At 37.8% G+C, this 72,089-nt stretch overlaps 1 protein-coding gene across 1 annotated transcript; it reads right to left on the bottom strand.

Annotated features, from left to right (window-relative positions):
- Positions 1-42,696: 42,696 nt before the first annotated feature.
- LOC149218405 (Leucine-rich repeat protein kinase family protein) lies at positions 42,697-47,104 on the bottom strand. Its single transcript, XM_089383938.1, has 2 exons — positions 45,410-47,104; positions 42,697-43,564 (listed from the first exon to the last, which is right to left on the bottom strand). Exons 1-2 carry the CDS (start codon positions 46,665-46,667, stop codon positions 42,915-42,917), a joined length of 1,908 nt encoding a protein of 635 aa, XP_089240064.1. The 5' UTR covers positions 46,668-47,104; the 3' UTR covers positions 42,697-42,914.
- Between the last annotated feature and the right edge of the window lie 24,985 nt (positions 47,105-72,089).

Consider the following 72,089-nt stretch of genomic DNA (forward strand, 5'->3'; position numbering starts at 1 on the left):
TTGCGTTACGGTTCAGTTGTTTGGCTCACACCAACTGGGTACTATCGATTGTTTGGCACATCGACCAAGCCCCTGTTCTACTTCAGAGGTGGACGCCGATGTTGGATCCTGAACAAGAGAGGGTGGATGCAAGACCTATTTGGGTTTGTCTCCTAGGGCTTCCTCTTCACTTCTAGACGAAGGATATCTTCAAGCAAATTGGGAATGCAATTGGTAACTATCTCACTTTTGATGCCTCCTTTCAGACTTCGGGGCATATGGCCTATGCCAGGATTCTGGTTCACATGGATCTTACTGATGGACTACTGGAACATATCAATATTCAATGGAGGAATACAACAAGGCGACAGATTTTGGACTACGAGGGCATCCCATTCAGGTGCAGGAGATGCCATAGAGTGGGGCACCTGTACAAAGATTTCCCCCTTAATGGAGGGTCATCCAAGAAGTTTCCGAGACAGGAGCCACTGATTCGAGAGGTACCTAAACAGGAGGAACAGCCTCAGAACCTGGAGGAACAGCCTCGGCATACAACATCCCTTGAAAGGAGGACTGAAGCACAGTCAGCTCCAGTGGATTTGGCTTCAGCTCCTGCAAAGTCTACCCAGAAGAAGCGAGGAAGGCCTCCCCTTCGTCCTCCTCCCCCACCACCTGATCATGCCATGTCGGCCTCCGGAGACTCCAACACCTCGGGTATGAGCATCCCTCTCTCTTATTCCTCTCTTTGCTGCTCATATATTCATGATATCTTGTCATCTGGTATTTCTTTGGCTTTGGGTATGGGTTCGACATATTCCTCTGCTGCCTCTGCTCAGATCAGTTGTGGCATTGCCCCCTCTCAACCTTTCATTACTCCCACTCCTCCCTGTCTATCGATTCCCCCCACCCTCCACATACATCCTCCATTTTTACCCCTCCAACACTAGGGTATATAACCCGTTCGAAAGCCAAGGGACAGGGTATGGATCACGTCGTCCTCGACATTATCCCCCACCCCGCACAAACTCCATCGAGGTCGACCCTCCTCTATCACTAAAGCACAATCATAGGCGGGAGACGATATCGCATCGGGTAAACAGTCCACTATTCCTAGGGTCCTTAGAGCTAGAGAAACCCCCTCAGAACCCCCTCCATGAAGATTTTCTCTTTCAATTGTCGAGGGCTTGCTAGGCCTGACAAAAAACTAGCACTCTGTTGGTTAGTTCAATCTGACCCACTTGACATCATTTTTTTACAAGAGACTCTTGGCCCTACTGCTGACATTTCACGGTCCCTTGAGCATATGTTACCTGGGTGGAAATTCACTGGCCTAGATGCACATGGGAGATCTGGGGGCATAGCCTTGGGATATAATGCCCGATCTATTAAACTGCTCAACTATTGGGGAGGGGCTGGACATATTGGAGCTGATATTTTTTCTGTGGACCTAGGCATGAAATTTAGAATATTTAACATATATGGGTCGTGCCAAAATAGACCAGAATTTTGGGAAAATCTCCTGGGGTCGGATACTTTCTCTGTTGATCATCTGATACTTGGAGGAGACTTAAATTTCTCCATTGGTCACTCGGAGTCGTGGGGCCATCGTGCACAGAGAGATTCACTCTCAGACTACTTCGCTACCAACCTGGATCATCACCAGCTGATAGACATCCCCTCAGCCAAGATTCAAGCCACCTGGAGAAATAATCAGACTGAGGAAAATGGTCTAGCTCACAGATTGGACCAGTTCTTAGTTAAATAGAATATACTTGACTTGGGGTTTTGCTTTAGACAATGGGCCAGAACTGGGGGGATCCCTAACCACCTCCCTATATATATATGGAAATTGATGGAGGTAAAGCAAAACCCAAAGGGCCATATAAATTTTGTTCAGCTTGGCTCAAGGAATCCTCTTATGTCAGCATGGTTATAGAATTATGGAAAGCAAACCCACTTGGGGCAGGGGGAAATTTCACTAATGGCTTTATACAAAACCTCAAAATGCAGAAGAAAATGTCCAACCAATGGGCACATAATAAGAGGACTCGGGATGATATCTCTCTGAGACAAATTGAATCTGAGCTGTCTGAATTTGAAAATGATCAGGGTGGATTGTACAGTACAGCTGAACATAAGGAGAGGATTACATTCCTATACTCTGCAAGAGGGAAAATCCTTAAAGACCGTGAAGAATTCTGGAGGCTAAGAAGCAGGGTGATTTGAATGCAAGAAGGGGATGCTAACACAAAATTCTATAATAAGTTCGCCAATGGTAGAAAGGCAATTAACACTATTTGGCAGCTCCAGAATGATGAAGGACGGACTGCAAACACATTTCCACAATTAGCCTCTCTAGCTACCTCTCATTTTAAAAGAGCGTACAGTGCTCCTCGGGAAGCAAATCTGGCGGATATCATTAGAGTTGCTCAACTATTCCCATGTTTTGTGGAGCAAGAAGAGGAAAGAGAACTAATAAGAGAAGTTACCCTGGAAGAATTGGAGGCCACATTGAAATGGTTCAAAAAAGACAAAAGTCTTGGGCCGGATGGCTGGACCATTGAGTTTTACCTGGATTTTTTTGATATCATTGGTACAGATCTGCTGCATGTTATTGAGGACTCCAGAATAAGTGGTCGTATTGAGGCATCCATCACCTCTACTTTTATTGTGCTTATCCCTAAAGCTGATAATCCCTCCTCCTTTGATGAGTATCGCCCTATCTCTCTCTGCAACTGCATATACAAGATTATTGCTAAAATCATAGCAAATCGGATGAGACCCATTCTTTCAAAACACATCTCCTCAGAACAATTTGCCTTCCTACAAGACAAACAGATCTATGAGGCTGTTGGCACTACTCAGGAAGTGTTACACACTCTTCATACCAGGAAATGCAAAGGTATGATCCTGAAAGTAGATTTATCTAAAGCCTTTGACAAAGTAAATTGGTTATACATCAAAATTCTTTTAACCCATCTGGGGTTTCCCTTCACTTACATAAAATGGATTATGAGTTGTATCACTAACATTCCTTTCAGCGTCCTTGTCAATGGAAGTGCATCCCCCTTCTTTCTCTCGGAAAGAGGACTAAGGCAGGGCTGTCCACTTTCACCATTACTATTCCTCCTTGTCATGGAGGGGCTCAGCAGGACTATAAAGGATGAGCACAGAAGAGGCAGGCTACAAGGCATCAAGATAACTGATGATTGCAGGCTCACACATCTACTTTTTGTGGATGATGTCCTGATCTTCCTGAATGGAAGCATTGGTGATCTGACCAATATCAGAACCATTTTTTCTTTATTTATGTCAGCTACAGGTATGTTATTAAATGAAAATAAATCAACGCTGACAGCGACAACATGCACTCAGCATGAAATACAATTTGCACTTCATCGCTTCTGGTTCACACAGTTGGGTCTTGCAGAAGGATTGAAATATCTGGGGTATAAGCTAAAGCCCTTGGGCTACAAGATTGCAGACTGGACTTGGCTAATAGCTAATATGGAGAAAAGACTCAACATCTGGTATCTCAAATATCTTTCTCATGCTGGACATCTCACTCTCATAAAGAGTCTATTGGAAGCCACACCTGTGTACTGGATGTCCCTGTCTTGGATCCCTAGAGGGATCCTGTTATGAAACCAGCTCAAGAAAAGATAGAAAAGATAGATCAACGCCTTAGAATTCAGCCTCTTCGAGGGGGCAACCTCCTTTATATTACATAAATGAACAATTCTTGGATGATTCAAATGACAAAACCTCCTTTCTATATATAGGATTCTAAGGAGTCACAATATAATCCAGCCGACCTAACAATAATAATATCAAGCCACAAAAATAACAATAGAGGGATTCTATGGGGCACAGTAATAACAATATGGGGGCAATAGGGGCACAAAAATATTAATAAGGGGTATAACTACAATAGTAATGGGGTAATCACTAGTATTATAGGGACCCAACATGCCCCTCTCCTTCAAAAAAGTGTTGTCCTCAACGCTTGAGTAGTTCTGGATACTTCTGCATAAAATTCTCATCCTCCCATGTGGAATCTTCAACGGATAAGTTCTTCCACTTGATAAGATACTCTGAAATTGATCGATTTCGTAGCTGTCAAGTTCTTGTTTCTGTGACTGCTTCCGGTTCCAATATAATTTTTCCTTCCTCATCAAGTTCTGGCAATATTGTTTGAACTGGGAGCTTGTCGCCTATAACCTTATTTGAACATGAAACATGGAAAACTGGGTGCAATCGAGAAGCTGCAAGAAGCTCCAATTTGTATGCCATAGTACCAATCTTTTCCAACACCTTGTACGGACCATAATACTTTGGTGATAATTTATTATCGTTCTTAGCTTGCTTGAGGGACATTTTCTTATATGGTTGTAGCCGTAGGAATACCCAATCACCTACATCAAAACTTCTTTCACTACGATGTTGATCTGCCTGTTGTTTCATTCTATTCTGTGCCAACACAAGGTTATCCTTTAAGAGTTGGAGGACTTGTTGTTGATGTTCAATGTGATGTTCCACTGCCTGAACCTTAGAATTTTCTCTTAAATATGATGTGATGGATGGTGGTTGATACCCATAAAGTGTCATAAATGGGGTCATTTTTGTTTCTGTATGGAAGGAAGTGTTATACCACCATTCAACAAGAGGCAACCATTTGACCCATTGTGTATGTTTATCAGATACAAAGCGACAAAGATATCCTTCCAAACATGTGTTTACTATCTCAGTTTGCCCATCAGATTGAGGATGATAAGATGAGCTATGAGCTAACTAAGTACCAAGACAAGAAAATATTTTTGTCCAAAAATTTCCCGTGAAAATGGGAACTCTGTCACTTACAATAATCTTTGGGTTTCCAAGTAGCTTTTGAATTGTTTCCATAAATGCAGTAGAAATTGTACTGGCTTTAAATGGATGTGATAATGCACAAAAGAGTGCATACTTGGTAAGTCTGTCAACTACCACCATGATGACACTCTTTCCCTCAGACTTGGGTAAACCTGTGATAAAATCCATTGAAACCTCCTCCCAACGTTGGCTTGGAATGGATAAAGGTTGTAATAGACCCGATGTCTTAATTGTTTCAACTTTATTTTGTTGGCAAACCAAACATTCCGCCACAAAATTTTGAATATCTGATTTAATGCCATCCCAAAAAAATTCCTTCTTAACCCTGTGGTAAGTTTTTAAAAATTTTGAGTGCCCTCCTAAGGGAGAAGTGTGCAATTCCATAAGAATATTTTGTTTTAGCTGGGAATTCTTACAGAGGTATAAGCGATCTTTGTACCATAACGAATCATTTTGCCAGCTAAATGTATCAGACGTACTGGAATCTTGTTGTAACTTTCGAATAAGTGCCCACACTTCTTCGTCATTCTTCCATTCCTCCCTTGTTTCATTTATCCAATCTGGTTGGATAATAGAAATGGCAGACAACAATGCTTCCACATCCTCATCCTTTCTTGAGAGTGCATCTGCCACCACATTTTGCTTCCCTTTTTTGTAGATGATTTCAAAGTCATAACCCAGCATCTTTGTGACCCACTTTTGTTGCTCTTCAGAGGATAATATTTGTTCTAAAAAGTACTGTTGGAGAGGTAAATCCCCTCTATGGATAGAGGCGATCCCTACTAGCCCAGAATGGGTCTAGCAACAATCAGTCAATGCTACTATGCAAGTTCCTAATTGCGATTAAAAGGTAGGCAAAGAACACCTACTTGGATTCCAACGCTATTTTTTGATGAAGAGATGCCGCTCTCGCTCCTTCGCTCTGGCCGGTCACGATCCTCCGCGATCTCCGCGAATAGATACCTGCACACACGAAGAGAAAGACAAACACAAGCGTGAAATCTAGTAAAAGCAACTATACATCAGTCAGAAAAGATGTAATTCACATTAACCATTGCAGAGACAAATGAGAATGGAACCATAATAGTAGTCATCTATTATTAATCAATAACAGAGAAGAGTACAACCAAATGTTCTGACGTCGATATCCTTCTCAAGAGGGTCCAGTCAGCAAGTCTCTTAAGCATTCACCCTTAGAGATAGATCTCCCAAGACAAGAACTCTCTCTCTCTCACACAAGCAACACAACCTCCCTTAAGCTATCTAGCAATTCCACACTTATCACACCAACTACCTATAGAAGCAGCAATCTGAGCACTATAAACTCCACACAATCCAAAACTAAAAACTAGCTGCTCATGGCAATGGTAGAGGTTTAAATAGGAGAAGGAGTCTCCATGAATGGTGGGAGGATGAGCTTATCTCCAAGGAAGGTGGCTCAAATGACGAACAAACATGCCATAGAAGGTAGGGCGACATTCACAAGGCCAACAACCGGGTCTGGAGTCATCTGGAAGGCCGGCTGTTAGAACAAACTCGCCCAAACTGGATCAGCACGGGTCCATAACTGCACTGGAGCGCTGACATCGCAGCTGAATAACAAAGAAGGTCATGTCAGTGCGATCAGATATGAATAACAAACGCGCTGGCTCATGAAATTCGATCAGCGTGGGAAACATGTGTTCTTCCGCGCTGACAGCGCATTTGGTCTGTTATAGAGCGCCCATCAGCGCGGTTATTTTGCCAAAAGTCGCGCTGATAGCAAAAACTTTGGCAAAGTGGGTCATTTGGCCAGTTTAGAGAGCATGAGCATGGTTTATTTGAATCCATGATACAGTAGGGAGACTGACAAGGAGACAGTGACAAATTACTGCGTAACAGATGCCCCCTAAAGCATGAAGCCCGAGAGAGTGGGAGGGGTGAAATGCTCTACAAAACTGCCGAACTGGAACACCACCAGGAAGGACCTGCACGTATGTACAACTGATATCTCGATTACATGTAGTCTAGGCATGGGCGCAGCCATCCAAAAGACATATGAAGAAGGTCTGTGGTATGGACGCAGCCACCCATCTGAAGAGACCATGATGATAAGAAGGTATGGTCGCAGCCATCCCAAAGACTCAGGTATGAGCGCAGCCATCCATCAATGAGTCATGTAATAACAATCCACAAAATCGCAGCCTGGTTCGCAACAGACAAAAACCAGGGTCTTGCGCTCCATCCCAACCCGAACAAAGTACAAGTCCAAGCATGTGAATACATGAGCTGAAGTCGAACATGCATGAACATCGTCTAATTACCAGCCAATAATGAAAACTGTTAACAGACGCGAGAGGTACCACCAATAATGACAATGGTCCTCAAGGTACTTATAGGTATAATCCGCGGCATGTGAATCAATGAGCTGGTGTCGAACACCCGCAGAATCATTCGATTAGAGGCCAATGATGAAAACCTCGTGTCGAACACGAAGAACCTGCCATTGAGGCATGCAGGCTCTAAGGCACCTGAAGGGAGTCTCTAAGTCACTTTCCTGGATAATGAGCTGAAGTCGACAAGAAGTAACCTTGATCGAAGGTGGGCCATAATGTTTCCCACATCATCGACACGAGACAGAGAAGGATAAAATATTCTGTGTGAGGCATCAGAGGGAGGTTGTAAGTTTGCAGAGGTCAACTTCTCTTGAACATATCGGCGGCACGACAGTGGATTTGGCAGTATCTGACATCAAATGAGCAGAGGTCATGGTGACAAGGCAATGAGCAGATGAGAGGTCAAATAGGATAACCCAAACCCACGGAGGCTAGTGTAGAACAAGATGGGAAATCCCCACCCAGACATGAATGCAGACAAGTGCCATGTTCAAGAGCGACATACTGCCGACACAACCATTATTACAGTTCCATTTTCCCCACCATTTCTAGCAGGTACCCCGATTATTTTTGGATGAAAAGCTTGACGGGGATAGCATATGCTTGGAAAGCGTCATTTCGACGGTGTCCGATGTCATGAGGTTTTAACGAGCCTGACAAAGGAAGAGCTCGGCGTCTTTTCCTGTTTAGAGAGTCTGAAAAGACAGCGGAAAAGAAAACTCCAGGGGGGTCCTTTTTCGTAGAGTTGTGTCTCTCGAGCCCGAAAAAGTATAAAACAATGCTCGAAAGAACCGCCCGACCAGTAAGATCGAGAAGTACTTTTCGTAAGTAGTGACTTCGACCCGAAAAAGTAAAAAAGCGGTCAGAAGTACGTCATTTTGGAGCCAATAACGAGTGCGAAACGACAAACACCCGGCAATCTTTTTAGTTTAAACGGTCGAAAAAAGAGCTTTAAAGGCGACCGCCTCTCATTTCTTTAACGAGTCGAGAGGGGGACTCGGCAATCTTTTCGTCTTTAAACGGTCGGAAAAGAACTGAAAGCAGACCTCCATTTTTATTCTCTTTAACGAGTCAAAAAGGGAAAAACACTCGGCAATCTTTTCACGTTTTACGAGTCAGAAAAGAGCTTAAAGGTGACTCGTCGTAGAGGAACGAGTGGTATAAAGGGTAGCAACTGGTTCTGGCAATGGTGGAACTGCTCAAAACATGTAATGGTCAAGAGGCTGGCTAACAAAACCACTCATAAATGCGGTCCCTTAGGAAAGGTAAAACAACCAAGTGAAAGCATATGATCGGCCAAAGAGATGGTGGCGATGGAATGAAAACAACCAAGGCTCATCTAGCAGAATTCAGCGGATAAACATGGCAATCACGAGATGTAAATCGGGTATGGGTTCATTTTTACACAAGCTTGAACCATGGAGAACTTTGCTTGGATTTTGTTTCATGTTTACACAAGCTTGAAACGAAAAACTATGTTTGTTATGAGTTCGCATGCCCTCATCATAATGACGCAAAACGAGGTACATGCCCCCCGAGCTTCATTGCATTCAACAAAGTGTATGGAATGAAGGTTCACTCTCGAGATCGATGAAAGACTCGACTTGTATTTTACGAGATCTTAATCAAAAGACTTGATTTGGAAAGGGAGGTGTTTCATTTTTTAATGAGGTTGACACAGTAAAAGAACTATCCTCATAACCCTTGTTTCATTTTTTTACGAGCTTGACACAAGATCAGGAACTATGCTCCAACCAGACCTAGTTTCATTTTTTAAGGAGCTTGACACAGGAAAAGAACTATGCTCCAACCGAACTTCATCATAATGAACAGGAAGTCGGTGCTTCCAAGAGTGTTACTCCCGGTGAAAGGACCACATCTTGGAAGTCAGGACCTAATGCCCCCAGGACACTATGCACGACGGTGTCATCACTGGATACAGGCACGGGGTAGGTGGCCACGTAGTTGATCTACGGTGGGGCAGATACAACTGGTGGATAAAAACTAGGAGGGGACGACAACTGCGCAGGAGGCATTGGGGGACTAACGAACGACAATTGATCGATAGTCACAATTCTTCCATCGTGTGGAAAGCAAACCACACGGAAAAGCGAAGAAACGAGGGCCCCCATGGCGTAAACATAGTCGCGACCAAGGAGAAGACTAAAGTCTAAAACACCTTGGGTAACCAAGACGTCTATATAGACGGTTTTGCCTCCCAAAGTAATAGGGAACTTTGGGAGAACTCCTAGAGATGGACAGGCTCCTCCGTCGAAGGCCAACAGATTCTGAGTGACTGGCCCAAGCTGCGGGGAACCTAAGGCTTGCCAAGTAGTGTACGGCATAAGACTGACAGACGCCCCTTCATCCAAAATAGTGCCAGGTACTGTCGTAGCACAGGCATGTACTGTGACCTGAAAAGGCATATGGGATGGAAGGCGACCGGCAATCAGGCAATTCCAATCAAAGGAAGCGACCAGACTACTTGGTGGGGGAATCGTATGATTGCCCCCATGTGCTAAAGGAATCGAAGGAGAACCTTGGGGAGCAGCTGGGTTAGGAGAGTCTTTTCGGGACTCAGGAGAATCTGAAGAGACGAGAAGAACATGGGCGTGATGCTCGTCTGAAACAGAGTGATCGACGGGTGGTGAACTCGAGTCGACACTCTTTCTGACCAATGGTTGGTCTGGAACAGGCTAGGGACAGCCGGGTTCGGGAAGAGGGGCCTGGACAGGAGAAGAATCTGAAGCAATCTCTTTATCAGCAGGGGGACGATCTGCAGCTGCAGAGAGACGTTGATAACCAACGGGAAGTTGGGGTGAGGGAGCTATAAGATTTTCCAAGACACTGGAGGCTTTATCCATGAGTGGACAAAGGTGAAGGGGATGATTGCCTTCACAAAGTCTACAAGGGATTCGAATCTTCCCTTTTCCCTTACCATTCCCAACTAATAAGGTAGCATCGCCGTGAGATTCAGAGGATGATAAGGAGTGGGCCGGATCGCGAGACCATGTTTCTAGTACCCTGGGAATGTCAGGACAATCGCGAAGAAGATGGTCCTCCTTGCATAATCGACAAGGAAACTTAACCCTCCGCGGAGGAGTGGAAGGGGGCCCAACTTCAGGTGTACTCGAGGGAGTAACAATTATACTTGTAGCCTCTCCCTTAGGAGACTTCTTCTTCTTGGTCTTCTTCTTCTTCTTCTTAGCCACCTGGTTACTCAAAACGAGGCCTGCACCAGGCGAAGTAGAAGATGAGGACGTAGAAGTAGGCGTCAAAGGGGAGAGGTCCACCTTAGGATCACCATGATGTTGTTCAGGTGGAGGGACCGATGGACTAACAGCCGACACAGCAGGGACCAAAGAGGTTGAAAACAACCAAATAGGCAACCTGACAGTTAACCCTGGAAGGGATAACATGGCCATATAAGGAGCACCAACATTCCCGAGAGGAGGGAAATGACCAGGACTCCCGTCAGGAGGGGGACTTGGGTTGGTGAACCCTGGAAAAGTTGCCATAGCAAACAAGAAGAAACCTATTCAAGCTAACACAAGATTTAACCAGGTGATGTTAACGTGGCCGAATAAATTTTTAAGACACAGGAACTAAACTTGACCTTTTCATGTTTCAAGAGTCGAGAAAAGGACGAAAAGATGACTCTAGTCTCCTTCGAATGTTTAATGAGCACGAAGTGACAAGACGCTCACTGGAACCTTTTCTTTTAGGGAGTCCGAAAAGGATCAAAAGTGACTGCTCTGGAGATTCTTTTCCGCGCTGATCCGATTTCCAGGATCGTCGCGACTGTTAGGCGTAATTACGCGATGACCACGAAGTCAAAGAAACAGATATGCACTATCAGCGCGACTGTTTTGATATAAACCGCGCTGAGGCTAACAAACAGGCAGAATCAAGCCAAAAGCTCCCAAACCAAGGCAAGGGTTCTTCAAACAATTAAAGCACTTCCCAGATTGAACCAGGGAATCCAAAAGTAAAGAACTAACCCCTAATCTTCAAAGAGAGAGCAATCAAGCAAGCTCAAAACAAGAATGAATGAAAAGGGACAGAGGCCAGCTCCCCAGCGGAGTTGCCAAATTGTTGGAGAGGTAAATCCCCTCTACGGATAGAGGCGATCCCTACTAGCCCAGAATGGGTCTAGCAACAATCAGTCAATGCTACTATGCAAGTTCCTAATTGCGATTAAAAGGTAGGCAAAGAACACCTACTTGGATTCCAATGCTATTGTTTGATGAAGAGATGCCGCTCTCGCTCCTTCGCTCTGGCCGGTCACAATCCTCCGCGATCTCCGCGAATAGATACCTGCACACACGAAGAGAAAGACAAACACAAGCGTGAAATCTAGTAAAAGCAACTATACATCAGTCAGAAAAGATGTAATTCACATTAATCATTGCAGAGACAAATGAGAATGGAACCATAATAGTAGTCATCTATTATTAATCAATAACAGAGAAGAGTACAACCAAATGTTCTGACGTCGATATCCTTCTCAAGAGGGTCCAGTCAGCAAGTCTCTTAAGCATTCACCCTTAGAGATAGATCTCCCAAGACAAGAACTCTCTCTCTCTCACACAAGCAACACAACCTCCCTTAATCTATCTAGCAATTCCACACTTATCACACCAACTACCTATAGAAGCAGCAATCTGAGCACTATAAACTCCACACAATCCAAAACTAAAAACTAGCTGCTCATGGCAATGGTAGAGGTTTAAATAGGAGAAGGAGTCTCCATGAATGGTGGGAGGATGAGCTTATCTCCAAGGAAGGTGGCTCAAATGACGAACAAACATGCCATAGAAGGTAAGGCGACATTCACAAGGCCAACAACCGGGTCTGGAGTCATCTGGAAGGCCGGCTGTTAGAACAAACTCGCCCAAACTGGATCAGCGTGGGTCCATAACTACACTGGAGCGCTGACATCGCAGCTGAATAACAAAGAAGGTCATGTCAGCGCGATCAGATATGAATAACAAACGCGCTGGCTCATGAAATTTGATCAGTGCAGGAAACACGTGTTCTTCCGCGCTGACAGCGCATTTGGTCTGTTATAGAGCGCCCATCAGCGCGGTTATTTTGCCAAAAGTCGCGCTGATAGCAAAAACTTTGGCAAAGTGGATCATTTGGCCAGTTTAGAGAGCATGAGCATGGTTAATTTGAATCCATGATACAGTAGGGAGACTGACAAGGAGAAAGTGACAAATTACTGCGTAACAAGTACTTAAGGATATCATGATCGGTTTTTACCTTGAAGTGTCTTCCCATTAGGTAGGGTCGCCATTTCTTAAGTGCATGGAGTATTGCCAACATTTCCTTCTCATAAATAGCTTTGCTTAAAAACTTTCCCTTGATTGGACGACTTTCAAAAGCAATGGGTCTTTCATCTTGCATTAGAACAACACCAATTCCATTTCCTGAAGCATCACATTCCACAATAAAGGTTTTTGTGAAGTTCGGTGTAGCAAAGACCGGTGCTTGGCACATTGCCTCTTTAAGATGTTCAAAGGCCTTTGTTGCTTCCGGAGTCCATGAAAATGCATCTTTCTTCAATAATATTGTTAGAGGTGCTGTTATTCTCCCATAATTCTTAACAAACTTGCGATAATACCCTGTCAACCCGAGAAATCCTCGCAGATGCTTTATGGATGTGGGGATTTTCCATTCCTTAATGGCTTTAATTTTGCTAGGGTCTACCTTAACTCCTTCATGAGATACAATATGACCCAGATATTCCACCTCCTAGACTCCAAAGAAACATTTGGATCTTTTTGCATATAATTGTTTCTCCTCCAATAGTTGTAGCACCCTGTCAACATGTTCAACATGATCCTTCCAAGACTTGCTGTAGATTAGTATATCATCAAAAAATACTAACACAAATTTTCTAAGGAATGGTTTGAAAATTGAATTCATCAAACCTTGAAATGTTGAAGGTGCATTGGTAAGGCCAAAAGGCATGACCAAAAATTTATAATGGCCCTCATGAGTTCTAAATGCCGTTTTCGGAATGTCTTCAATCTTCATTCTGATTTGATGATATCCTGAACGAAGATCCAACTTGGTGAAGTAAATTGATCCATGCAATTCATCCAGTAATTCATCAATGACAGGAATGGGAAACTTATCTTTAATAGTGAGCTTGTTGAGCTCCCTATAATCCGGACACATGCACCATGATCCATCCTTCTTGTGCACCAATACTACTGGAGCAGAGAAAGAACTTTGACTCGGTTGAATTATACCAGCGTCTAGCATTTTTGCAACCATACATTCAATTTCACTCTCTTGGACATAGGGATATCTGTACAGCCTGATGTTTGGAGGAATACTTCCTGAAATCAGATGAATAGCATGATCATGATCACGCATAGGTGGGAGACCTTTGGGAGTCTCAAATACCTTGGAATGATTGTCCAGGACTTTTTGGAGATCTGGAGAAATAGATGATTCCGATGTGGAAACATATAGAGAACATAATTGTGCAATTACACCTCTTTGCTCCTTTTTTAGAAGCTTTGTCATACCATTAGAGCTGATTATCTTTCCTGGTTTCCCTGCAATACCCCTTAATTCAACTTCCTTTCCTTCCGTAGAAAATTTGATGAAAATTTCTTGAAAATTAAAAGCTATTGTACCCAAGGATTGTGGCCATTGGACTCCTAGTACAACATCAGCACCTCCCATTGGAATGGAAAGCATTGGGCTAGTCAATACATATTCTCCCATGGATAGCTTGATATTATGGCACTTTCCAGAGCAATTTATTGTTCCTCCATTTGCAATCATCACTTGACACTCTGGTGCTAGATATAGGAAGCAATTTAATTCTTTTGCTACCTTACAATGAATAAAATTGTGGGTGCTTCCTGAATCAATCAACACTATTACCTTTTTCTTCTTGATTTGTCCTTCTATCTTGATGGTTTGAGGAGTGGTAATTCCTGCCAATGCATTACAAGATATGGTCGGATTTATTTGTTCTTCATCCAGGCTTTGTTCCTGGAGTATATCCTCTTCTTTTGACCTTTCTTTCTCCTTTTCTTCTTCCTCTTCACAATTTATGTAGAATAATTTCTTCTCAGCACACTTATGACCTTTAGTGTATTTGCTATCACAACTATAACAAAGCCCTTTTGCTCTTTTTTCTTCCAATTGTTGTGGTGTCAACCTTATAGGTTTTGGAAGACTAGGGGCAACAACACTTCCGTCTTTATAGTTGTGAGTGGTATGCTTCCTAGTTGCCATAATTTTGCTTTCCATTTTTCTTACTAACCTGAATGCCTTCTCTAATGAATCAAGTTCCCAAAGGCAAACATCATGTTGGATATTATCCTTTAAAGACCCTATGAACACATCAATCCTATGCTCCTCTGGAATATCTTTTACCCTTATGTTCAATTTTTGGAATTCCTCAGTGTGCTCCATTATTGAACCCTTTTGTTTGAGACTTATCAATTGGCTAAAAAAAGTGTTGCTTTTTGTATCCTCATAATGTGCTATCAATTCTTCCGTAAAAATTGCCCAAGTGATAAATTGTTTACGAGAGAAAAGCCATTGGAATCCAGAAAAATTAAAGCATGATTTACTTTCCAATTGGAATTCTGCATAAATATTGGAGAGACCAATGTTCACATATTAGCACAGCCACTTGATAACTGGCAGATGAATTCACCTATCATCAATCCATTTTTTCTATAAATTAAACCTATATATTTAATAATAACTAAAATAAATTTATCAATATATTTAATAATAAGTAAAATAATTTTATCATGATTTACTTTCCAATTGGAATTCTCCATAAATATTGGAGGGACCAATGTTCACAAATTAACACAACCACTTGATAACAAGCAGATGAATTCACCTATCATCAATCCATTTTTTCTATAAATTAAACTTATATATTTAATAATAAGTAAAAAAAAATTATCAACATATTTAATAATAAGTAAAATAATCTTATCATGATTTACTTTCCAATTGGAATTCTCCATAAATATTGGAGGGACAAATGTTCAAAGATTAGCACAACCACTTAATCATGTAGACAAGTTCCTGTATAAATTAAGAATAAATTCATTTATATAAATATAGAGTAGGTATGAGACAATTATGTCTCGATAACTTATTAATGGAAAGTAAAAAACTAACAACTAATTATTATTTACAAACATAATCCTGAAGGATTAGTTAACATTCCCCCTTAATTTGAAGGGACACCTATTCTGAACTTTTCAAAGTTTTCGCATCCCAATGCTTTGGTAAAAATATATGTGATCTTCTATGAAGTAGGACAATGTATCAAATGAATTGTTTTGGCCTCAACATGATGTCGAATCAAATGATATTTGGTGTTGATATACTTGGAATAATGCCTACATTAGAATGTAGGCATATTTTATTTGTTAGCGATTAGAGTTTGTTGAGAGATTTTCTCAACACTACTCTCATGTCTTAGAATTTTTTGGATCACATGACCACTATTTATGTGGCTTGTAATTTTGCTTTGTTGTGAAGAATATGAATTGATTAGTAAGTGAATTTGTGCACAATGTTTTCTCCTTCATTTTTCTTTTTGGTATCAGAACCTGTTTTGGCTAACTTCCCTTATGGGAAGGCCAGGATGATGTAAGCAGCATAAAATCTAATCCCTTTTACATAAAATAGTTCATGTATTTGCAATTTTTTGGTGTGTCTAATGTGTCTTAATGTGAGATTAAAAATTTGAGGCTTATTTTATCATCTGGATTGCAAGGAGGGCCAGCAACCTTTCGAATGATGATTGCATGCATGTCCTATCTAATTATCAGTCTGTATCCAGATCTCACAACATTTGTTGTGTGTTGGAACCGTATTCACAAATCAGTCATGTGCAACGAACACGCAAGGGATTTCTTGTTAAGAGTTTGATCGTTGCTTGGTCAAGGCTCTACCAATTTGTCGGTTCTGCAATTTGGTACATATAGAATACATGGGTCTCATCAGCAGCACTTAGGAGGAGATGTCGAGGCGGGAATTCATATTTCAAGCCAACAAATCCTGCATTCGAGTGGGAAGTGATTTCCTTGAGAACGACATCATCGATTCTGTTGTTACAGTGCCATTAAGGAGGAGGCACTGCTATGTGTATTCAAGTTTTCCTTCAACATTGTAAGTGGATTAGCATAAAGAGACTTCACGAAGCTTCCCTTTCACTTGTTCATCTTTCCGTGGTCACGAATGCACCCTGCACTTTGATGCCCGAGCTATCATTGATATGCCAGTGCTCCTAAAAATTTAACTAAAATCGGCTATTGAAGCATCCCTTCCGCACTATATTAGAGTGGCATCGCAAAATCTCATGGCGAAATTTGAAAATTGTGGAGGTCTTCATTCGCTCGTCTGGGGATTGTTTGGCCAATTTAATGTCCTTAAATTTTCAATCATAAATTATCGACCAAGGAAGGTATACTGATGAAGCACAGGTGCACTATATGTGCTAGAAGTTATTTGATGTCGTTATGTTCCTATTAGAGTCTAAACTTTAGAATTAGTGTGGAGATGGGATTGTTGATTATATTAATGTATTGATCCCTAAAGTTGTTAGCTAATCTTCTTAGGAATTATTCTCTATTGAATCAATTTATGGATGATATGAGAGTGATTCTAGACTTTACTTGTGTTAGACTGTTTTGGATTTTTGTCTTGAATTTTTATGCTACATCCAAATCTAATTTACTATGTGCAAGAGATCTATTCTATCAAATTGTAAATGAATAATGTCTGAATTTAATTGCTAAGGAGAATACTCTCACTCTTTTACTTATTCAATTTCATCCAAACAAGATATTTTGAACAATAATTATGCTATGAAATAAAACAATTGAACTACACTAAATAAAAAAACAAATGAAAATGGCCACACTGTACCAGATAAAAAGCAAATCAAATGGCAGAGTTAAGCTAGGTATAAAGCAAAAGAAATTGCTTATGCATACAATGATTCAATGGTGAACTCATCATACTACATTTCTTCACACAAAACAGAGCATCTATGATTAAGTAATAAAAGAAATCTAAGTGCAATCGGTTAAAGACCTGTACTGGTTGTAGGGGCCCTCCACGAATCAGTTGACAATCTCCAATCAACGCAGTGTATAGCAAACATAAAACCAAGTCTATTACTTGCAAACGAGTCTTAACAAACTGTTCTCAAAAATTACATAAATCAACATGCACCCAAAACACAGAGCGGCCATAGTTTTTATAATACTTCTCGGCATAACAATATGAGCATTTCAAGCCTAAATATCTTTATTTCAATCAAACTATATCGTTAAACAATCGATTTGTTATTCGGAAAAGTAAATTGATAAGATTTCGTGAAAACTCGAATAATGTCCCAGCGACAATCTTGCAGTTGACTTTGGGGTTGATCGTGTTATCATGCGACCTTCTTGATGAATTGGTTCGAGGGAATAGGAAGGAATCCATGAGGGGACTATTCCTTATCCATCTGTATCTTTCTTCGTTGAGCTGGAGCTTCTAAACCCTGTGAACAATGGAGGCAGCTGCGAAAATCCGGATTAGCTGTAGAAACAAGCCAATTCCATAGCCAAATGCATACTTTAACAAAACAATAAGGTATATAGACAAATATGAAGAAGAAGACATGTAAATGCTTACCTTTAACAAAACCTTGTGTCTATTGCATTATTTAGGTGATAGGTATAGGAAAAAGGGAAGAAATATAGGCAAAAAGGATGTCAAGGTAAGACAGTCCTTGGACTCTACATGGATCGCCACGAAATTTCAAGCTTGAGTCGTGGAATATCAAGAGGTGAAGCTCTCTATTAATGGGCCATGAGTTTCATTGGACCATGGGTGTTAAGAATTGATGGAGATTATTTCACGAGCATCAACAAAATTAAATGAGTTTTTCAAATAATAGAGTGGAGGGGCGCTAATATCAAGTAATGATAGGCGAGATTTTCACCCAAGATTAAAGCAACCAAAAATTAAATTAATGTTGTATCATGCAACCGTGTTGTTTTCATGTGGAGGATAATATCCGACAATTTGCTAGCGCTAGAATTTTTAGACGCAAATTTGTTGCATTGTATAGGAAGTTTGTTTCATGAATTTTGTTGTTATGATATTTTTTATTTATAGTAAAAGTGCAAAATTAATTAATTAATAGAGGAATATAATTAAATTAGTCGTTATGGACGTTATTTTGTGCCGAGAGAACATGTGGCTAATTTGATTGTGTGAATCTGTTACATGTTTATGGGTCTTGTTGTGCTTTGGGCTTCAAGAGCATCAATTACAGGTTAATTTTATAAGATCCATGTGTGTCGAAAGGTCAGTTGCATAATTGACTGATGGATACAATCCAATATCGAGATTGTCCTTCAGGAGATCGAGAAGCGTCAGTTATACAAAGTTTATCAAAGATGGTCAGAGGAGATTATGTCTTAAATGAGTTGAATAGGATATTCTAAGATTGTGGTGGTGAAAAGAGCATTACTCAGGAGACTTTAGAGTGGGGATAAGTGTCGAGGAAGACCAGTCAGACAGATGTGACATGCAAATTGTAATTTTTCAATTTTGTATTAAACTTTGTAATGATGTAAATGTAATAATTAAAGGGGGAACTTGGAATAATTCTTACATTAGAATGTAGGCATATTTTGTTTGTTAGTGGTTAGAGTTTGTTAAGAGATTTTCTCAACAGTATTCTCTTGTCTTAGAAATTGTTGGATCTCATGACCACTATTTATGTGGCTTGTAATTTGGCTTTGTTGTGAAAAATATGAATTGATTTGTGAGTGAATTTGTGCACTATGTCTGCTCCTTCATTTTTCTTGTGATATGTTTGGTTCGATCATGAAATTTAGGATTCATAGCCAATTGAATTGCAGAAGTATTATGAATAAAAAGAGGCTTTGAAGTCTCTTGTTTCTCCCACAAGTCTTCAAATATTTTCCGAAGCCAAATGATTTCTTTTATAGCTTTAGTTGTTACAACATATTCAACATTAGTGGTAGAATCAACAATAACATATTTCTTTCGTGATCTCCAATGTAACACCCTTCTCTCAGGCCTACCCAAAGTAACCATGTCAACCGGGTAAACATGAGACGAGAGGCTACTATCATTAGATTCGACCTCCTATGTGACCTCAAGGAAGTGGAATTGACGTAACATCACATACAGTCATCCAACATCATCAACAGAACCCCCAGGAGACAAGTCAGCCACTCAGACAGCCTGTCCCTGGGTCCCACTATTGTTTTAGGTCTCTTAGGCCATATTTTCTCTCATGTTATGGGCAAGGGAGCAGCAAGAAACCCAAATTCACTCTCATAGGCCTGCCTGCGAGCGACTGTGGACCAAACTTTTCAGTTCTTTGCTAGTGACCCTAGGAATTAAGCCACTTTTTCAGGATCAAAGCCCAAGCCACTCCCAGAATGGAATGAAAGCTTAGAATCAAGTAAAGTATAGGGAAACAATGATGAAAAAATAAATAATTTATAAAGACCTTAACCAAACCCCTACTAACCATGACATGCATAATTTTCATCAAACATATCATCGACATGTAACTTACAAGTGTAAGCAACAGAATTAAGTGTAGGGATCTCATAATTATCTGAGAATTGTTATGAACCATCATTCCCTCATGCCATTTGCCGGATATTCATCTATTAGGTCATAGGCACATTATCCATTCGTATACAAGTAAAAACGTGCTGAGAGCCGTACGTAGTTGCTGTAATAAAATGTGCATATAACCAGCATAGTAGAAACAGAAATACAATAAACATATCAGCCATCAAAATCCATATATACATCAGTACCTTTACACATGAAAATAAATGGAATGAATTTCTCATTAATGAATGCAATAAAACAACCGGAGATGGGACTACCACGTTCCACCCGACCATAGAATGGTTAAGCCAAATCTCTCTTCAGCCATTCACCCTTGTGCCATATTCTAAGCATGAATGTGGGATCTCATTAAACTCATCCAGAGCTTCCAGAGGCCATCCACCTCAACCCATCAACCAGTGATTCCACCTCACGATCGGACATCACAAAACCATCATCATATTGGTCTCCATCTAAGCCTTCCAGGGCTTCTAGAGCGTTTGTCCAACCAAGGCTTCCAAAACTAGTAACTCAACCCACAACTTACACAAGGCTTCCATAGCGTTTGTCTATCCAAGGCTTCCGGGACTAGTAACTCAACCCGCCAAGGGCCTCCAGAGCATTTGTCCAACCAAGGCTTCCAGGACTAATAACTCAACCCAAGTTGTTACAGGGCTTCTAGGACTAATAACTCAACCCAAGCTAAGGAAACATGAGAACCAACCAAAAACAAACAATGAAAGTAAACCCACAATCACCATGGCAAGGCTAGGAAATCCACTGTTGATCCAGGAAATCCTCCATGTCAATGACATATCACAACCAAGAAACCACATGCATATGTCATGCATGCAAAAACTAGTGAAGAAATCATACATGCAACTCGATACTTGCAAGAAAATATGATGTAGTTGTTGATGTCAATGCCTTCTTGTGCTTTCCTACTCTTCCTTTGCCTTCTTGTTCCAAAAATCCAAGTATGCCACACCCTCCAAGAGTGCTCCAATAAAACTCTAAGTATCCAAGAGTATGATAGAGAGAGAGAATAATGAGAGAGAGCTCCAACACTGAACTGAGAAAAGGTTACCAATTGATCCTCATAAGCCTTTTTATGGATGAGGCCTCTATTTTCTTCATTTTCCATTATTTTCCTTCATTTTCCTCGTCACATGCAACCTGTGACCTTTCACCTCCTTTTCCTCATAATTTCCATTATTTTCATAAATAAATGTTTCAAAATGCATTTTTTCCTTTTAATGTCTTAGTCATTGCCTTTGCAAATTTCCTTAGCCATAAACAACCAAATGAACACCCCCTAGGATGTCCTACCTAACATTCAGCTTGGAATAAATTTCCTAACGACCGTGGCTATTCTTTTTTTAACTTTTATTACATGGAAGTTTCACTAAGGCTATTACAGAACCCTCCCCCTTGGGGGACACCGTCCTCGGTGTTCAACCACACATATACCTCAGCAACCTACTGAAAGAAGACATACTGCTCATGGAGCTTTATAACACAACTCAATGCAATATTTACAATGAAAGATCTGTTGAAGAGAAAAACCTCATGACAACATGACAACATACCGCATAGTGGAGCTTTATAACACAGCTCATTATGATATTTACAATGATCATCTTTCTGAGTTCCAACTCATATAACATCATGATAACATAACCACATGATATCATAATAACATGACACCCATACCGCATAGTGGAGATTTATAACATAGCTCGTTACGGTATTTACATCCATACACAGGTGTACATATAGAAACATCATCAAAATATAGATACCAAAACATATGCCAAATCATATACCAAAGCATATATCAAAACATATACTAAACACCATGTTTAAGCATACATCGAAACATCATATAGCATATACTAAATCATCATAAAAAATATATCAACCACTGCAAAGTAAATACCAAACCATCATAAAGCATATACCAAACCACCATAAAGAAAATAACAAACCACCATAAGAAAATACCAAACCACCATATCAAGATACTTTTCCTCAACCGAAAAACAAGGATACATAGCCCGCATTAGATCCGTCATCTCCCATGTAGGTTCATCGGGCCCAAAGTGCTTCCATTGCACTTTAACTTGCTTTATTGCTTGGTTCCGTAGCATGAGCACCATTTTATGAAATATACACTGATGCTCTGGCTAGAATTCGCCATCTACTTCCACCTGCAATACAAACCAGTCAATTACAGGATCAACATCTTTAACACACTTCTTAAGAAATCATACATGGAAAACATCATGGACTTTCATTGTCGGAGGCAATGCAAGTCGATAGGCTACTGGCCCAATCCTCTCAATAATACTGAAGGATCGACAAAATTGTGGTGCCAGCTTGGCACATGATCCAATATGCAAGGAGTTCTTCTTTGGTTTAATGCACAAGTACACCTATTCCCAAACCTAGAACTCCTTGAACAACATGTTCCTATATGCATAACTCTTCTTCCTATCCTATATTGCCTTAATATTTTTCTTGATCACCTGCATTTCCTGTTACATGTCTGCCAACATATCTGGTCCAATCAATACTCTGTTAACCGGATCACTCCAACTAATGGGAGTGTTACAACTCTGCCCATACAATGCCTCAAAAGGACTCATCCTCAATGACTCTTGATAATCGTTGTTGTATGCGAACTCTACCAAGGGGAGATACTCTTCCCATTTCCATTATTGATGCATCACATACATCCTCAACATATCCTCTAATATCATGTTGACCCTCTCTGTCTGTCCATCTGTCTGCAAATGATAAGTTGTGTTGAAGGCCAACTTTGTGCCCAAAACTACAAATAACTTCTTCTATAACTTGGAAGTGAACTTCGCATCCCTATCTGACACAATATTCTTTGGAACACCATGTAGTCTAACCACATAGCTTATGAATGTCACTAGCTGAGTACATAGACTTCGCTGGAATGAAGTGTGCAACCTTTGTTATCATGCCCACAATGACCATGATGGAGTCATGTTGCTTTACTGTTTTCAGAAACCCTGTGATGAAGTCCATGGAAATGACCTCCCATTTCCATTCTAGAATCATAACCAATTGTAGCAGCACACTTGGATGTTTACACTCCACCTTCACTCACTGACAATCAAAGCATCTAGCCACAAACTCTTCTACATCCCTCTTCAATTTCATCCAATAATAATATCTCTTCACTATTCTCAGTGTCTTATGGTAACCTGGGTGACCTAAATATGGTTTTGCGTGAAACTCCCTCAAGATCACCTTCTTGAGATCGTTGTCATCTGACACATATATCCTATCTCGGAACCTAACCAATCCATATATTGTAAGACAATAGTCCAAGTCCTGTGCACCTACACCTGCACCTGTACCACTACCTGTACATGTACATGTACCTATACCTGTACAATCAATTGTACCTGTACATGTACTCTGTTGAAACTTGTGCACAATCTCCATATATCTGACATCCTGTTGTCCTACCTGCAAGATCCTTTCCTGTAAATCTATCCCATAAGAGCTCATAGTTGCTAAGTGATTCACCTATACCTGCCTGCTAAGAGGATCTACCACTTTGTTCTCCTTGCCTTTGATGTATCTGATTTCAAAATTGAACTTACTGATCATGGCCAACCACCGAGCCTGCCTACTATTCAAGTTCGATTGGTCAAATAAATACCACAAACCATTGTGATCACTCATCAATGTGAACCTCCACATCTTCAGTGCATGTATAATCGATGCTAACTCAAGATCATGTATCAGGTAGTTTTGTTCATGCTCGTTTAGTTTTTGGGACTCATAACACACCACATGTCTGTCCTGCATAAGGAATCCACCAAGAACTCCCTTGTAAGCATCTGTGCATACCACAAATTCCTTATCTGGATATGCAATCTATAGTATGGGTGCATGTGTCAACAGCTACTTAAGTTTCTCAAAGCTAGCCTCACACTCCTCAGTCCATTCAAAATTCCTTTTTGCAAGGATGTAATGGGATAAGAAACCTATGAGAAGTTCCTGATGAACCTCCTGATAGCCTGCCAAACCCATGAAAGATCTCACTTCATCCACATTCTTAGGAGCTACCCACTCCATGATGGCTCTTATCTTCTCTAGATGTGTTGCAATGCCTTCCTTGGAGACAGCGTGTCCCAAGTAGTGCACCTCAGTTTGAAAGAAACTAGACTTGCTAAGCTTAGAATACAACTGATGCTCCCTCAACAACCTCAACACTGCTTCTAAATGCTCGGCATTCTCTTCCTCATTTTTATAATATACCAGTATATCATCAATGAACACAATAACAAACTTATCCAAATATGGATGCAACACACTATTCATCAAACACATGAATGTGATTGGAGCATTAGTTAAGCCAAATGGAACAACAAAAAACTCATAATTCCCATACCTGGTCCTGAACGCAGTCTTGTAAATGTCCTCCTCTTTGATGTGTACCTAATGATATCCCGATCTCAGATCAATTTTCGAGAACATTGTTTCTCCCTTCAGCTGATCGAACAAGTCATCAATCCTCAGCAATGGATACCTGTTTTTGATAGTTACTTTATTCAACTGTCTGTAGTCAATGCATAATCTGAGAGTACCGTCTTTCTTCTTTACAAACAATACTGGTGCACCCAAGGTGATACACTTGGCCTAATGTGCCCCTTGTCCAACATCTCCTTCAACTGCAATTTTAACTCAACCAACTCAGGTGTTCTCATCATGTAAGGTGCTTTAAATGCTAGAGTTTCCCCTGGCACTAACTCAATAGAAAAATATACCTCCCTGTGAAGTGGAAACTCTGTAATGTCTTCAGGAAATACGTCTTGAAACTACTGCAAAACTGGGTACTTTTTCAATGCATCTGCATCCTTATCCTCCTTACCCTTATCACTAGAAATGTGTACTGCAAATAGTTTCACCCCTTCCCGTGGCTACGCTTTTCTTGCATAGTTGTCACTATCCTAACTGATGTGGATTTGTTCTTACCTTGCAAGACTCTTGGTTCTCCATTTTCGTCAACACACTCAATAGCTTTGTCATAGCAGTCTACCTTGGTTCTATGTAGATACAACAAATTCATGCCCAATAACATACTATATGAACCCAATGGTAAAACATTCAAATGTGTTATGGTAGGCATACCATTCAAATCAAATGTGTAACCTCTAACCCAATGATGCACTCACTTCTTTGTACCTGTAGCCAACTGCACTAACCAAGACTCTACATGCAACTCCTTATTCAAACCACACTTATCCACCAAGTTAGGAATAACATAGCTATAATTAGATCTTGGGTCAATCAAAATAGAAATAACTTGATCACAAAGCTCATCGTCCATCTCGATGATAGATGCCCGATGCTTTGCTTGTTTGTTATCCAAGGTTGCATAGATACATGAAATACTATAACCAACGTCTCCAATAGTCTGTGCCTCCTATGCGTTGTATATTTGAGGTCTACCACCCTGATTTTGTGGACAACCTCTCTTGTGATGATCTTTTCCACAAGTCCAATACTCTATAGGCTTCTAGCCTCCATCATTATTCTTTTATTCAGATTGATGTCCCTGTCCTCTATCTAGTGCATTAAACCTCTTAGGTGCTGCAACATTCTCCTTGTTATCTGTACCCTGTGGCCTTGCTCGCTTTTTATCCCATTTTACTTTATTATTTACATTATCTCTCCATCTTTGCTTAGTCTCTGTGTTGCGCCTCTATTGTTCATAGAAATGCTTCAGCTTTCGAATGACCTCCTCCAATGATCTAGGCTCATCGAATTCAATCCTATCTTTGAATGCAATTGGTAGTCCATTGATGAATCTCTGAATCTTAGCCTTCTCCTCCTTGAGGTAAGGCACATATCTCAACAATTCCAAGAACTTATTGGTGTACTCATCATCTGTCATGGATCCAATCTTTAGTTCATATAATTATTTTTCCTTGTCATTAAAGTACCTTTCTGACAAGTACTTCTTTTAAATAGTCGTTCAAACTCACTCCAAGACAAATATTCTTCATTTATGTCCCTGACATTCTTCACATCTTCCCACAAGATGTCTTCTTTACCTTTAAGACTTAAAGTAGCCACTCTAGCTTTCATGTTCTCTGAGTAGTCATACAACCTGAATAACTTCTTCATACCGAGTAACCAAGTCTCTGCATCCCACGATCTCTTTAGATCTCCATCAAAAGTAGGTGGCTTTGCTTTCTTAAACTCATCTGGAAAGTATCCCCTATCACCCCTCCTATAAGGATGATAACAATGACGATCATAATGCTTATCTGAATCAGAAATAGAGTCATACTTGTGTTTATCCCTTCTCCTCTACGGAGTGTCCAACAAGCTGCCATCCCAGATTGTGTCTTGTTTATCTGATCGGTGACCGCCATGCGATCTATTGCCATATGCCCCATTAGTTTTATCCTCCTACTCATGACTAATCTAAAGGGGTCCTTCCCGCTGCAAATCTGACAAGCTCTGGAGTATCACTGCATTTACTTCTGCTAACTTTTCCTGTGTCTATATGATGTTTTCATTATATTTCTTACAACTCCTTATCTCTTCCTTTAAGCTTCTCAGTGTCACTGTCAAATCGGAAGAGTTCCCAACACCATATTTCTCTTTGGATTCGTAGGGAGAGTCTTTGTAGTCAACCATCTTGCTATCCATTTGATATTTCTTCCTACAAGGCATAATATGTCAGATAAACCAAATCACAATAAATCAACATACCTTAGTATAGCTCGGGGAGGATACCTTGTCTGAAAGATCACCAAATCAGTATGATACATGTATAACATAATCATAACAGCATATCGACATATGCAAGTAAATGTATCAACTCATAAACATCATTCTAGCTAGGGTCTAGTCATCAATGCAATGCCATATCAACAATGCATGATATGAACTCATGCATGACAACAATCATTATTCCATTATACACATTGCTACATGCAACTGACAATATGCATAAGAAATATCTAACCAACTACAAATACGCATAAACACATGTAGTCGAACATAATCAATTAGTTCTTGCAATCAACCTACAAGACTGATACATGCAATCCAAATATTCAAGAATGTAACCTAACATACAAGGATGTAAGTAGGCGACACAAAATCAACATATAAGCGACATATAACCATATGAAACCAGTCACATGCTCATGACAAATATGTTTCATGAAATCAATATCAAATTCTCCATGATAACCATACTACAACCCTAATCAATCATCAAGTAAATGTAACAAGTATATAAGTGTAAGAGACACACATGCAACTAACATGCATGCATGAATAACACATTCAACCCATCTAGTCTGAGAGTTGAACCATGCTCTAATACCACTCTGTAACACCCTCCTCTCAGGCCTACCTAAAGTAACCATGCCAACCGGGTAAACATGAGATGAAAGGCTACTATCATCATATTTGACCTCCTATGTGACCTCGAGGAAGTGGAATTAATGTAACATCACATCCAATCATCCAAAATCATCAATAGAACCCTTAGGAGATAAGTCATTCACTCAGGAAGCCTGTCACTGGAGCCCACTATTGTTTTAGGTCTCTTAAGCCATATTCACTGTCATTTTATGGGCAAGGGAGCAGTCATAAACCCAAATTCGCTCTCATAGACCTACCTGCCAGTGACTGTGAACCAAACTTGCCAATTTTTTGTTGGCGAGCCCGGAAATTAAGCCACTTTTTCAGGCCCAGAACCCATGCCACTGCTTAGAATGGAATGAAAGCTCAGAATCAAGTGAAGTATAGGGAAACAATGATGCAAAAGTAAATAGATGATCAAGACCTTAACCACACCCCTACTAACCATGATAAGTATTCCATCAAACATATCATCGACATGTAACTTGCAGGTGTAAACAACATAATTAAGTGTAGGGATCTCATACTTATCTTAGAATCGCTATGAGTCATTGTTCTCTCATTCTATTTGTTGCATATTCATCTATTAGCTCATAGACACATTATCCATTCATATACAAGTAAAAACGTGTTGAGAGCCATACATAATTGTTGTCATAAAATGTGCATATAACCAACATAGTAGGAACAAAAATACAATAAACATATCAACCATCAAAATCCATATATACATAAGTACCTTTACACATAAAAATCAAGGGAATGAATTTCTCATTTATGAATGCAATAAACCAACCAGAGATGGGACTACCACATTCCACCCGACTGTAGAATGGTTGAGCCAAATATTTTTTTAGTCATTCACCCCCGTGCCATATTCCAAGCATGAATGTGGGATCTCATAGAACTCATCAACCAAAAATCATCCAGGGCTTCCAGAACTAGTAACTCAACCCACAACATATACAGGGCTTCTAGAGCGTTTCTCCAACCAAGGCTTCCAGGACTAGTAACTCAACCCACCAAGGGCTTCCAGAGCGTTTGTCCAACCAAGACTTCCAGGACTAATAATTCAACCCAAGCTGTTACAGGGCTTCCAGGACTAATAATTCAACCCAAGCTGTTACAGGGCTTCCAGGACTAATAACTCAACCCAAGCTAAGGAAACATGAGAACCAACCAAAAACAAGCAATTAAAGTAAACCCACAATCACCATGGCTATCCAGGAAATGGAAAGTCTAGGAAATCCACTATCGATCCAAGAAATCCTCCATGCCAATGACAAATCACAACCAAGAAACCACATGCATATGCTATGCATGTCAAAACTAGTGAAGAAATCACACATGCAACTGATTACCTACAAGAAAATCTGATTTAGTTGTTGACGATGTTTTCTTACGCTTTCCTACTCTTCCTTTTCCTGCTTTCTCCAAGAATCCAAGTATGCTACACCCTCCAAGAGTGCTCCAAGAAAACTCTAAGTATCCAAGGGTATGAGAGAGAGAGAGAATAATGAGAGAGAGCTCCAACACTGAACTGAAAAATGGTTACCAACTGATCCTTAGAAGCCTTTTTATGGATGAGGCCTCTATTTTCTTCATTTTTCTCCTCACATGCAACCTATGACCTTTCACCTCCTTTTTCTCGTAATTTCCATTATTTTCATAAATAAATGTGCCAAAAATGCATTTTTTCCTTTTAATGCCTTAGTCATTACCTTTGCCAATTTCCTTAGCCATAAAAAACCAAATGAACACCCCCTAGGATGTCATGCCCAACATTCAACTTGGAATAAGTGTCCCATTGGCCATGGTTATTGTATTTTAACTTTTATTACATGGAATTTTCACCAGGGTTTTTACATCCAACAGATCGTTGTTGATCTGAATGTGACCAAATAACTAGAAGTAGACATCCCATTCTCTTTATCACCATCAAAATCAAAATCTGAATAGTGAGTGAGATGAAAGTCTGAAACTTTGGAATATTTGATGCCATATGTTTAAATCCCTTTAAGATATTTGAGCACCATTTTTGTTGCTATCCAATGTCCTTTACAAGGTTGATGCATAAACTGGAAAGTATCCGTACAACAAAATTTATGTCAAAACGAGTAGTGGAGAGATAAATCAAACTTACAACAAGTTGCTTGTACTTTGTTGGATCTTCGAATGGATTTCCTTCATTTGAAATAAGTTTCAGATTTTGTTCCATTAGAGTAGCAACAAGATTACAATCCATCATTCCATATATATTCAATCAACTTCTGACATATTTCCTTTGAGAGATAAAAATATGTGAAGGTTTTTTATCAAATTCAATCCTGAGATAATAATGAAGTAAACCCAAATCTGGCATGTCAAAAACATTTTGTAGTTTCTTCTTAATAAAAAATATGTAATCATCATTGTTCCATGTAATCATCAAATCATCAACATAGACAACTAGATATACAACTTATCTTCCAACCTTCTTAACAAAAAGAGTTGCATCATCTAGGTCAAAATGCTTATAATTCAACTTAAGAATATGTTCGGTTAGTTTTTCATACCATGCACGAGGTGCTTGTTTCAAACCATATAAGGACTTCACCAATTTTCATACCTTTTGTTCCTTACCTTTGACAAAAAAACCCTTTGGTTGAAACATGTAAACATCTTCCTTCAAATCTCCATTTAGGAATGTTGTTTTTACATCCATATGATGAATTTTCCATCCTTTCTGTGTTGCAATAGCAAACAAGGTTCTAATAGTGCCCCATTTAGTTGTAGGAGCAAATGTCTCTATATAGTCAACACCCTCTTTTTGTGCATATCCCTTTGCTACAAGCCTTGCCTTGTGCTTATCAAGTGAACCATCAACTTTATACTTAGTTTTATAAACCCACTTGCAACCAATGGGTTTAATGCCATCAAGAGGATCCACCAACCTCCAAGTACCATTTTTAATGAGTGCATCATATTCCCTTTGCATTGCATTTTTCCATTCATTATGACTAACAAATTCTTCAAAACAAGTAGGCTCACTATCAACAAAGAAATTATATTCACAATCATGAGAGTAGTTACCTGAAGAACTTCATGTTTCAAAATCACCATATTTTCTTGGAATTGTTCTGATACGAGTTAATCTTTGTAGTGGTTGCTTGACTTGTGGAGGTGGTTGCTTATCTTGTGGAGCAGATTCTTTTAGAACACATACATTTTTTTTCCCTAGAAAACCACTTCTATCATTCTAATTTTCTTCAGGGGAACCATTATCATCATTGAGAGGCAAATTTGTCAAAGGAAAATCCACAGACTAATCTAGAATGGGAATCTCCCCTTCAGGATGTGGAAGATTATTATCAGATTCATAATAAAACTTCTTGGACATAAACTTTTCTAAATGATTGAGTTGTCTATCAACAGTGGATGTATCTTTATCTAATTCAAGAAAAATTACATCTCTTCGTAAAATAAACTTCTTATTTTCTTCATCATATAGCCTGTATGCCTTAGAAGTATTGGAATATCCCAAAAATATACATTTTCTGCTTCTTGCACTCAACTTGTTTCTTTGTTTTTTAGGAATCAAAGCATAACATTGAGAACCAAAAACTCTAAAATGTTGAACAGCAAGAAGACGATTATACCACATCTCATATGGAGTTTTATTGTTGATGATAGAAGAAGGACAACGATTTCTAATATAAGTTGCACAAAGCATTGCTTCTCCCCAAAACATCAACTTTACATTCTTAAAAAACATTATTGATCTAACCATATTAATTGATGTTTTGTTCATTCGTTTTGCAACCCCATTTTGTTGTGAATTATAAGGAATTGTTGTTTGGTGTTTGATGCCATTATCTTGCAAATAAATTTCGAAAACAAGCGAAGTATATTCGCCACCATTATCATTTCTTAGAGTGCCTATCTTAAGTTGAGTTTCATTTGTAATCAAGAGATGAAATTTTTTAAACACATCAAAAACTTGTGACTTTTCTTTCAGAAGATAGACCCAACACATCCTCGAATAATCATCAATAAATGTCAGCATATATTTATTACTATTAACAGTTGCAATATGCATAGGTCCACATAAATTTGAATGTATGAGACCTAATTTTCTTGAAGCTCTAGAAGTAGAACTTTGAAAAAATTGTTTACTATGCTTCCCCAAAATACAAGCATTACATGGAGTAAGTTTCCTTGGAATTGTTGAAAGCCCCTTAATTCCATGTTGTCTTATCATTCTTATATTGTGATAATTGATATGACCAAAACAAGCAAGCCATAATAAACAGGAAGACAAAGCATCATTTTGTTGAATCAAATGAGTAACATTCAATGAAATGGATGGTGTACCTTTCAATTTTAAGAGTTTGTCTTCTTCCATACCAGCCATAACAATCTCATTATTAGAGGTTCTTCGAATCTCTATTATCCCATCAAATATATGTATTGAATGCCCCTGTTGTCTGATTTGTATAAGAGATAATAAATTCCTTTGAAATTGTGGAATATAAAGAACATCATGTAAAATATAATCTGCAAGTCCTGACATTTTTAATCGAATAAATCTGATCCCTAATGATTTAATTGGAGATTTATCAACAAAATAAACTACTCCATCAATGTTATCACTGAATTTTTCAAACAAAACTCTCCTAAAGGCCATACGACAAGTGGCACGTGTCTAAGATCTAACTATCGTGCCATGAAAAAAATGAAGTACTAAAGACATCAGCGATATTGAAATTACAATGTGCAACAACTTTTAATGTGCATTCTCAAACGATTTTCCTTTATCTAGAGGTGGTTGGTCTTTTTTTCATCTATCTGTTCTCTTCTTTCACTGACTTTCTCCCAGGGAATTCTACAATTAGCAGCAGTATGATCAATTTGACCACATCTAAAACATTTGATAATCAGTTTATCATTAAAATTTCTTTGTTGTCTATCATTTTGTTTCCTATCTCCCTTAGTATTTTTGCCCCCCTACCTCTATAATTTCTCCTACCATGACCTCTACTACCCTTACTATTTATAGCAAACTCTTCTTGAGACTTTTGGTTTTTTTAGCAAGGCACAAAGTCTCAACATTAGGATTGGGAAGGGGTTCTTTCTTTCGAAATGCCTTCTCTCTTTTAGCGATTTTACCTATTAATTTATCAAAGTCTAATTCTTTCCATTGTACACTATCTTGGAGAGATTCCAAATAGTGTGAATAACCAGGGTAGAGAGATTTTATAAAGGCAGTAAGTTGTAAATCAACTTTAACACTAGTAGACTCAATTTCATGATTGATAGCTTTAATTTCAGAAACCGGTTTCAAATGATCATTATCTTTCATCTCCAAATTAAACAATTTCAATAATGATTGAATGATCTCTCATTATGAATGTGAATCATAAAGTTATTTTAATTTTGTTAATGTTTCATATGTTGATTTATTTCGAATAATATATCTACTTACCTCTTCTGTCACTAAAGCATAAATCAATGCATAAGCCTTTTTATCCTTACTCTGCCAAATTGCTAGTTTTTTTTCCTCTTCATGTTGCTCTAATGCATTACATCATTTTCCTTCACACAAAACATTAAAAACAAGTGTATTTTTGACTTTTTTGAACCATTCTTGATAGTTTTCCTTTCCACTAAGGACAACATCAACTAATGATACGAGAGAATTCATGTTTGCAATAAATTGATAGTCAAAAATCCAAATTTTATCCAAAATATCAAGTTTTGTGTTTATTGTGTTCTCAGCAAGCTTAAAAATTAAGATCTTTGAAATCCAAATCTTACCAGTGACATCACGTTCATTACATATCAATATAGTTAAAATTCGATATCAATTTCAAGAAATTTTCCAAAAAAATCACAGTCGCTCCTCCTGTGCATAATCTACCACAATATTTCTTGTCGTGTTGTAAGATGTCATAGTTCTAAGTCTCTTATATTTTTTTTAAATTCCCTTTACAATCCACCAATGGCAAACACCACAATTCATCGATGATTAAAAAAATTACAATTAAAAGAAACTTGCGAGTTTCAAACACGCACAGGTTTTAACATGCCCTTGTTGATCCACCGGGCTTGGGGGGTCTGCGACTTGTCGGGTTCACCAGGGTCCAGACCCTAACAACAATAGTTCATTGTACAGGTTTTAACATGCCCTATTCGATCCACCAGGCTCGGGGGGTATGCAATTCGTCGGGTTCACCAGGTTACAACCCCTAACTATAATAGTTCGTTGTATGGGTTTTAACATGCCCTTATCGATCCACCAGGGTCAAGGGGTCTGCAACTCATTGGGTTCACCGGGTTCCATCCCCTGACAACAATAGTTCGTTGCAACCAACAACAATCAGGGAGCGACAAACTTAACAATAGTTTAACAATCTGTCGGTGCCTCAGTTGCAACCAACAGTGCTAAAATCACGTGACAATGGAACCCACCAACCTTCATTTTCCTCCTCGGTGCTTGCAGGACCTTTTTCAAAGTGACTAGGGTGATCCTGACTTATGCAGGAATGCAACAAAATACAGATATACACATAAACATAGAGATGCAGCGGAAATAAAACTTCATTTCATTAATATCAAAGAACTGAAATATGCTTACATATAAAAATGGAAATAAACTAGCTCGGGCGATGGTGGCTTATCTCTTAAAAGAGATGTGGTGACTACATGCCTCTGAACTGTATTACAATGAGGCTCAAAGCCTTATTTATTATTGAATAACAAAGGAAAACCCTAAACATCCAAAATCCTACCCCTAGAAGATGAAGCGTCAAAATTGTGGGCCCCATTTGGATAAATTGGTACATCAACTTCCCGGGGTCGTAACTTTGGCACAAGATCTTCGTTTGGATATCATAATACCTTGTTTCGAAAATCTCGAAGAGCAGGCCAAAGAAAAATCAGTAAATTGGTTTTCGACTTTTTTGGTTTTTCCGTTTTCCCTAAAAACGTCTTTTATTCCCTCAAAACGGCTCTAGAAGTTTAGGATCCGAAAAATTGCCAAAAATAGTAAGTTGTGCTACAATTAAGAAAACTGAAAAGAAACGATGGTGAGGATCCAAGTGGAATAGGCGGGTGGCCACCAATATCCACCTGGATCCTCCCCCCTTAGGAAGCAATGGTCCCCGTTAGATTGAGTGTCCCCTGAGATGGGGAAACTTCTGCTGAACTTGGTCCTTCATGAGACACTTGCCTTAGTGCAGGAGTTGGCCAGTGTTGACAACCCGATAGAGTTGGATTTTTTGCTGGTGAGTGTTCTTGATCTGCATGCCCATGATCTGATTAGTTGTGGCACGTTCCATGCAGTTGTAGTTTAACTCTATTGGTGTGATTTGTTCTGCGATGTCTGATGTGTCCAATAATGGTGAAAAGTATGGTCGAAGGTAGTCCAAATTGAACATTGGGTGTAGGCCAAGGAATTGTTGAATGTTGAGCTCGAAAGAATTTTCCCCTACAGCCTTAATGATGGTGTAAGGCCCATATCGGAGTGGGCGAAGCTTACGGTGGGGCTCAGCGAGGTGCTCTTTTTGCAAATGTAACCAAACTTTTTCACCTACCTAGAACTTGTGAGGCACCCGATGTTGATCATGACGTCGCTTGTACTTAGCATTGGCTCTGTCCAATATGTCATGGACCCACTGGCGGATGTGTTGAATGCGTCCAATGAAGTTGTTAGACCTGTCAGCTTCGAATTGGACATGTGTCGAATCTATCTGAGTCGCTACAAATTGTATGGCCACATCAATGGGACATCCCAACCCCACTTGAAAGGGTTTGTGGTCAGTTGAGCTATGGAGAGCTCTCTTGTAGTTGTGTTGAACATAGGGGAAGCTTTCATCCCATGTGTGTGGATGCTTTGAGTTGTACATACGCATAATTTGTATGATCATCCTGTTAGAGTGGTTAAGGTTGGCCAATCCCGAATGACTTGTATCTTGGCTAGGTCCACATGCACACCTCGTTCATCAATGATGTGTCTCAGACATTGAACTTGGGTCATACCAAAGGTGCATTTCTCCAAATTGGCACACAACTTGTGTTGCCGCAGGCTTTAGAAGATCTTTCGAATATGGTGGAAGTGTTCTTCCCAACTCTGGTTGAAGATCAGAATGCCATCTAAATACACCACTACGAATGAGTTGGTGAAGAGTCGCAAGATGTCATCCATCAGCGTCATAAAGGTTGCGAGGACATTCGTCAACCCGAAACACATGACCAGCCATTCGAAGAGCCCTCCTTGGATTTAAAGGCAGTGTTCCACACATCGGAAGTTTTGATCAATACTTGGTGATAACCGGACTTCAAGTCAAGCTTGCTAAAATATTTGGCCCCCTTGAGCTAGTCGAAAAGGTCATCAATCTGTGGGATTGGATACCTATTCTGGACAGTTATCTTGTTCAGCGCTCAATAGTCAATACAGAATCTCTAGGTCTTTTCTTTCTTCTATACCAACACGATCAGGCTCCCACGGGGTGATGAACTTGGCTTGATGTTCCATTTCTACAATAGTTATTGAATCTGCCTCTTTATTTCATCATTCTCCATAACAGAGCGTCGATAGATCAGTCCATTGGATAACGGGGTGCTCAGGGTCAAATCGATTGAATGTTTGACCTGACAGTGTAGAGGTACCCCTGTGTGTGAGGTGAAAATGTCCCTATACTCCTCTACAACCTTGTCCATCTGTTGTTGTCATGTGAAGGAGTCTTGTCTGGACGTCATGGCCACAATCTTCTTCTTGCCCGAAGGGCGAATCATAAGGAAAACAAATTTTCCGGTCTGGAAAATGATCTCACTGCATTGCTTCGCAATGATTAAAAAAACAGTGGTACGCAGTGCTACCTCTCGAATCTTGTACAACTTATTGTCCAAAGTAATAATAACAGTGCAAGGCCTAGACTCATACACAGCGTGTTGCTTCCACAAGTATGTTTGGCCTAATAAAACATTACAAACTTCAAGAGGAGCAACATCACACAATACCTCATATGTGAATGGTTTGATGTTGCAAGGAAGGCGACATTGTTGGTTGACGTGGAGATCTCGCCCTTGGTGAAGCCACCCAATAATGTACGACTACGAGTGTGGTGTGATCTGTAGGCCCAACCGCTTCACTACCTCTGCTAAAATGAAGTTATTTTGGCTCTCGCTATCGATAATGAATGCAACGGAAAACACTTCACCCACATCTGCGAGTGGAAGAGTCGCTCCCCCTCCTCTGGACCTTCAGGTTCATCCTTTTGGATCTTGGTGGTAGCAACAGTGACACTAGGCTCCACATCAATAATTTACCACATCTGCGAGTGGAAGAGTTGCTCCCCCTCCTCTGGACCTTCAGGTTCATCCTTTTGGATCTTGGTGGTAGCAACAGTGACACTAGGCTCCACATCAATAATTTGTTTCCCTTCGTCATTCCCCTTGTCGGTTTCTGACTCAAAGTCGGAACATGCACCTGATTCGGAAGCCTTCAGCTCGGCCACCAGTGACTACTTGGCTCGACACTCACTTGTGTTATGAGTAAGGCTCTTATGGAACTCATCATTTTTTTGTGTCCTTTGTCTTCGTGTTGTTCTTTGCTTGCGGATTTAGCGAGTTGTCTTGGGTCGCTCTGCCTTGGCTATTGTCCTTTGTTATGTGGTTTGGAGACGCATTTCCCTTGCTTCGAATTTGCAAATTCAAAGTCTCGCTTCCTTTGTTTAAATTTATGCTCGATTTTGATAGCATATCGATAAGCGACGTCAAGCAAGGAGATGTCTAGGAACTCCATCTCGTCCTGGATGTACTTGTATAGACAGTCGTGGTACTTGGGTACCAAATGCCGCTCAAAATCCTTGATGCCCAATTTCATATGAAGAATATGGAAAACATTTGTGAACTCTAGTACATTTTGGTCTCTTCCATGCCGCAGCGTGTTCCACTTTATGTATCTATCTTCATAGCTCCCGACAGGGTAATATTGTTCCTTGATAGCGTCTCGAAAAGAATTCCAAGTGGGTGCCACTGAAAACAGTGAGGATTCTCTCTCGTCCTTTTGTTCATAGTGGGTTTCCCACTAATCCTTGACATGTGGGGCAGCTTTGAGGAGTGCAAAGTAATCTTTTCCCAATTGAAAAAGTCATGAAGTAAGAAATATCCTTCCAACAGATTTAACCATCTATATACGACATTTGCATCTATCTGTCCTTCAAATATGGGAATGTCAAAGTTATCTTGTATCTTAAAAAGAGTGGCTGCTAGATGAAGATGTGTCCCCTGTGGGTAGTCACTGAAGGCTCTGAGCAAAGTTGTCCATCATCGTATTCCTTTGTCACTAAAGGGCTTCTTCGAGCAATATTTTAAAAGGATCCCCTGCCCCCTCCCCTTTCTTTTCTTCCACCATGGGAAGTCATCGAAGTTTGTGGGGCTGGTCTTGCAAAAGTTCAACCAATTCGAGCCCCAACTCCTTATACTCTGACCTCCTTGGGGACACGCAAAAAAAAACAGAAAAATTGCAAATCACTTTGATACCATTGATCTGGACTTATGCATGGACACAACAAAACACAGATATACATATAAACACAAAGATGCAGTAAAAATAAACTTCATTTCATTAATATCAAAGAACTAAAATATGCTTACATACAGAGATGGAAATAAACTAACTCGGGCAATGGTAGTTTATCTCTGAGAAGAGATGTGGCGACTTCATGTCTCTAAATTTTATTACAATGAAACTCAAAACCCTATTTATTATTGAGAAACAAAAAAAAACAGTGAACATCCAAAAAACTAACCCTAGAAAATGAAGTGTCAAAATTGTGAGCCAAATTTGAGTAAATTGATACATCAACTTCCTATGGTCATAACTTTGGCATACTATTTTTGTTTGGCTTATCATAACACCTCATTTCGAAAATCTCGAAGAAGAGGCCAAAAACAAACCAGTGAATTGATTTGAGACTTTTCTTATCTCTCCATTTTCCTAAAAACGTCTTTTAGTCTCTCTAAACACGCTAGAAATTTAGGGCCCCAAAAACTGCCAAAAATAGTAAGTTGTGCTACAATTAAGGAAACTGAACAAAAAAAAAAAAAAAAACAATGGGAGTCCAAGTGGAATAAGTGGGTGGCCATTAATATCCACCTAGATCATAGGGTCACTTGGAGTAAACAATGAGCAACACATTCAAACTCTCGCTCTTTATGCACGTTTGTTCGGACTTTATTGTTGAATGATTGATCATAGGCAATATAGTCCCAGATAACCATATCTTTCTCCTTCAAACCATCGAAACCCAAAATGCCATTAAAGCTCGTTAAGGCCACCAAAGACTCTCTTGGCTCTCAAACAAATGCATCAACTTCTCAAAACATGGCATGGAGTTCAAATTGTGGCTCTAATACCACTGTAAATAACTCATGTATAAACTCCACACTAGAAAAGTGATTGCATTTATTGAAAATACATTCATTTATATAAACATAGAATAAGTATGAGACAGAATTCTGTCTCGAGACAGTTTTATCTCGATAACTTATTAATGAAAAATAAAATACTAATTACTGTTTTACCAACATAATCCCAAAAGATGAATTAACAAACCACTAACAAATAAATTCACCTATGAACTAAACTTATATATTTAATAATAAATAAAATAATTTTATAATTGTAAATGGATAAATGTTAAATTTTACCTACTAATAATACCATTTATTTTTATTAAATGAATAATTTATAAATTTATATTTATTTATTTAAATAATTTATTATTATTTTTCTTCATTTATATATTTATATATTTATTTAATAAATAAATAATTTATTATTATTTTATAATTCTTCATATTTTTATTTTTTATCTTACACCTAATATAACTAATTTTATATATTTATATATAATTTATATAAATTTATTTATTTATTATTATATTATAATTTATTTATTTATTCATTTTATACCTAATATAACTGAATTTGACCTTGCTCCCTTAGTTAGGTAACCGTTGGTGTCTCTGCTCTACCTATTTAAACAGGCTAAGCTGGATCTGTTTTTCAACTTGTCCTGACAATGAACCACACTAGTTGGTTCGAAACGCATCGACAAAAGATTGATTATGTGATTTTGCCAAAGATTTTCTAAACAATGTTATGGATCACAGAAGCCTAAATTCCTTAAAAATTGATTCATTAATGATACAAACAAATTAGTGTTCAACATATATACCAGCATCTTTGATTTATAACCGCGTAATGATCTACCACCTTTCAATCAAAAATGCCTATGCACATAATTAGAAATAGTAACTCCGCAGAAGTTGAGCCGTGCCCACTGTCAACTCCAATTCCTATGTAACTTTGAGCCGTGTCCACTGTCAACCCCATATCAATGTAGCATTGACCGAAGTGATACTCGTGGGTTCTACTCACATTCTGATGTGAAACGTGAGTCAGGTCGACGGATCAGACCGTCTGTTTATAAAACCCACCCAAAAATACTTTAGTCTTCTTTTTGTAACAGGTTAGGTTATAAATAGAAGACAGCCAACAAACCTCACAATTGTGTCCACATTTCAGCATTTATTAGCGTGTACCATTAGTTATGATTGATTTCATTTTTCAGGCTGGTGTCATTTTTATTGGTTATGATTGATTTCATTTTCCAGGCTGGTGTCATTTTCATTTGATTGGTTTCAGTTTTCGATTAGTGTCATTTTTTTTAAAACACATTTCCCAAAACTTTAGCATTTGAAAAAAAATAAAACTAATTAAACTTCGTGTATTTTGCTCAAGTGAACTCTCACTTTTCCCTAGTCCAGTGAACTTTTCCTCTTGGTCCTGGCCTGGCCCATTTCAGCCCCCACTTCAGAACTTTCCTGTTTGGTTTCTAGTTGTCTTTCTTGATAATTATTGACATTTTAATGCATTAAGGCACACCCTTGCGGAGGATTTCATCCCCGTCAAGGATTTCGTTCCTCTCCCACGACTTTAGGATGAGATTTTTTCATGATATCCACTGGATATAAACTCCAGGATGAGATTTTATCATGGTATCAACTGCATGTAAACTCCAGGTCCTGCATTCAATATTACAAACTGGCTGCAACAGAACTCGCTAAGTTTTATTGCATCCACATCAAAACTGACAAAAAGTACACTAGGAGCAGGTTTATTGCTTTGACAGCAAATAGCTGTAAACCTCAGCCTTGTACACGTACTAGTCACACTTGTGTACATATATTGAAAATTCTCAGCAGAAAGCATGAGCTGGATTGTAGACCCCCCCGCCTTCTCCTCTCAACTTTGGAGTTGTTTGGTGCACAACCAACAAAATAAACTACATTATGGTCCCATGCGGCCCACTTCATTTTTTAGCAAGTGGTAGTTGTTTAGGTTAAAAAAGAAGCAAACGAACCGAGAAAAATAATACGGGTGGCCCAATAAATCCCCCTTTTGTCTCAGCCGGGAGCTATCACATTCATAAACATACATGCCAATTTGACAGAAATTAGATACCAACTACAAGTTGTAAGAGCTTCAGCCAACTACCTTGTCTTATTGGGGCCTCTTAAAAGGACATAATTCAATTTTCGCCTATCACTGAACCTTAATCCCTAAATGCCCCTTCATTGAACCATCCATCCCAAAAACTGTGAACCCTACGAAGCTCTACGGGACCATTAATTAGACATATAATTTGTATGGCCCCTAAGCAGCATATTCACATGGCATAAAGCCAGACAGTTTTTATCAATTCATTCTTGTTTCGGTGTCTTGAGAGCTAGGGCAAAAAGAATCTTAAAACAAGTCCTGCTACTGTCTTTGGTGGTTAAGCAGCCAAGGCAAAAATTGAGCCTTATTATTAATAATTAATATGAGTTTCAATTCACAAGTTCACTGGCACGTGGTAACCACAATTCACAAGTTCACTGGCAAGCGGCAACCACACCACCCTTGAGGCGAATCCTAGCATAATAAACAGGTTACAGATGATAGAACTAGTGTGTATCTTTAATATGTAAAATTTATATTTGATTGTCAGCTGTCGAATTTTATGGCTAACATTTTTGGATCTCAGGATATCCTTGTAAGCATCCAACAAGGCTTTCAAACCCCATTAGACAAAATTATCTGCAGGAGCCACAGGTAGCCAAAACTGACTTTCCCATCATAAATTTCAACCTTTCAACATTGTGGAAACCTATGCATTGGGGGGACCATTAGAAAATAATGGAAACATCTGTGTGTGACATGTGCGTTATGCAGTTTTCTTGGAGGTTTGAAATTGAAATTGAGAGGAACTTTAATCATATCGACAAGTGACTGAAATTGGTTGACTTTTATTAATGTCCAACAGTGACTAAACTTTATTGAAATTTGAAATTTTATTAATGTCGACAAGTGGCTAAAATAGGTGTGGGGGCATTCAGAGTACAATATGCACCAAAAACTACATGGAAACCCAACAGAAACAAATGGCTAAAATAAGTTGATGAGACTAATGAGAGTACAGAGTACAATATGCACCAACAACTAAAAGGAAACGCCAACAGAGAGAAAATTAAAAAAGAAATTAATTTGTAATATAAGCAGATAGCTAGCTAATAAGGTTTCTGGCTTACCAAAATGCCTTTTAACATATGCAAAATGTAATTTTCTTTTATATGTAAATAAAATTACAATTTTTTCTTTCCAAATAAAAATAAAGATATAGAAAAAGGGAAAGCAGCTGCTAGCAAAAAGTAGAACAAAGTTCACTCTTGTCCTCTACAATCTATCATTTATAACAGCAAATAGGAAATTCTCAAACGGCCTACATAAAAGGCATAACTAGAAGAGAGGGCAAGGTATGCACCAATAACTAAAAGCACACCTCAACACAAAGAAAATTAAAATAGAAATTAATTCCGAATCTAAAATAGATAAGTAACATAAACATAGCTAGCAAAAAGGTAGACCAAAACATATATAAGCTTATTCACTCTTATGCTCTAAAATTTATCATCTATAACAACAAATAGGAAACTCTCAAAAGGCCTCTACATGAAGGGCATTGCTAGAAATGGGGGCAAGGAAAATAGGAAGTCATTCCAGACGTGACAATAGTTGAGCATCTCGAATACCCAAAAGCCGAACACTGTTACTGTATTTGAAATTGCAAGTATTAACCACAACTACATCGTCATTCCGGTTTCAATTATGTCATAGGAAATAGAATTCTCCGGTTAAGAGCATGCAATAAAATTAGCACATTTTCCATTGCCATTAATTGATTGCACTTCCAAAATACATCTTGAGCGAGCAATTAGAACCAGTAATTTATGACAATATAGCAAAAGATGCCGAGCAACTCTTGGCAGAAAAATTATCCAACGAACCACCACTCCATTAATAATCCGCAATGCTGAAATTACTTAAAACCATAAAGAATGTATGCTGTGGAACTACATAACCAATACATAGAATTATCTTTCGAGCAATCACATACAGACTCTACCCAAGCCAAGATATAATACATTAAATCTATCAATAACTCTTGATACCTAACAAGACAATGGGAAACAAACATAACATGACACACTCCAAATCTGGCTAAACCATCCGCTTCAGTGACTTGTTACAACATCTTCAGAGGCAGAAGGAGAAACAGAGTAAGACTCATCCCATTCACCCAAAGGAGATTGCTCAACTCTGATGTCCTCAATCAACTTAACAACTTCACCCATCTTAGGACGTTGTTCAGGCGACTGTGAAACACAACTCAAAGCAATCTGCAACATGGAAACCATCTCCTCCTCAATGTTCTTGTACCTCATCAATTCAAGGTCGAACACTTCAGCAGTCCATTCTTCCCGGACAATGGACTGAACCCATTTTGGAAGATCAACACCTTCTTCTTGCGAATGATAGTGCATAGGAGCTTTTCCAGTCAAGACCTCGAGGAGTAACACACCAAAGCTGTACACATCGGCCTTTTGGGACAATTTTTTGGTTTCTGCCTGCTCAGGTGCTCTGTACCCTACATATCTAGATGAAGCATGAATATGCGAGGGATTCAGGAGCAGTGCCAACCCAAAATCAGAAATGCATGCAACACCATTCTTGTCCAAGAGAATATTGGAGGATTTGATATTCCCATGTGGAATCTTCAAAGACCCATATTCTTCATGGATGTAAGCAAGACCTCGAGCAGCTCCTAAGACTAGACTGATTCTTGTAGTCCAGTCCAATGGTGTTCTTCCTGGACCTCTGTTCCCTGATTTGTACACAAACAGATCAAATACAAACAGATAAAATAAAATTGATAATAAAAGATAACAAATTAGCAGAGTTACTTTTTAATCCTGAATCTATTTCGGGCACAGAGGTATCAAAATCCAGATCCAACAGGTATCAACATCCAAATCCAGGAGATACCAATCTTAATGGTGTAATAACAATGAGATTGCTTCCGCATGAAATTTAATAATTCTCTGCCACTATGGATCTGTGCTAGTATATAATGTCTACTGAAAACAGCCCTGCTAGTTAACACCACACCCGGTTGGCCATCTTAAAACAAAAAGTTTGAATATATAAAAATATGTCAGCGAACTATATTCACAACAATAAGTGTTCATGGATGCTTCTATCCGGGAAGTAGAATGCTAACTCTTGATGCAAAATGATTGAATTGACAAAAGCTAGGTGATCTACAATCTCAGTGGGGGCAGGGAGATTTATCGACATTATGTTGACTGGTGTGATGGTACACTGAATCTAAAAGATGTAATAGATGTATTGATATCTAAAAGCGTTAACACAAATCAATCTAAACCTGAATAATATGCAGTTGGATGTTGTGAAACTTGAGACGAGCATCTCAAGTTCACAGCCAATGGCCAATGTATCATGGGTTTCGTATGCAAGCGTAAAGGTTGTCAAGCTTGTAGGTGAATAACTAGAGTGTAGGCTGCAGAGCGTAAAGGCTGTGCAGAGCTTAAGATACATATCATAACTTGACACAAATCGCAAATGTATTTTGGTTGTGACATGCATGTGGAAGGGTTTGATATACATTTTGAAATTCCTAAGCCAGAGAATGTATATCCCACAGTAAATGACCAACTTATCATAACTTATCATGGATACATGAAGATAGTGAAGCTTCCGAATGCATAGCAAGTTTATATAAATGATTTATCAGCTGGTTTATATTTAGTAAATGATTTATCAGCTGGTTTATATTTAGTAAATGATTTATCAGCTGGTTTATATTTAGTTGGCATTAGCATAGATACATTTTTAATTTCGAAACTTTACAGGCTAGATGTGCAAATCTTGATTTTTTAGGTTATAAAATACTATGGAAGGTGGTATGAAGTTAAAAAGTAAAAGGAGAAATGAGGGTTTTTCTTCAATGGAATGGTTATACCATATAGATATCTGTAAAACTGCAACATTAAATCCAAACTTTTTCTTCTTTAAAAGATCTAGCTCTATCTCCAGTTGCAGGAGCACCTCACTTACCTATTTACAGTTTATATTCGTCTGTATAATAAATATCTGTAATAAATGTAAGGTTAAGATGGATCTTTCTCTATCCGTAATAGATCTAAGGTTAACATGGATCTATGAGTGGTTCTTTAAATATGAGAAATGATATAATTAATCATAAAGTATAGATGGGCATCTCTAACCTATCTTAGTTAGCCTAAATAGTTCTCGCATTAAGATGAATCCATGAATAATTGTTTAAATACGAAAATAAAAATATCAATTGTAAGGTATAGATAGGCATCTCTGAACTACCTTGGTTTTAGACCAGCCTACCTTGCTTTTAGACCAGCTTAATATCTAGGTACAGAAAATGACTTATTTCAGTCTACATAAACGGCCAATGTATCATGGGTTTGATATCCACATGGATTATAAAGCCTGAAGATGAATAAATCAGTTTACACACAAATGGCCAAATTGGATATCTGTCGTAATTTATATGAGTCTGTGCGCTTTTATTAATAAGTTGAATCCTGGTAGTAAGTAACAGTCAAAACATAAGAGACAGGCATGCAAAAACTAAGCACAAAGAGCAAAGAGACTAAGCAGAGAATCCACTGACCGTGTAGAAGAGAATACAAGCTCCCATTGGGAAGATAATCATAAACCAGAAGCTTCTCCTCTTTTGCATAATAATAAGCTCTGAGACGAACTATGTGGGGATGCCTCAATTTCCCAATCAACTCCATGTGCTGATCGAATTCCTTCTTCCCAGAAGGATTAACGTCCTTTAATCTCTTGACAGCAACAACACAGCCATCATCAAGAACGGCTTTATAAGCAGTCCCAAAGCTCCCCTTCCCCAACATCTCGGCAGACGCCCTCAGCAGATCCTCCAACTCAAACTGCTTCTTCCTATCAAAGAACACAAGTTTACTCCTCTCCATCTCTGGCGTCTGCGCGCCACCGGAGAAATCCATCTTCTCGGAGGCCGTTTTTCCAGCAACCTCGGCCTCCCTGACGTATTTCTTCCAGTAATACACCAGAAAAATTAGCGTTATCAAAATCAGAACGGCAGCATCCCCGACCACAATGGCAATGACGGCCCCCGTGCTGAGAGCCCTGGTTTTGGATCTCGTGTCCACGGGAGTACTCGATCCCGGGTCGGAGCTCGGATTCGACGGCACCACTACAGCCACCGGTGGCGGAATGGTACAGGCCGGAAAAGGACTCCGTCCGCAGAGCCCAGCATTGCCGGCGAAGGCCGAAGCCGGGAACTTCTCCAGAAGCTGGCGGGGTACTTGGCCAGAAAGTTCATTATTGGAAACATTTAAGTCCCGCAAGAAGCTGAGATCTGGCAAAGGCCCTGACAGAATGTTGTTCTGCAGGCGCAGAGTTACCAGCCGCGTAAGGTTCCGTATCACCGGCGGAATCGATCCGCGGAGATTGTTATCGGAAGCGTCGAGCCTCACCAGGCGCCTGAGCCGAGCAAGATCAGCAGGAATCAGACCCGAGAAGTCATTGGAAGCCAAGTAGAGCAATTTGAGATTGTAGCAATTTGACAATGGATCCAAGCTGCCGTTGAGCCGATTTTCCTGAAGATCAAGAACCCGGAGCTGGTCGAGCGCAGAAAGAGGATCGATAGGGCCTCGTAACTCATGGCCCGAAAGCGAAATGAAGAAGACTCTGCCGTTTTTGCAGGTTATGCCCTGCCATTTCCCAGTGCAGGCATCGGCCGAGCTCCAGTTTTTGGCAAGAATGCCGTGGGAATCCGTTAGGGCTCTGAATTGGAGTAATGCCTCTGTATCATTGAAGCTCTCAGTCGCAGGAATTAGCGTCAGAAGAAGCAGCAACGGTACTATTCCTATCAGAGAAGCCATGGAAACGAGGCTTCACAGGAAGAATTTCAATCGAAATAGGAAAGAAAAGAGAGAAATTTATTGTTGCTGGCCTCTCCCCCGAGGGGTGTTTATTATACAAACTGTGGAGTTACAGTGACAGTGCGATGCGTCATGTCAGTATCAGAGAATAGAGCGTATTGTATTTATTAGGCACGTACACAACACAGCCTTTCATCATTATTCATGATTTCCTCCACTCTGAAATGCAACATGGTCAATCTCACCTGGTTGGTGTTATTATTAATGGCGAGTGGTTTGCCCTTTTTACTGCCTGTTCCACTCACACAGTTGTCCCACATCTGTCTCCTGCTCAGCCTATGTTTGGAGTAAATTTTGGACCATCAAATCCCCTGGGATTGCTGTGCTCTCCTTTGCTATTTTGGGCGCCCTTATTGCTGTGGAGGGGGGGATTGCTGTGCAGTCAGAGAGGGATTGATTTCATTTGTTTTATATAACATGCAATTTGTGCTCTTATTAAGATTTGCGTGTCTTTATTGTTGTGGACGGAGGAGAATTCAATCCATGCCCATTAAATTTTGGAGTATTTTCGGAATCGCCATTGGAGTTAAAATTTTATAACAGAAAAATAATGTGAGTTAAATTTTGAAATCTATATTGAGAAATATTTTGGTAATAATTATATAAGAAATGTTTTGTTACACATTATCTAGTGTGGTTGAGAAGTTAGAGAATTAGATTTATAAAATGGAAAATCAGATCTTGATATATGATTAATTAGAGAATAATGTAAAATTAATATGTATGACATATAATTAATTAGAGAATAATGTAAAATTAATATGTATTAATAAAGAAAAATTTTGAAATAAATATGTTTTTAATAAATCGTTCTATGTTATATGAGTTTCTGGACCGTGAGACTATCGGGAACTTGGATATGGTTAAAAATTTCTCCAAAATTTATAGGAAACGGCTAATCATAATAGTAATATTTTATAATAATAAAAAATTAAAAATATTTTTTTAATATCTGAAACTTATTTTTTAATAATTTTTTAATTATATAATTTATATAATAATCAAAATTAATATTGATTCAAAATATTTAAATTTTAAAATCAATTTAAATATATAAATACATAATATATAATCTCTCTTATATATAAATAAATTCTCTTGTGTCTTTCTCTTTTATATATATAAAATGTCAAGTTCATTATGAGTTCTATGACATGTTTCTCTAGTTATTCTTACCAGAAAAAACAAATCTGATGTTTAAGCATTGACTGCCACATACAATATGCACACACTTATTATCAGTTATATGACATGTTTCTCTAGTTATTCTTACGAGAAAAAACAACTCTAATGTTTAAGCATTCACTGTCACATACAATATGCACACACAATCTTCTCCGATATATATATATACATAAACAACAAAAGAATACTCATCAGCCTGACATCCTCGTGTCGAGGTGTCACACACTTCCTTAACCCATTAAGAGATTGCTCCAGTTTCTCAATTAAAGATATCAGTGTTAAAGATGTCTTTGGCATTTCTTCCTACGAAGGTTTCAACATAGGCTCATGTTTTGTGGGCACTTCAACATATTTCTCTATAGGCTTTGTATTCCCCAACCTAGGCTCATGTTTTGTGGGCAGTTCAACATATTTCTCTATAGGCTTTGTATTCCCCAACCTCAGGGAATGTAGGAACTCCAAAAAAAACAGTGTTCAAAGCTCCCGAAACTTTCCCAAGCTCCCACTGAAAAGATAGCGTTCTCATATAGTTCCAAAGCTCCCAAAAGAACAGTATTCAAAGCTCCCCAAACTTTTCCAACCTCCCATTGAAGCTCCCACTGAAAAGATAATGTTCTCATATAGTTCCAAAACTCGCTGGAGCGCGAAAACCATTAAAACAGATTTCCCACTTCTCTCCGTGTAACAAAAAATTGATTATATAATTTACTCTATGAAACTAAATGACTTGGTTACATTTCTCTTTGAAAAGTAAAATTATGACCTGGTTACATTTCTCTTTGAAAAGTAAAATTTCATCGTATTGAAAAGAAGAGAAAAAAAAAACATAAATCACTGTTTAGTAATGATGAAGAAAAAACATAAATGATTGTTCATTAATCATGTTGAAAATTCATTCTAATATAAGGAATCTAATGCTAAATTCCTGGTTATAGACCAAATGTCAAATTGGATTGGCAGTTCTTATCCACTAATCTGAATATGGAAAATTGGAACATGATTTCATACCGCGCTATCCGCCAATTGACCATGACAGCGACAAGTAATTCTGTGATTGCGCTGGAATCCTATGTTAATTCATACGATCGGTTTTTCATGCAGACATCGTGGAAATTTTTTAGTCAATTGGTAAAAGGTCTTAAAACATAAAGTAATTAATCTACAAAATATATTGTAGGGTTGAAGGTTTGTTGAGATTGGGTGAACTAAATTTAATCTAAAATGTTATAAAATAAAATAAAGAATAGCATGATAGTCCATATTTTATACTAAAATATTTTTGTAAAAGACTAAATTATATAGAGGAAGTAACCATAGTTAGGAGTAAAAGGAAAGTCATTTTTTAAATATTATATAAGTTAAAATCTTTTTTAATTATGTAATAAGGCTTAAAATTATTTATTATTAATAAGGAATTTGTCATTAACTATTTAAAATTTAAAGATATTTAATGAAAGTGGAAGTCTATAATTTTACTAACCAAAGTAACTTATCAAATAATTTAATAAAGTAATTAATCTACAAAATATATTGTAGGGTTGAAAGTTTGTTGACATTGGGTGAACTAAATTTATGTTATAAAATAAAATAAAGAATAGCATGATAGTCCATATTTTATACTAAAATACCTTTGTAAAATATTAAATTATAATAGAGGAAGTAACAATAGTTAGGAGTAAAAGGAAAGTCATTTTTTTTAATATTATATAAGTTAAAATCTTTTTTAATTATGTGATAAGGCTTAAAATTATTTATTATTAATAAGGAATTTGTCATTAACTATTTAAAATTTAAAGATATTTAATGAAAGTGGAAGTCTATAATTTTACTAACCACAGTAACTTATCAAATAATTTAATTAAAAATATATATAGTGAAATTGTATCCATTATATAATAAAATTATGTATATAAACTTTTTAAGTGAATTTGTAGTATAATTTTGAAAAAAATTAAATATTATATTAATTATCAATAAATTATCAAATAATTTAATTAATATATAGTGAAATTGTATCCATTACACAATGAAATTATATATATAAACTTTTTAAGTAAATTTGTAGTATAATTTTGAAAAAAAAAATATAAACTTTTTAAGTGAACTTGTAGTATAATTTTGAAAAAAAAAAAGGTAAGTGGAAAAAATATATAAATGAAAAAAAAAAGCGTTGGCATAAGTTGTTATGAGAAGACTTTTAATGAAAGTGGTAGTATAATATGACTTACCCCAATAAATTATCAAGTAATTTAATTAAAAAATATATATTGAAATTTTAACCATTTTTTAATGAAATTAATTTTTTTTAAAACCAAATTGTTAATTTTGTAAGTGAATTTGCAATATAATTTTATTTTTATTTGTAAATTGAGTTTTTCTATTAATTGAAGTCATCGATATATCTTGAAGAACTTCATGCCAAAACACTTTTGGCCTCATTCCTACGGAATTTGTTGGTCATAAGATAACAACATAACCACATAATAAATAAAAACTGAGAACTAGAGAACCTAATGCAAATAGCCCAAAAGTACCAAAAAAATCTAAGAACTTGGAAGCAACCAACTTTCGTCACTAATCTAAAGGGTGAGCGGGAACCAAGTTGTCTTGTTGATGATTTGGTGACAAAGGAGGATTGAATGCACAATGAACATCGCCTTACATATGCTCTATTTACCTTCCAATCGCTCCATTCTCTCAAGAATTCACTTCTAGTCACAACGAAGAGAGGCGAGCTTGTCCATCATCGACCATTGATTTTGTTTAAGGTCATTCATGAATCTGATCACCTCATTATGGTTCTCATGCTTATCCCGGGCAAGTTGTTCAAGGAGTAGTGTAATATGCTGAAGACGTTCATCCAACAAGTTAAAAGTGGGAGGCAACTCAATTCCGCTCAGATAATTAACTTATTGCGGAAACACTTCCTCCCTTAGGTCTCGATTATCCCCTAGATGTACTGGCCCATGGCCCTATTGCCCTACTCCCTAATGGGCACACCCCCATTCCCCAAGCATGGGGTCGAAGAAAGTTGGGTTGCACCCGCTACCCAGAAAGAAACACCTCCATTGAGACACACAAAAACCCTCAACACTCTTGACTCTAGTCTCCCAATAAACAACACATTAATATAACCCAGTGTCACTCAATTGACTTCCCTCCCCAAAGCCCTAATGCCTCCCTCGCAAGGGATCACACAAGCTCATTTGTGTGGGTTGCCACCCTACACAGTCAAACACCTACACCAAACATCCCTTCAAACACAAAGGCCAAGCTCAGAAGCCTAGATTCCAGAGAGCGGAGATGTACTTTACTACTAACCTCCTCCACTCTCTGCTCCCTTTCAACAAAGTCAACTGGGGATGACCTTGAAGTAATTCGATAACTCAAACAGTGGTGTACACAAACCGACAAAGAAATACTATGGATATGGCACTTACCAAACTACCGAAGCTAACTTCATTCCCAATTGATACACACTTCCTTTAGGGACTAACCACAACAATTCCAGTCTCTCCACGTGAATGCTACATAGAGACCAAGGGCATCACAACGAGCTTGGATCCCATACATGCTAGCATGGAACCTCTGTTCTTAGGTTTATAGTCTCCCCAGAGTTGGCTTGAGCTTTGTCTCAGCACGACCTAGTTTGAAAAGCAGGGTTGGGCACGCCTAGAATGCCACCCTACAAATTCACACATCCAATACCTTCTACCACCTACTGTCCCATAACCACATGCAACCAATAATGCCAAAGCGCAAATGCTCTAGGAGTTATAGTAACTTGCATGCCTCCAGAAGGTTCGACGCTTTCAATCTGGTGGAAGCGTGTGTGACACACCCCTTGAAGTTTAACATCGCATGGGCGGGGAGGACAAGGCCCCTGCCATTCCCTCACTTCTGCTAGCTATCACCCCCATTGGGGAACTTGCAATATAATTTTGAAAAGAAAATGCAAAAAAAAAAAGCTAAAATTTAAGTTGCTATGAGAAGAGAAAGGTTTTCACTTGTTAAAAATTAATAATCTTTTATATTTTTTTAAAGTGTAGAAAAGTTTTCAATACTCAAGATGGTTAGTTTAATTGCTATAATAAGATATGAAAAAAAATCAATTCACCTATTAAAATTTGATAATATTTTATATTTTTTAAAGTGTTTTGCAATACTTAAAATTATTAGCTTGATTTCAATTAATAAAATTTCAATATCTAGATATGCAACATTATCAAATAAAATTTGGTTAGGCTATTATTTTAAATAACTTTTAACTAGAATGTTGAAGCCTTTTAGAGATGTATAAAATGTTTTGAAGATTTTATCGATTAAAGAAATTAAAATTTTTTTTTATTTTTAATGATAAGTGAATTGTCTATTTAAAATATTAGATGTTTTATAAAGCACATATATTTTCAAATAACTTTAGCAAAAAATTACTCACTAAAATTAAAATATTATTTTTTAATTGATTAAAAATAATAATAAAATATTACCATCGCTACCAACGTTCCCTCCAATTGGGAAATCAGGCTGGAGGAGCAAGAGTTCATTAAATGGAGGTCGGCTCTGAATGAGCATTGCCTGTTTTTTGATGGGGCCTCCAAAGGCAACCCCGGTTTCGCAGGAGGCGGCGGAGTTCTTTTGTGTCCGGATGGCTCTGAGGTGTTAAGGTTTGCTTGGGGTTTAGGCAAGGAATCCAACAACAGAGCGGAGGCTTTGGCTCTGTGGCAGGGGCTCTCTCAAGCGATCAAAGGCAACGTCCGTTCCATTTCAGTCTTCGGGGACTCCAGGATTATTATCCAGGCTCTGCATTCCAAAAAGAATCCTTCTCAGCTCCACTTATCAACCATCCTCAGGAGAATCAGACTTATATTGCCCAAATTCCACAAGATCTCCTTCTATCACATCCTCAGGAATTTAAACTCCCAAGCAGATATGGAAGCCAACCAAGGCGTTCTGCGAAGCAAAAGTTCGCTGTCAGTTAACCAGGTCGATTGCTTCTGCAATATCCCCTAAGAAGTGCTCCCTGGATCCTTTGCTGCTGACTTATCGCCCTGAGTTTTTTCTCTGCTGTAAGTGCAACCAAAAGATTAATAAGAAGAGCGCATATCGTGGTGTTCTGGGACTGATGAATCCGTCTGCTGCTCTGGAGAGATCCTTTGCCTCTGGGCCCATTCAGCATCCAGCGAACTGCTACAGATCTGAAGGTAAAGCGCTGATGTTTCCGTTGATTTCTGGCGATAGTCTCCAGCAGTGGGATGTTTTCTATCTCCGTTTAGCAGTGTTTTGTAATAGCTGGAAAAACAGGCCCTCGGTTAGTTTCCAGAAAAGCGTTGTATTCACTCTTTGCCTTAACGCTGGCGCCTTTTAATAAAATTAACCGTTTTTGTCTAAAAAAAAAAATAATAATAAAATATTATTTTTATTGATTAAAAAAAATTATAATTTTTATAAAAATAATTATTTATATTTTTTTAAATAATAAATGAAAATTTTAAAAGTTTGAAATTAAAAATAAAAATATCACACTTTAATCAAAAGGAATAAGAAATAGCAATATGACAATTTAATTGGAAAAATAATCTAAAACAAACACGCACACACATATATATATATAATTGAGTAGGGCAATAGGGCCATGGGCCAGTACATCTAGGGGATAATCGAGACCTAAGGGAGGAAGTGTTTCCGCAATAAGTTAATTATCTGAGCGGAATTGAGTTGCCTCCCACTTTTAACTTGTTGGATGAACGTCTTCAACATATTACACTACTCCTTGAACAACTTGCCCGGGATAAGCATGAGAACCATAATGAGGTGATCAGATTCATGAATGACCTTAAACAAAATCAATGGTAGATGATGGAATATATATATTAGTGTACCAATATATATTTGTACACTAATTAACTTATTATAATTTTCTAAAAATAAGAGACCAACCCAAAAAGAAAATATATTACTTTTAATTTTGAATTTGCATATTCAAAATATAAAGAATTAATTTGGAAAAGAAGATTAGTATATGGTTAGAAAGTGAGAAGATAAAGAATTAATTTGGAAAAGAAGATTAGTATATGGTTAGAAAGTTAGAAGAAAAGAAAAATCTTAGGATTTTGGATTTACCTTATTCCATTTTGGATCATTGAGGGAATGTCTTACAATAATGAAACCAATAATCAATCTCATGGGCTATTTTATTAACTTTAAAAATGGGCTCGACCAATTAATCTTTTGAAATAGATTTGAAGAGATAAAAGTTCTTTTGGAGTTGAGAATTACTCTAAGGCGGTGTTATTTCAAAATTCAAAAACAATGTGTTGGTCAAAAGATATCAATTGTAATATTGGAGTTAAGTAAGAATAACTTTTATTTTCTATTTTTTTTTGGCATATATATGGAAATTTTGGAGGGTTTTTTGGAAAATGTAAAGTGTGTTGGCACATCTTTACCTTGAATAGTTTTTATCTTTCTTTTTATGTTGATAGCTACATACAATTAAGAATTATCAAAGATTTTATGTTGATATCTACATACAACTAAGATTATCAAAGATTTCTATTTTTTGAATTCAGGCTTCTGTGATCCATAATATGTATGACAAAAAACCTTTCCGTGAAAATCACATATCAGAAAATCTCGTCGACCGAACCAACTAGTGTGGTTCATCTTTTGGACAAGATGAACAACCAGATCTAGGCATCGAAATAAATAGATGTAGAGAAAAGCTAACTAATCGTTAGAATATAACAACTAGTTTGAGTCAAGAATTGTTATTAATATTAATAATATAAAAATTATTCTATAGTAAAAAATCAATAATAATTTATTTTTTATTTTTATTTATTAATAATATTTTGTTTTTATTAAGAAATGTGAAAAAGTCAAACTAAGTTGTTCCAAAATAAATTTATTATAAATAATATTATTAATAAATAATTAATATTATAATATATTTTATTATAATAAATAAAATTGATTTTAATAATAATATTACTAAACCAAAGGGAGGTTTTCTAACTAAAACATAAAGTAAAGGCACCAATAAACAAAATAATATTTTTGTTATTATAAATATTATCATTAACAAAGAAATAATAAAATAAATTAAAATATTATAAAATAAAATAAAAAAAGTCTTCTAATAATAAAGTATTTTAATCAAAATTTTATAATATAGTCAGACCTAAAAAAAGAAGAAGAGAGAACTTAGGAAGATAGAGCAGGACCCAATACCTGCTCATACTCCAACCATCATCTTTATTTAGATTAATAGGCCTTTCTTCCAATTTTCAAGGCCTCCCTAAATTCGTTTCTATTCATATTAATAGGTCTTTCTTCCAATTTCCAAGGCCTCCCTAAATTTACAATGATGAAAATGGTCAATCCTTGCAATGACCCTAGGCTCTTCGATGCAAATGTGATGATTTGTCTTTTCTGCATGTTCTGCCAAAGCGGAGGAGCGAGACCTTCCATGTTAGGTATCATTGTTAATACTAACAAGACATAGGTTATGATAACCTGATGTAAAGATATCACTTACAATAATTTTATGTATGAAAAAAAGAGCTTAGAGCAAGATCTTGTTCTTGTACATTAGGTACTTAGTGGTAATCACATTTTCAATAAGGGAAAGACTTACTTCTATGAGGATGATATGATAGGGTGCATTTCCTTTAATTTTAAGATTATAAAGTATAAAATGTATTTGGAGTTCCCTGATCTTCTACAATTCTCAAGAAATGTTGCAAGCCCAAACTTCACAACCATATATAACAAGTGTAATATGCATTGTTGTTGCTTAGTACTAGTCTCTTATGCAAAAAGTAGAGAACCCTTATGGAGTGAATGTGATGATATAACTTAGTTATATTGAGTGCGTGATTTAACCACCACAACCTTGGTGGAGGGTGAATCAAATTGCTAATAATCTATTGGTACATAATAACATAGTTTTATGAAAAACTGGTTAGCAACAATTAAATAATTAAACCATAAAAATATTATGATTAATAAAATATATTAATGGAAAAATGTGAAAAAACATTGTTATTAGAAATCAAGCAAGGAATGGTTATAGGTTAATAAATATTTATTGTTAAAAATAAGCATGATAATGAATGGAAAGATATATATATATATATATATATATATATATATATATATATATATATATGTGGACACTTAGAAGTTTTTTTTAACAATTTTTAATTCTAACAAATTGATTTTAAACCACATAAAATTAGTAATCCACAAATAAAAAATTAGAAATTTAAATTTTAAAAATTCAAAAGCCAATTTTTAATTTCTAAAAAATAATGTTAATATTTAATTTTAACAAAACTTTAATAAACTTTGCAAATAGTTTCTTAAATTTTGCAAATAATTGACCCAAACTGATTACAATATACTTTGTACTTTGTCTCATATAATAACATGAGTGTCAAATAAGAGTTTTTTGTTTTGTTTTTTAAGCATGATTATGACTAAGTAACTAATGTACAAGAACATGATAAACAATATGGAATACATGAGTCTTCCTAAAATTGTCTCAAACTCTATCACGTAGTAGGGTTGGCATAAAGAAGCCAAACATTCTAGATAATATCAATAATATTAAAAATATTTTTCTATCTAAATTAAAATGCAATAAATAAATCTAGCATAAGAGAAAATTAAGATATTACAGGAGGTGATTAACTCTATTTTAAAAAATCAAAACTATGTTTGAGGCGCTCCATAGTGAAAGAAAGACCTATTCAATTCCTAAAATGCAATGGGTCTACTCATCTTTGTGACACTAAGAAAATGAAAAACATTTTCTTTTAAAATAACATACATACATTGTTATAAAGAAAGAGGAAAAATATTTATAAAATACAAAATTTATGTGAGTCACTCAAATATGAACTATATCTACCAAAAATAGCTAAAAGAACCACCCAATACTATATTTTATCTTATCCTCTCACAATAGCTCCATCTTACAATAGATTCACCGTGCCTTTAAATGGGCTAAATAACCTGGAAATCCCATAGACAAAACCTTAGATGTCTATGAATAATAACCATAGATAACTATAAATAATAAATGGACTCGAATCAAATTTTTCATATCTACCCTAATATACATCATATTACATTTCAAAACACTTATTAACTTATCAAAATTATGATGTTTTAAAAATACTTATTTCCAAACTTTTTTATCATACAAATAAAATTTTAAAATAAATAAAAAGCAATGGCACATCAAACAACATGAAGCATCCAACAAAATCTGTTTTTATCTTTCTGTGTAATGAAGAGCAATGCAGGAATAAAACAAAACATACGAAATAAAATTTATTAGAGAAACGTTTCTTAATAGCGTGTTCTGTTGGAGTTTTGACTTACTAAATCGAGGAAGAATGGTTAACTAATTCAACCCCACTTGACTTGATATTAGGCATTTATTCCGTACGAGTACATATATCTTGGGAACAAGATCAACACACCTGCACTAAGAATTAAATGGAATAAAAAATTAAAATCAAATGGTTAAGTATTTGCATATTTAAAATATGTTTTTTATTTTATAATGGGTTAAGAGTATATTTTAAAATTTATTTATTTATTATTATTTTTTTTTAATTTAAAAAAGTATGTTAACGATTTTTTAGTAGAAGTTAAAGTTGGCTTCTTTAAATAAAACCCAGAGTTAAAACTAGATGAGTTAGTTTGCATTTGTGGATAGCAGTAACTTAAAACCAAATGAGTTAGTTTTCATTTGTGGATCGCAGTGCGTCTGATGGTTGTCACCACCATTGGTTTCACATGTGAGTTATGAGAGATTTTCCCACTATGTAAAAACAAATGTTTCTCACTTTATAATATAGTTTTTGTTTAAAAAAGACTTTGTCTTGTTTAAATGTAAGGAATTAGGTTAACAATTTAAGACTAAGATGTTTTTTTGCATGAATGAAAACATATTTCTTATAGACTATATTCGTGATTTCAAGTGAAATGGATTTCTTCCAATAACAATAATGAGTCAACTTACATTTAGATAGCAACCAATAATTACTATCTTCTACTAATTTTGATAACTAAATTATAATATTTTTTTTTGGCTATCATCCTCAATTATTTTTAGAAATTTTACTTAAAATAAAATTGTGAATATAATGATTTAAATTTAAATAGTGAAAATAATAATTTGAATTTAAATATTATTATATATATATTTTGTGAATATAATGATTTCAATATATATTTTTTTAATAATAATAATAACGAAGTTTTATAACGCACATATTCATGTATTTTCCCGCATTTCCCGCACGATAAGAGTTTAAATTTTTAAAAACTACCAGTGAAAGATCGTCGAAGCTTTCTTGAGATGCGTGATAAGCGGAGACTTGGAATTTTGTTGTCACGTGTAGTGGAGACACTGCAACTTGTTCTCCTGACAGGGTTGACCCCACATCTGTGTTTTACTGAACATTGGACAAGTTTATCCAGGCGGAGGAATTGATAGGATAGTCATTTTTAGTTGAAATCTGGACAAAAAAATTAGTAAATTTTGCAGAATTTTTGTTGGAATTTATCAAAATATTGCCAGAATTTTTATGATTCTCAGGAAAAAAAGCAGTCTGGTTAGACTACGGCCTAAACATTGGAATTTTATTCCATATACTTTAAACATTTTTATTTAAATAAAAAATTTCCATTATTTTAAATAATGAAAAAAATATTTTAATTTAATTTTAAGTTTTAAAATTATTTTAAATTAATAAAATGTTCAATATTGAAGATTAATAATGTAATTTAGATGGCTGTCCTCATGTTGGTTTGACATGAGTTTGATAGGTTTTGCCATTCGGAAAAAAAAAAATAATGTAATTTTTAATTATATTAATCGTATATTATAATTATATCATGTATATTCGAACATATTATCCAATTGTATTATCAATTTATTTATAATAAAAAAAATATCTATAAAAAAAATTATATTCCTTTTTAAATCTTTCATCTTTTTTATATCTGATTCATAATTTCTGAATTACTTTTCAAAGGCATTTTCTTTTAATTAACATATTTGTAAAATAAATCTTTTATTATGGAAATAAGAAATTAATTTTTGATAATAAATAATATATATATATATATATATATATATATATATATATATATATATATATATATTTCTCTTAATTTTAAATTTGCATATTTAAGATATAAAGAATTAGTATGAAAATAATATATGTATATGGTTAAAAAGTTAGAACAATTGAATTTTGGATTTACTATTCCATTATGGATCACTTTACTTTATTTAGGATCATTGAGGAAGAGTGTTACAATAATGAAACCAATCACATTTGTTGTTTTATTAACTTTAAAAATGGGTTTGACACAATGTCTAGAATTAACATTTGGAATAGAAGTTCCTTTGCATTTGAGAGTTGCTATACGACAATGCTATTTCTAAGTTTCGAAATAATGAGTGTTAGTCAAGTCATATTAATTGTAATATTGGAGTTAAGTAAGGTTGACCCATATCCCCTACTCTTTTTGGCATGTACATGAGAAGTTGGAGGGTTTTTTTTTTTTGGAAAAAGTAAGTTGTTGACACATCTTTAACTAGAATAGTCATCATCCTTATTTTTTTATGTTGATGTCTATTTGCAACTAAAAATTCTCAAGGATTTCTACTTTATTATAGATACACATGTTAATACTAACAAGACATAGGTTATGATATCACTTAAAATAATTTTCTATTTGACAATAACAGTTTAGAGCAAGATCTTGTTCTTGTACATTAGGTACCTAGTCATAATCATGCTTTCAATAGGGGAAATACTTACTTCTATGAAGATGATATGATAGGGTGCATTGCCTTTAATTTTAAGATTATAAGTTGTAAAATGCTTTTGGATTTGTTCTTGTACATTAGGTACCTAGTCATAATCATGCTTTCAATAGGGGAAATACTTACTTCTATGAAGATGATATGATAGGGTGTATTGCCTTTAATTTTAAGATTATAAGTTGTAAAATGCTTTTGGATTTGCCTGATCTTCTACCATTCTCTAGAGATGTTGCAACCCCAAACTTCACAACTGCATATGATAGATGATACTCTCAAATAAGAGTTTCTTTTTGTTCAAAAGTTAAAGGTTCATCAATTTTTAATGGTTTTCTAGTCCAAGTGATGGACCTTTGACTTTTGAACAAAAATAAACTCTTATTTGAAACTTTCATCTTATCATATATGTTGTGAAGTTTGGGGTTGCAACATATCTAGAGAATTACAAAAGATTAGCTAAATCCAAAAGCATTTCATAACTTGTAATCTTAACATTAAATAAAATACACCCTATGGTATCATCCTCAAGAAGTAAATATTTCCCCTATTGAAAGCATGATTAGGCTTAAATACCTAATGAACAATAATAATGTAAACAATATGGAATAAGTAATGTACCACATGTAACAATATTAAAAATATTTTACATTTAAATTTAAAATGAAATTCTGATGCAATAAATAATTAGATGACAAGAGAAAATAAAATAAAATAAAAAATCGGCATTCTTAAAATAAGAATTAAGTTGAGGAGCGCCATACTGAAATAGGGAGCTATACAATTCTTGTCATCTTTGTGACACTAAAAGGTTGAGTATGACAAACACAATAGGGAGCTATACAATTCTTGTCATCTTTGTGACACTAAAAGGTTGAGTATGACAAACACAATAGGGAGCTATACAATTCTTGTCATCTTTGTGACACTAAAAGGTTGAGTATGAAAAACACTTTCTCTTAAGATAACCTGAGCACATTGTTATAAAGAAGGAGGAGAAAGATTAAAATATAATAGACACACAAATAAACTCAAGGCATGACAAATTTATAGGAGACAAAAAAAAATTTAGTTCACACAAATATGGGCTACATCCACTAAGAAATGACCAGGTGAACCACCCAAACATATGCTATGTATTTCTCTTTTATAGTGCCCTCACAATGGTTCCATCACGCAATAGATTCATCATGCCTTTAACTAGGCTAGATAACTTAGAAATACCACTATAAAAACCATGAATGACTAAGAATGGTAAATTGACTAGAATCAAGTTTATCCTAACTACTCTAACATATGTCATACATCACATTACATTTCAATTTCAAAGTATTAATTAAGATGCAAATTTTCCTAATCTTTTAACTTATCAAAATTATAATGTTTAAAAAAAAAACTTATTTCAAAACTTTTCTATCATAAAAATAATTTTTTAAAATAAATTAACTCATTAAAAGTTAATGTTGCTAAATTTTAATAACAACTATCATTACTCTTTCTATTTTTTTTTTAACAATGGGAAAATTTATCATAACTCAATTATCAAACCAACATTGGGGGACAACCATCACTGGCTACAATAAGGTAATGTAGGTTGACTCATCAATATTATTCAAAGAAAATCACACTACTTATTGGAAGTTAAAAGATACGAAATAAAATTTATTGGAAGTTAGAGAAACGTTTCACAAGAGCGCCCGTTCTATTAGAGTTTTGACCTACTAAACATGGGAAGAATGTTTAGGCATCTATTTCGTATTAGTGATAAATTTAAGACTTTTTGGGCTGGAATTAAAAATGACAAATGAATGGTAAATTATTGGGTTTGGAGTATGTTTTAAATCTGTTTTTATTTGGGAAAAGTTTTTTTAGACATAAGAGCATGAGTTCCGATCTACTAAACATGGGAAGAATGTTCAACAAATATTAGGCATCTATTTCGTACTAGTGACAAAATTAAGACATTTTGCACTGAGAATTAAAAAATGAAAAATTAATGGTAAATTATTAGGTTTGGAGTATGTTTTAAATCTATTTTTATTTGGGATTTTTTTTAGACATAAGAGTATTGTGCATGAGCGAAAATCTGTCCTATGGTCCTCTTACAGCGTATTAGTCTCTAATTCCAATGGACGTAGTTCTTTTTGTAAAACTGATGGGGCCAGCCCACGTGGTCCCGCCTCTGGTAAGCTGAGGTGTAAACAATCCGCGGTGAACGTAATAATGTGATGGGTCTGTTGGTTGATTGTGTGGTTTAATTCGGGATCGGCGCCGTATGGATTCGTTTTAATGAGGGTAGTACCTTAACCCTCCGTCCCAATGTTACTTGGGAGCGGGAGCGGGAGCGGGAGCGGGGAGCGGGAGCAGAAGCGGGAGCGGGAGCGACCATTTTCAGAAGCTCCCGGTTTGGGAGCGAATCGGGGAGCGATTTTTTAAAAATATATATATTTTTTATATTTTTTAATTTTTGATACATATATGTCAACAAAAACATGTAGAATGATGAAATAGACATAAAAAACATAAAAAAACATAAATTGATCATTGAACCATATCACATCAATCATCTAGAAATTATAATCGCCATCAACCATGTCCACAAGTAAGTAAAATACATATTACAACTGCAACATATTGAGTCTTATAAATCATGATTGATCAAATTCAATATTAAAGTTTCAACTTCAAGCTTTCAGAATTGAAAATTCAATAACATTTATCATCATTGATCACCAAAGTAACAAGTTGTACTTGTAAGCCAATTTTAACCATTACAAGAAGTAATATCGAAGATATTTCTAAGTCCTAACTTCTAACTGTTAACATGATATGAAATGTTAAAAATTTATAAAATGAAACATGAATAATGAGATGAAATGAAACAACTTTAGTCTTTCACAAAGCATCATATTCATAATTCACAATCATTACCAATGAGTTATAATTGCCAAGGCCCAACTTCAAACTTCAAATTTTCATTGTCACAGTGATATAATGTTTACAAAAAATATCATAATGTCATAATGATATGAAAGAGTCAAGAGTCAAGAGTCAAGGACTCAAAACTCAACAGTTATGAAAACTAAAGTCTAATAGAAAATAAAAAAGACAAGTAAACTGTAAATCTACAAGTGGCCCTTGCCACGAGAGTCTCCAGGAGTATAAGTAGGTCGTGGTGGTCTTCTAGGAGTCTCCCGCACAGACCGACAACCAGAACTAGAGCCTCCACGCGAGGGTGTCGATGGAGGTGGCGACAGCAATGGAACAAGACTCGGGCCCCGAGAACTGCTACTGGATGGTGGAGGTGGAGGTGGCATGGCTGCTGCAGCTGCTTCATTTTCATCCCGTACAAGCTCCTCTTCTAGTTCTTCCATATGTACAATGCCATCCTCCAAATTGTCGTCCTCAGGGTGATTGTCCCAAATTTTATATGTGGGATCTTCATTAGCCCGATCACAGTAATGGCTCAACAACCTCAAGTTGTAGTGCACATAAACCAAGCTTTCTGCTCGGTTTTCGTTGAGCCTGTTTCTTTTCACATTATGTATATAACTGTAGATGCTCCAACACCTCTCTGCAGAAGAAGAATTTACAACCTGTGAAAGAACTTTTTTTGCCAATTTTGGCAAAAGTCCGTGGCCGCCATATGTTTCCCACCATGTGAGAGAATCAAATTTATCTTTGTCGTCCATTGCATGGAAGTTACCATAAAAACCACTGCCACTAAAGTATCTGCCTATTTCAAGGCGCACAACTGCACATTCCTCCCTGTCAGGCACCAACTTTTCTAATGCTTCCAGATATCCTCTAGTTACCTCTTGATCTAAATGGGGTTTGGTCCTAACACCACCCCCTGCTGTAGGTTTGCCCAACCAAGATTCTGAGTAGTATTTTGGCGTAAGGATATACGCCAAGCAATGTAGTGGAAGGTTAAGCCTATTCCACCGTTCACACACACAATCATGAATCAGTTTGTACAAGTTGGGATCTTTATTATGAACAATGTCTTTTATTTCCCCCAACATGGTATCCATTTGCTCATACACCTCGCCAATCACTGGTTTGTCTGTATCTGCAAACCGAATCATGTTATAAATTGGCTTGGTGAAATCCAATACCTGTCTCACAGTTGTCCAAAACTGCCCATCAAGAGCGGCCTCCTCCACCGTTTCAAAACCTGCCATGTCAGCTACATTTGTAGCCCTTTCCTTTAACACCTGCCAATGTGGACTTGATACCATGCTAGCTAATGCCTCTCTTACCTTCAAAAGGCGCCTGAAGGTGAGGTAATAGCTACCAAATCTAGTCCTCGCAATCTTCAGCAACTCCAATCTCGAGTGACTGCGGAAAAGGCCATGGGTATTGCTATGATTTGTAATAAATTTTATCATTTTTTTTCCTTTCTTGTACAAATCACCAATCCATTGGTATTGTTCATTTTTGTTTTTGACAATATCATGCAACAGAAGGTTCAATGTGTGAACCAAACATCCAGACCAAAATATGTTCGGGTATTTATCCTCAATAATTGCTCCCGTTGCCTTACAATTAGGAGCATTATCAGTGATGACTTGGATGACATTGTATGGGCCAATACGCTCAATTGTTTCAAGCAATGCTTCTGCAATGTTGATAGCGGTCTTGAACTTGTCTGAGTAATCATGTGCAGCTAGAAAGATGGGACCACTTCGGGACACAGCAAGAACACTTATCAATGGCTTGCCTTTTACATTTGTCCATCCATCAGATACAATGGACACCCCATTGTCAGTCCAAGAACTTGTCATTTTATTCAAAGAATGTGATATTTTTGCTTTTTCATGATCAAGGCCAACAGTTCTTGCCTTGTCATACCCAGGGCTCTTGTATCCTTTAGGGGCATCATTTATGGCAGAAACCATTTCGTGCCAATAAGGTGATCGTAGAACATTGAATGGTATCCCACATGCATAGAGGAACCTGTAAACTTTTGAATCCACATCATTCCTACACCCCTCGTCAAGGAAATCTGATATGGTTCTACGCCTTAAAGATGATGACCCTGTGCCTCCATGTCCATATCCACTGCCTTGGGAGGATGCTGAAGGAGTTCTTTGTGATGGTGAGATTGGTTCAAAGAAACCCCTTGATCTTTTTGCTCTGTATTGGGCGTCCTCCTCTTCCTTTATGTATTTGGCTCTATCTGCTGTTGACACCGCTGCACAAGTTTTGATTCCTATTTGTTTGTCTCCATCCCATGGCCTTTTCCCGCAGAGGTGTCTTCTAGCACGGGTGTATGAGCCTGTGTAATCAGTGTTGCAATGGGGGCAATGAAATTTAGTGGTTCCACCCCCTCTCCCTGTTTCAGCCCTGTGAACATATTTCCACAATGGAGTTTGGTCTTGTTTAGTTTTTTGAGGGTCATGTTCACCCTCCTCCACCTCCTCCTCACTGGGGTTTTCACCCATTTGACTTCCTCCGGCTTCTTCATCCACCTCTTCAGTTTCAGGCCCCCTCCGTTTCCTACTCTCCACCACCATAATAACCATAAAAGGGACCAGGAAGAGGAAAATGCCAATAAATATCCCCAGGTCCATGGTGTTTGATGTTTGTAGGGTTTGAGTCTTGAATCTGCAAATTAATTTAGTTTATTGGGATTAATTCATTTAATTTATTGATTTAATTTAAATACATGATCTTTAAACTCAAACAGGTAAATTAAACTAACCAAATTAACTACCTAACCAGCTAAACTAACTAAATGATTAAGTTACTTACCTCTGCAGGCTTGCTCCTCGCTCCTTGGCACTTGCTCCTTGCTCCTTGCTCCTTTTCTCTTGCTCCAGCTCTCAATCTCTTGCTCAATGCAGTTGAAATGAAATTTTTTTGGCCCATTGGGCTTATAAAATAAAATAAAAATTCTAAAATTTTTAGAAATTTCGGGTCCGGCGGATTTTATTTTTTTTTCTGCGGAACCGCTCCCGGCCCGTCTAAAATCGCTCCCGGAGCGTTTTTAATGCCCGGGAGCGATCAGGGAGCGATCGCTCCCCGATCGCTCCCGGGCATTAAAAAACGCTCCGGGAGCGCGGGAGCGATCGCTCCCTGAATCGCTCCCTCACAGACCAGGGAGCGCAAATTTTTTTACGGGAGCGCGCTCCCGAGCCGCTCCCGCCCGGAGCACGCTTTGGGAGCGGGTTCGAAGGGGGGGGGGGGGGGGGGGCGCTCCCCCGCAACACTGCTCCGTCCGTTTAACAGCTGTCCGCCTCGGAGTTCCGCAAGACTGTATGGGGTTTAGGGTTCTCGACCCTTCGCGCCCTCCTCACTTTTGCTGTTTCACTTAGTATTTTTCTTTCTTTGCTCTGCGAGCTCTGTGACCTACGGTCGATGCTTCTGGGTGCGGTTTCCCGTCGTTTGGTTATTCAATCCACTGTTCCGACGCCTGGTTTCCCTCTCAACTCTAGTCGTTGCTATGTGCACGACACGGCCCTGTTCTTCCGGCGTTTTATGTTTGTTCTGGTAAGGTTGGATGGCGTTGCTTCTCGGCTTGCATGTCAAATATTGTTATGGTTTGAGATTTCGTCGTTTTAACTCCTTAGAGGGTTCCCGTTTCTGCATATATTATTGGTATTCTGTGTATGATTCGGTTCTTTTTTCCTCTGTTGACAATGGTTACTCCTGAAACTACCGTGTGCTTCCGGCATCGGTTCGGTTCCTCTTCACGGTCCTCAGTGGCTCGATGGCGGCGTCCTCAGTTGGAAACTCCGCACGCTAACATGGTAAGTTCCGAGTTCTATGCTGGATTCTTTTATAATCTTCTTTTCCTGTTACTAATGTTATGGCTCCTTCGTGAGCAGGAGTCCTCTTGGGTTGGCCGGAGGTTTTGGTTCCGTGAACAGGTAAGCTCTGTCTCTGTCTCGTCTGCTCTCCCTTTTGCAGAGGTTCTCTTTGTCTTTCTTTTACCGAGCTGTAGTGCCGCCTTGACTAATCTTTCCTGCGCATGTTCTTGCAGGTGGGGCTGTTCATGGTTACCGTTGTCACGCTTCCGACAGTTCGCAAACACGGGTAGTTCTTTCCTTTTGGTGTTTGGTAACTGGTCTTAGGGTGTTTCGACTTCAAATGTTGGACTTGTTTGCTGGCTTTAGACTGTTCTTCACATATGTTGGCCCTTCGTTGTTTTCTGGATGTGATTGTAATACTGAATCTTGGTGCGAGTCGGTTCTTGTTCACGGTAGGGTTAGTGACTTGTCTGTGGTCCTAAATTGACTCTCTAATGCAGACAGTATGTAAATAAAACTTGTATCGGGGGTCTATATATATATATGCTTGACCGACTGTGCGGCGTATTCATATGAATTGTTAATTTGGAAAACGACAAGGCCTGTGTTGTGTTTTCACATACCTGTGATTCTGGTTGTATGAATTCTGTTACAGTTTTTCCTCTAGTTCGTTATTCCTCTTCTGAGCACGACACTTGTAGCACACTTACTCAACAGTCTTGCATATTACTCTTATTTGCACGAATACACAGCTTCTGAACACAATATATATATATATATGCACAGAACGTTTTTTCTTATTATCTCTGCTCCGTTTGCTTACACGAAGTCGAACCCCGACAATGGTTCGTTTCACCCTTTTTGTAATTCTGTCTACAAAACAGTTTTCTTTTGGTAACTGTTGTCAGTTATATCGTTAGTCTCAACAGTTGTTCCTTATGCGGTTTTCTACAGTTAATTAATACATTCTGTTTTTCTTTGTATTTCTCAACCACAATATGGTTGTTTGGAAAGCACAGAAATGCTACCTAATCACTACTGTTCCTAATTAAAATTAAAAACTATAACAGTATTGTTTTTCCTTGTTTTTGGCAATTTAAAGAGTACATTAAAATAGATAATAATAATAATAAAAAAACAAAGACAGTTCTACTGTCCATCCGACGAACCGTGTCCTCTGTCCTTTTCGGAAACCACTGCCCTGTTAACCAGATGCTCCTGCATCAGGCTCCCGGGGTAAAAGAAATTCATGGCTCCGTTCCATGAGTTCCTCCACCGAATAGCCAGCCTTTTGTATCTGCGTCGCGTCGAGCCATGAGCTGTCTTCCATTGGACTGCCTCTCCACTTGACGAGGTAACGCAAATATTCCTTCCTGCGCGTCTTCTTGGCTACCTGGGTGCTGAGAATCCCTTCAATCTCATGGGACTGAGTCGAAGGCAATTGTTTCTTCCAAGAACCGTCTCCAAATTGGGTGTCCCGTTCTGGCTGTACCTCACTATCATCCTCTGCCTGGGCATGATATGGGAACAGGTCTACCACGTTGAATATAGGTGATATGCCTATGTCAGGTGGCAGCTGAATCTCATAAGCGTTGGCTGAAAACTTCCGCAGGATCTTGCATGGACCAATTTTCTTGTATTTCAACTTGTTATATGTGCCCTTAGGAAACCGTTCCCGGCGCAGATGCGCAAGGACCTCGTCTCCAACATCAAAATGCACCTCTCGTCGCTTTGTGTCTACTTGCTGTTTGTATTTCTGTATGCTGTCCTGCAATCTTAGTTTGACTTTTTCATGAAGCTCGCTCATTGCTTCTGCAAAATCTTCCCCATCCGCGCTTCTCCGTTCTAGCTTTCCCAAATCTCGCAGTTCATGTATTCCCCGAGGATGCATACCATACAAAATCTGAAATGGGCTAAATCCGGTGCTACGATTGGGCGAATCGTTATAAGCGAATTCTGCCTGGGCAAGAGCTCGATCCCATAATCGTGAATTTTCGCCAGTCAAACTTCGTAATAAATTTCCCAAGCTCCTGTTCACCACTTCCGTTTGTCCATCAGTCTGCGGATGATACGCAGAGCTGAAATTCAATTGCGTGCCCAACTTTTTCCACAGGGTGCGCCAAAAGTGTCCTGTGAACTTTACATCCCTGTCTGAAACAATAGTTCTGGGTAGGCCATGTAATCTAACAACTTCTGTGAAAAACAGGTGTGCCACGTACGTGGCGTCACTAGTTTTTCGGCAAGGAATGAAATGAGCCATCTTTGAAAATCTATCTACCACCACCATCACTGAATCATATCCTCGCTGCGTTCTAGGCAGTCCTAGGACAAAGTCAATGCTGACTGAATCCCACGGCCTGCTTGGAACAGGTAGGGGTGTGTAAAGTCCAGTATTTTGACTGTGTCCTTTCGACAGTTGGCAGACTTTACACCTGGTTACATATCTCTGCACATCCCTGCTCATTTTAGGCCAATAATAAAAATGCCCGAGCTGCTCCAAAGTTTTGTTGATGCCAAAATGTCCCGCTAGTCCACCACTATGTTTTTCTCGTACTAGATTCTCCCTCATCGAACAGTCCGGAATACATAACTGCCCACCTCGAAACAATAATCCTTCCTGTAAATTATAGTCTAGCCATGGGCTTGTGTTCCTCAATACGGGATTTTGGCAGGCTTCAAAAGCTTCCTTGAAATCCGTGTCCATCTGGTACAAATCCTTCAGATATTCGAATCCCATCACCTGTATGCTACTTTCCTGTAAGAGCAAGGCTCTTCGGCTTAAAGCATCCGCCACTTTGTTGGCTTGCCCACTTATGTGTTTTAGCACAAAAGTAAAACTCTGCAAGTATTCTACCCACTTGGCATGCTTATGGTTTAACTTGTGCTGCTGCATTACATATTGTAATGCTGAATTATCGGAAAACAAGACGAACTCATTGCCCAGTAGGTAGTGTCTCCAATGTTTTAAAGCTTGGACCACTGCATAAAATTCCTTGTCATATGAGGAATACTTCTGCCGACTCTCATTTAGTTTTTCACTAAAAAATGCCACTGGTCTGTCCTCTTGACTGAGCACAGCGCCAATAGCTGTTCCACTTGCATCACATCGAACCTGAAAAGGTTTATTAAAATCGGGCAGCCTCAAGATCGGCCTCTCCGTTATCTTCCGTTTCAAAAGTTGAAAACTGTTTTCTGCTGCCTTGGTCCAACAAAAAGGTTGGCTGGCCTTTTTGATGGTCTCTAACATTGGTGCGCAGATTTCACTGAAATTTTTAATAAATTTTCGATAAAAACTTGCTAGACCGTGAAAACTACGTACCTCAAATAAACTCTTTGGTGACGGCCAACTTATAATTGCTGCAATCTTTTCTGGGTCCATCTTCAATTCATTTTCTGCAACTACAAATCCCAGATAGACCAGCTCCTTCTGCAGGAAAGTGCATTTCTTCAAATTTATTAGCAGCTTGTTCTGCTGCAACTTCTCGAACACCTTTCGAACATGCTGAAGATGCTCTCTTTTCGTTCTGCTGAAAATTAAAATGTCGTCAAGATAAACTATCACGAACTTACCAATAAATTCTTTTAACATCTCATTCATCAACCTCATAAAAGTACTAGGAGCATTACTCAATCCAAATGGCATGACCAGCCATTCATACAGCCCTTCATTGGTCTTGAAAGCTGTTTTCCATTCATCTCCTTCCCTAATTCTGATCTGATGATAACCACTCTTCAGATCGATCTTTGTAAAATAAGCTGCTCCACTAAGACAATCCATCATGTCGTCCATCCTGGGTAAGGGAAATCTATATCGAATCGTAATTTTGTTTATAGCCCGGGAATCTGTACACATCCGCCATTCTCCACCCTTCTTGGGTGCAAGTACTGTTGGTACTGCGCAAGGGCTCAAACTTTCCCTGATAAGTCCCTTATCCAGCAGCTCCTGCACTTGTTTACAAATTTCCTCATTGTCTTTCGGGCTCATCCTATATGCTGCCTTGTTTGGTAAGCTCGCTCCAGGTATAAAATCGATATGATGGCTGATACTCCTCTTGGGAGGCAATTTATCCGGTAAATCGTCAACTACAATATCTTGGAATTCTTCCAACAACTCCTGAATTCCTACAGGCAGTTCCGATTTTTCTGCATTCAGCAACATCGGTCTTGTCCTCCTTATAATTGCATAATTGACCTCATTTTCCTTTAACTGTTTCACAAACTGTTTTCCTCCAATCAATAAGGTTCTTATTCCGCTTGGTTCTGCTGTGTCTTCCTCTTTGATGGGTACAAGCGTGTGTTTGATCCCATCCTTTGTAAATTTATAACAATTTGTCTTCCCATCGTGTGTCACCTTCCGGTCATACTGCCACGGTCTTCCAAGCAGTATATGGCACACGTCCATTGGCATAATATCGCAGACCACCGTGTCGTGGTACTTGCCAATGTGAAATTCTACCTCGCATTGTTCATCAACTAATAGCTGGTGGCCTTTTTGTAGCCACGACACCTTGTAAGGTGTGGGGTGCTTAAGCTGCTTCAGTCCCAGCTTTTCCACCATTTCGGTGGCAACCAAGTTATCCGTACTTCCACTGTCTATTATCAATTTACAGCACTTACCCTGCGACTTACAAACTGTTCGAAACAACGCCTTTCGCTGGGTCTGTTTAGCCACCTCCTTGGCTGGTTTCAACAATACCTTGTTCAGAATTAAAGCTTCCCCTGTTTCTGCCAAGTTTTCTACCTCCCGGGGTTGTGCTTCAGCTTCCTCAGGCTGCGCAACAAGTGTTCCCCTCTGGCCAGTCTGTTCCACCTCCGGGCATTCGAAGGATCTGTGCCCCCACTTATGGCACCTATAGCACTGGACATTAGTCCCTCTTCCGCGGCCATTTCCTCGTCCCCGCTGATATGACCGACCTCCTCTGGTGCTCTCCCCCTTCTCTGCTGCCCCTGAAGCTCTGGAACTGCTGCCTTCTTCGCTGTTTGCGGCAGTTCTCCCTCTGCCATAGGACTGTCCTCGTCCTCTACCATTTCCTCTCCCTCTCCTGTTGTTCTGTTTTCTGTTGATTTTCTCTTCAGCCTTTACAGCACTCTGGAAGGCTTCTTCAATATTTCGGGGAGAGAGAATACTGATTTCGTCCAATATTTCCATCCTCAAGCCATTCACATACCTCGCTGTTTTTTCTGGAGTATCGTCCGTATAACCAACACGTAAATTTACTCGATAAAACTCTTCTGTGTACTCTTTGACAGTCATACCTTTCTGCCTTAAATTTTGTACTCGCCGATAAAGTTCAACCTGGTAGTCTTTCGGCAGGAATCTGCCCTTCAGTTTTGCCACCATCCTTGGCCATTTTCGTATTGGCAGTTTGTTCATTCGCTTTCTGTCCGCTTGGACGCTATCCCACCATAAGAGGGCGTGCCCTTTTAATTTAGTTGCAACGAATCTAACTCTTTTATCCTCACTGACTTCCTCATTTTCAAAATACTTATCTAATTCGCTTATCCAGTCCAGCAGGACATCTGCGGACAGACTGCCATCATAGTTGGAAATCTCCGTTTTGGGTTTGCTGC

Source organism: Pinus tabuliformis, chromosome Q, assembly GCF_031772625.1.
Source record: "Pinus tabuliformis cultivar Carrire ecotype Pingquan chromosome Q, CPIR1, whole genome shotgun sequence".
Classification (NCBI taxonomy): domain Eukaryota; kingdom Viridiplantae; phylum Streptophyta; class Pinopsida; order Pinales; family Pinaceae; genus Pinus; species Pinus tabuliformis.

What these genes read in the sequence shown, in the direction of transcription:
- LOC149218405 (XM_089383938.1), bottom strand. Translation starts at nt 46,667, where the DNA reads ATGGCTTCTCTGATAGGAATAGTACCGTTGCTGCTTCTTCTGACGCTA. An exon ending in CTTGTATTCTCTTCTACACG is followed by an intron (nt 43,565 to 45,409) that starts GTCAGTGGATTC and finishes TGTACAAATCAG; the next exon opens with GGAACAGAGGTCCAGGAAGA.